General features: G+C 33.5%; 3 protein-coding genes across 6 annotated transcripts; all 3 read right to left on the minus strand.

The window, feature by feature from the left end:
* Nucleotides 1–19670: 19670 nt before the first annotated feature.
* Nucleotides 19671–29895, minus strand: LOC123561623 (uncharacterized). The gene is made up of 4 exons (XM_045354119.2): nt 28547–29895; nt 27531–27650; nt 23845–24048; nt 19671–21538 (listed from the first exon to the last, which is right to left on the minus strand). The coding sequence occupies exons 2-4, from the start codon at nt 27554–27556 to the stop codon at nt 21295–21297; spliced, it is 474 nt and encodes a 157-aa protein (XP_045210054.1). The 5' UTR covers nt 27557–27650; nt 28547–29895; the 3' UTR covers nt 19671–21294.
* Nucleotides 29896–37396: 7501 nt separating this feature from the next.
* On the minus strand, nt 37397–42577 carry LOC123561622 (uncharacterized). Of its 3 annotated transcripts, none has more exons than XM_053553040.1 (4): nt 42354–42577; nt 41064–41108; nt 39203–39406; nt 37397–38271 (listed from the first exon to the last, which is right to left on the minus strand). In XM_053553040.1, exons 2-4 carry the CDS (start codon nt 41093–41095, stop codon nt 37977–37979), a joined length of 531 nt encoding a protein of 176 aa, XP_053409015.1. In that variant the 5' UTR covers nt 41096–41108; nt 42354–42577; the 3' UTR covers nt 37397–37976. The 3 variants fall into 3 exon arrangements, with proteins under 3 accessions (XP_053409015.1, XP_053409014.1, XP_053409016.1); XM_053553039.1 differs by having other exon boundaries at nt 41064–41113; nt 42350–42577; XM_053553041.1 differs by having other exon boundaries at nt 37397–38250; nt 41064–41113; nt 42350–42576.
* Nucleotides 42578–55669: 13092 nt separating this feature from the next.
* On the minus strand, nt 55670–70428 carry LOC128559913 (heat shock 70 kDa protein 12B-like). 2 transcript variants are annotated; one of them, XM_053553042.1, is made up of 5 exons: nt 70286–70428; nt 64105–64401; nt 61683–61901; nt 60407–60542; nt 55670–58559 (listed from the first exon to the last, which is right to left on the minus strand). In XM_053553042.1, exons 2-5 carry the CDS (start codon nt 64396–64398, stop codon nt 57508–57510), a joined length of 1701 nt encoding a protein of 566 aa, XP_053409017.1. In that variant the 5' UTR covers nt 64399–64401; nt 70286–70428; the 3' UTR covers nt 55670–57507. The 2 variants fall into 2 exon arrangements, with proteins under 2 accessions (XP_053409017.1, XP_053409018.1); XM_053553043.1 differs by lacking the exon at nt 70286–70428 and adding an exon at nt 66752–66882.
* Nucleotides 70429–72089: the final 1661 nt, after the last annotated feature.

Raw genomic sequence — 72089 nt, forward strand, 5'->3', positions numbered from 1 at the left:
TCCTGATCAGACTGCGTGGATGCGCAGGCTGGTCTGGATCCATGCTATTCGCAAGGCACTATGTTGGTTTTCTCACGGCGCGGCTCATATGGATAATACGTTTTCGTACGGAAATAGCCGATTATCGAGTAATCTATATACAGTGATTTAGGGTATGGCGGATTTTAGGGTATTATTATTTTATTATTATTATTATTATTATACCAGATTTATATAGCGCCCTTTTCATGATCAAAGGCGCTTTAAATAGTTCAAATGCAGCCACACAGGGCGCATCCTCTACTAGTACAGACACAGAGCGATCTGACCAGAGGGACAGAGTGAGACAAAGCCCCCACGACAGAGAGATCAGAAATCAGATACAGGCTTGTCCGGCTAACTTAGCCTAGCTCGTTTCGAATAGACAACCTGGTTCTTTAACGTGCCCAGTGTATAGCACTGATACATGCAAGGATTGCCTGGGTTCCTGACCAGTACACCTCTAGTTGGGTGGGAAACACTGAAAAGCGTTTCTGAAAATTCACGAGTAGCTGCCGGGGATCGAACCCCCGACCTCAGGATTGGAAGGCCAGTGTGCAAACCACTGAGCTATCCGTCCAGGGTATAGAGGATAGGTTGATAAATTTTGTATTTAAACTTGAATTGTTGTATAAACTTTCATATCATTCTTTTACTGGCATGCAGGTAAACATTCTAACATACATTTTAAATGTTTGCTTGTTGTGTTACTTTTCATATGTCATCAAATGAAAATCGAGACTATCCTTTACTGACTAAATCAGGGTGTATGTAAAAAACATCAGTGAATGAAAAGTATTTGATAGAAATTTAAAAAGCTGAATGTTTTCGAAAAAGAGAATACATTATTATTCTGATTTAAAGTAAAAAAAAATCTTGTTTAGATGTGGATTTTAAACAATGGAAAAAATGACCAAAGCTACCTTTTACACTCTAAATTAGCGCATATGTAAACAATGGCATAAAGAGAAAGAACACATGAACTTCTATTAAAAGCTGAATGTTTTGAAAAGATTAGCTGTTTTCCGTCTGATATACTGAAAGAATACCAACTTTCATTTCTTTGAATTGGAATGCAGGAATAATTGTTAGCCATCTGCTACACCTTAAAGCATTGCAGTAAATTTCAATTATTAATTTTGTAAAACAGTGTAGAGCACGACAACAAAATAAATCTATTTTTATACAATTTATGGGGTTCTTTATTTCATGCGTTATTAATTTTATTTTTACACGTTTTAGAAACACACGGGTTCAACTTTTATTTAGTACCACAAAATATTTTGTTTATTTCCCGTTCGATAATTATTTTTTATTGTGATACCATGCCAACACCTGGAAAATGTGTACAAAATCAGCAGTTCATGAAAGTATATTTTCCTTTCTAAAAGAAAGTTTTGATAATATTATGATCTTTATTTTTCTTATATATATGGTATATAATTAAATGACTCTAGTCAAGTAAATGTATATATATTTTATGTTAGGAAAATGTCAGAATTTTACAATTTGTTGTAAATTTCAAACCAATTAAACAGAAATACTTTCATAACTAATGAAGAGTTACTGCGCATGCGCTGTTTGAGACAGTATGTATTTCTGTTCTTATAGATATTCTATAGCGTTTTGTTTACTGGATCATGTTCCGTAACCTTAACACTGCAAATATCAATAATTCATGGAAACATTTTTGAAACATGTGATGTTTAAAAGCAAACGGATATTTAGATAATCTGCGGACGGAAAAAAGTCATAAAATATATCTTGAAGACCTTAAATCAATGTATAGAGCACTGGGTAAATGTTTAAAAGGCATTATATGAAAAGTTCAGATTTTGCAGATCAAAAAGATGAAAACTAGACAAGGTGTCTAATAAAATCTAAAACGCAGATAAATAAAACATGGATTGCAAAGAATATATAATCTGGTTTTAACTGTAACAATTGACTTGAATTATTTTCATGGATCTACAAGTATTTAGTAAAATTGAATCTGGTTACTGCAAAATGTAAACTTAGTTATATAAAATATTCTCAAAACTATTGAATGTAATTAAAACAAGTAACTGGGAATCTAGAACATGTAAGAAACAAACCGTAAAACATCACAAACAGATATGCACTGTAGAGGGAAGTGTACCTATGCCGTGAAATTTATTAGATTTAGTTAGATTATAATGCATTTGATATGAACAAAACAAAAAGATATAAACTGATTAAACATCTACATCTATGTTTGAGCATCACCGTCTTGAAACCAGTTCGGCTTTTTAGCATTTTTAGACTTGTTTGCAATATCAAACTTTTTTAACATTGGTATCCGGTTCTAAAGACTGACCTCTTATACATTTCGCTGTTGCATTCCAGGTTCCATTTTCGAGACATCTTGCAGTCTTTATGCCGTTTCTTTCAATGAATCCTTTATCACATTTGTACCTGATGATGTTTCCAATTTCGTTACGATTGCCTAACACAGTTCCATTTGCAGGTTTGGTAATATTCACACATTCTAATACAAAATATTTCTCTGTGAATATTTTAATAAAACTGATTGTTGTGTTCGTTTTCATAACATAGAACCATAATTGAATAATTGGTGGATTTTTCACGTATTTCATGCATAATGGATTTTCGCCACCTTTCATGCATGAATATTATTGCATTTTCCACATAATGGTATACAATTAAAATAAAATTTAGCATTACGAAATCAAACTCCATTATAATTTAGTCGCGCCATGTGAAAATCAACATAGTGGGTTTGCGACCAGTATGGATCCTGACCAGATTGCGCGGATGCTGTTCGCTAACGGTTTCTCTGATTGCATTAGGCTTTAAAAGCGAACAGCATGGATCCTGACCAGACTGCGCGGATGCGCAGGCTGGTCTGGATCCATGCAGGTCGCAAACCCACTATGTTGGTTTTGTCATGGCACGGCTCAATTATGATTTTGATATAAACTATATTGATGACAAAAACTTGATTCAGTTTATCAGAAACAGCAATGACAATCTGTTAGCTCTGTCAGTCTAGAATAGGAACTCCGGGTTCAAGTCCCAGTCTGGTTTTAGGTTTTTCACAATTTGTTACACAAATATTCAGTCTTATTTTCGAAGTGGTTTAGAAATTTTAACAGAGCAGGAATTATGTAGAAAACAAAATTCACACATCAATATTAAAACAATTGCAGTATAACCCCTTTGTTATTATTTAGATGGTCGCTTTAACATTCAAGTTTTATTTTAGAATATATTAGATTTCCTTGACATATTTAACAATTAATCCTTTAAAAACATTACTATATCGTGCAATTAGAAGCGTTTAAAAATCATGGCAAGATTTGTCCGGAGAGACTAGCTGGGAATATGCGAAATAAATATTTCTTCAAACAGAAATGAATTATACTGATGTGGATAAAATTAAAGTAAGATAATCTATTTTTACTTTTACTTTTGTCAGCAAACGGTCATAAGCAACGCAAAATATACTGATAATGATATTCAACATGGTAACCATTGTGATTATGAGTTTCAGTTACGTTGCCACTAACAAATACGAAACTAAACGAGTTGTTTGACAAAAGTCTAACAGTGAGCACGACAAGTCGTAAAGGACAAAAGGTCATAATGTTCTAAAAGCAGATCATTTTAACTAATATGAGTTATATCATAACATAGTTATTACTGTATCAGAATTTATTTAATTCTGTTGCTGAAATAAGTAAACGTTATTTTACCTGTTATTTTGCATTTGTTTAAAGACGTATCACACACTTCACCGTTCTTGCAATCAGCACATGACGTCTACAAAATAGAAAATAAGTCATTTATACATTGTTTTATTGATTAGACATGAACAGTTCAAAATGATACAATTAGTAAAGCTCTAGCTAAGAAAATTAAAAATATACGGATAAAGATAATCAGTATAATTTGTAAAACATTGAATGAAGAAGTTCAAAACGCATTTGAACACAGGAATACATTTAAAGTGGAATAATGCGCATTTTTCAAGTAAAAATCCAGCTGAAATAGATGTGTGTGTATAAAGTGTGAGGAAATTAAAGCTTTTAACCCATTATACCAAACTCTTTCTGTTACCAGTACGAAATAATAAGTTTCCAAATATGGCTTTTATTATTTTGACTGGGGCAGTCTTTTTAAGAAAAGTCAAACTGCACGCAGGAGTTGCTTCCCTTCAACTTCAGAAATCTCTATCTATATGTAAAGGAGATCACTGTGTAAAAGATTGAAGAAAAGAACTGTCATTTTATAGTCCAATTGTTTTATTTCTACAGCATCATCTTCAAATACTTGCGCGGCATTATCGTTAATTTAACACATTTAAATGCACAGCAACCGAAAATTGCTTTTATAAAACATTCACCAAAAACACACTATGTGCGGTAAGATACGCATAATGCCACTTTAACTGTAGCGATTGGTACGAACTTTAGATTTGTACACACACTTTTACATTTTGGTGCAATGTTAAATCCTGATTTAAATTTGCATTAATTATATTGTGTTCCCATTATCGCAAACGTTGATGGAACAATTAAATATTCTATATTGTCCAGTTAAGTATTATTATGTGCACGTTCATTAAAAACAGAAATTAAGAAGAATATAATAAGGGTATTCAAATGTTTTAAAATAATTTTGTCTATTATTGCTATAACTGACATCTATCAAGTAAGTCTAAAATGTTGAAGTAGAACAAACAAAATATCGGACAGATCCAGCCTAATCAAATAGCTAATATATGTACTTGATCAAACATTTATACAGAGGTCATTTTAATGGAACATGCTAAATAGGTAAAAGATCACAGTTACTTGCCCTTGGTTGACCACAATAAAGAAGTGTTACTCTGTTTGATGGTATATTATATTGGTGAATATTTAAATGAAAGGCCTGCAATAACTGGCGTAATTGGATAGAGGAGATATAAAATAGTAGGTACATGTACAATTTGACAAAATGAGACTGTAAGAATATGCATGACACGACTTTTTGATAGGGCCTGTTTTGCCTAATTGCGGCCATCTAGAGAGCATTCTTCATACGCATTGTGATTTCGTTCAAAATGTTGGAAAAAGAGGCGGTCAGCCGCATGTTTATTGTGGCTGGACTGTTTTTTCTTGAATGATTCTGTTGACTGTAGTTATTTCTAGGGGGTTTGGAATGCATGCAAAGTTGCAATAGTGTCCAGTGTCTATATAGAACATGTAGTACAAATAACTGTGTTCTTAGGCCATATGCTTCAGACATATTTGTCTAAAAGCATTTTGGTTGAACGGAACATGATCTTAATTAAATTATAGAATATACATGTAAAAGAATTAAGACGACAGGTTACGAACAAATCATGTGTCAAAAAAGCATTAAATTGAAACTTGAAAAAGAGGTAATTAAGCAATACCTTTTTGTCCTTGATATGCGATCTTTTCACGTATAGACAATTTTCTCTTTTGTCGGACCTCTTTACTTTATCTGATGAAAAGAGTTCACACATATTCATTCTTTCAATGAAATTTAATGCCTTACAGTGTGGACGTAATCCACATTCAGCCACACATTCGGCGACAGAATATCCTAGAAAGACACGAAAACGATCTTTGTCTTGGCAGCGATCATACGAGGCCACGGTGCAATTTAACGAAATACCTTTCATGTTAACGCGCATTGACATAGATATGCCAACCATTTGATGAAATATGATTAATAAAAAAATAGTCTCCATGTTTAGTGTTATGTTATGATATCATTTTCTCATTACAAACACGCGACAAATTTCTTTAAAGCGAATAGACCACGTCTATATCATGGTCTGTGTTGTGTAATTAAGTATCAATAATTAATTCTCTTTCATAACGTAATGTATTTACAATCCAAATACTTTTCTCCATAAGAAGCTATATACCAATGTTGCATTTCAGTTTCAGTAACTCTTTTGATATAACGACCTTTTACAGATGTCGCTTCATCATGATGTTAACCATGGAAACATGCTTCTGGGTGCGAAGTTAGACTGTTTGAAACCCAGACATAAAATATTCAAAATGTATGCGATATACGATCTGTAAAACGATCAATCGGAATAAAACAATGATTTCCATTTGCGTATGAAATACATGATAATACTGAAAGTACACGTGAAGGCCATCTCCTCGACACAATTGTTTATGCCAATATATTTAAGCCACAATATTTAGTGTTATAAATGATATACTTATCTATACAACGGCTGGTATCATTGAAAATATGGAATACATTCGAAAAAACATTTGTTTACTAACATACATCTCTAAGAAGTGTTGTTTATATTTTGTTCCAGATGACTTAGTACATAAACGTCTGTTTTGTAACGAAATGCATTTCAATGAACTTCTGCAGTGCCGCTATCTTAACTTGATATATTTCTTTCGCGTTTCAAGTCTGTTTAAAGATATTACTCCATTGGTACTTTAAACGGTTTAAATATTCATGAACTATGGGCATTTTGCCATAAAATAGCCCAGTTCCTCCGGAAAACGTAGATAACAAATTGCTTCCAAAACCTTCAAACATATAATGTTGAATATATCATTGACTGGCATTTTGCGGTAATTAGGTATATATCCGGGTGTTTTGCTACCATAGCCGGATATATAAATATAGTTGTCTAAAGGGAGTGGAAGACACGTGCTTTGTTGCTACATATTACAGTACATTGCCTTAAATAATTAACGAATTCATCAAAGAACAGGCATGAAAGCGTGAAAATGTTTATGAACATGCAAATGCGGAATACAAATGCACGTGAGGCTTATATATTGTTATCATACTCCTGAAATAAATCTACCAAGACACTAAGCCTTTCCTTTCAAAATGTTTTGCACTTCAAATGCACTCATTAAAATATATAGTTTGAAAATGTATAGATTAAAGGGTCATCTTTATTAAATAATACGTTAACTTTGCAAATTATAATTTGAAGTCTTAGAAAATCGCGTTTTGGGGAATGGGCATTACACTTCTTGGCTGAAGTATTAAAATGTTTTAAAATTTTGTAATAATTATTTAAACGCAAAAGATTATAATACATTTAAAGAGAACAGAATAAAAGATCAGCAAAACTATTTTAGATATATATTCCTGTTGAAAGTTAGCCTTGTTATTTACACCAAAAAGACGCCAAAATGTTCACAATTCCCTTCGTGAAACTTATTTCCGTACCACATACTGAAAACTCCTATTTGTATTTGTCGTTTTAGTTGGTGCTGTAACAGGAGAATAAACTTGTGTTAACAGAGAGATGCTGGCGCTCACGCGCTGTTAACACACCTTTTTACATATGAGCGTTCCGTTGCCAAGTGTAAATGCATTGCAGTTCAATAACGCATAATTCAGAAGGATATGACGTCAATGTCAACAAACAACGCTGACATTACCATGCGTTATGACGCTGATGGACCGGGCTTGGGCACCAACCAATACTTCGGGTTTCTGCAAATTTTATTACATAAAAAGCAGGAGTTATTCCTTCAATGGTAGGTAGGTAGGTAGCCCCCTCCCCACCCCCACCCCACACACACCCCCTACACACACACACTTTGAGATGGATATACTGCAAATTTGTATTAAAAATAATTGATAAACATTAAGACAGTTCAATAAGCTGAAGTTTACGACAAAATAATGAATATTAAATTTTCAAATTTCTGAGGCGAAGGACTGTTTATGACCTTGGAACAGGATTACTTATGATTTCAGTCTTATCAGATGTAGTGAATTGTAGTGAGAAGAGACATCAATTCAGTCACGACTGAACTTACGTCATTATACTGAAGAACTTACATGTATTTTTGAAAATACTTTACGCACATTTTTTAAAAAAAAGGCAACAACAAGCATGGAAAGGGTTAACTGGTGCTCTGTGATCATGGGGTTCGTTCTGTATTTATGGATAACAGAATTCCGCCTAAGCCGGTGCTAAAGGGTGTGACGGGTGATGCTCATTTCGTGACCTCTCATGAACAGACTCAGTCAAACCGAATCTGTTCTTACGTTTGACTGGTTGTGTTCTATGCTTCCAAATGATCTTCATAATTGAGCCGTGCCATAAGAAAACCAACATAGTGGCTTTACGACCAGCATGGATCCAGACCAGCCTGCGCATCCGCGCAGTCTGGTCAGGATCCATGCTGTTCGCTAACAGTTTCTCTAATTACAACAGGCTTTGAAAGCGAACAGCATGGATACTGATGCGCAGTCTGGTCTGGATCCATGCTGGTCGCAAAGCCACTATGCTGGTTTTCTCATGGCGCGGCTCATATAAAGTTCGTTCACTGCATTGTTTTGTTTTACTGAAATCAAATGGCATGTCTATCCTTGAAAATATGACGGTATTCTAATCCGGAAATAACTGCATTATAAATTATGTTATGGAAAACTTATGTCATACACCGCCACTGAAATATCGGTGTCTCACTGTCAGTAGATTTTGCTCTTTGTTTGACTAAAAATATTAATCTTGCATTACACAGGGCTCTCATATTTCTTTTGATTTTTATTTAGCATTTTAAATGTTGCTTGAAACACGCAGTTTACAGATAATTAAAAAGGGTCACTGTATTTGTCCTGTAGCATTGGCAGATTTTCATCATTTTTAAAGAATATTTGTTTTGTTTGTTTTGGGTTTAACGTCGTTTTTCAACAATATTTTAGTCATGTTGAAAAACGGCGTTAAACCCAAAACAAACAAAACAAATATTCTGTAAAAATGATGAAAAACTGCCAATAGAATATGGAAGGCCAGCCATTTAGTATGTTTATGCCTGTAAATTCTTGGGCTACGATAGTTTGTTTCTTTTTTATATGTATCACCATAAATTTGAAATGGATTTTCTTCTTGTTAAAATTAAATAAAATCATACAGAGTCCGGTGATATGTGATCAAAATAATTATTCCTGTGCGACAAAAAAAAAAAAAAAAATAATAATAATAATAATAATAAAAAATAATAAAAATATTTCAAACAAGGACCTTAAACAGTCACCGTGGCAAAATCATCATGTATTTCAAACAGCACAAGATAGATCGTCCTAGTATTGTTGCAATGGAGGCAAATGTCGACACACTTGTCACAAATTACATAAGAATCTCTTGCTTTTCGAAGAACCACACGTTGATTCTATAGCTAAGACGGTATATCATGGCATATATGAACCACACCAAAAGAAAATCAATATAGTGGCTTTGCGACCAGCGTGGATCGATACCAGCCTGCGCAGTCTGGTCAGGATTCATGATGTTCGCTTTCAAAGCTTATTTCAATTAGAGGAACTGTTAGCGAACATGATGGAGTCTGACCTGGATCCATGCTGGTCGCAAATGCACTGTGTTGGTTTTCACATGGCGCGGCATATATAAACGGCTAATATAATGCCAAATCTGTTCAGGTTGATAGTTTTCGTTTTTCGACGCCTTGTCAATTGATCGGCTTGATAAAAATGAAGAAAGTCCGTCGCTTGATCATAAATCGTCGGGGGACGCTGACTTCATCCAAATAAGAAGTTCGAGTATTTTAACCACGTTGGCGTGGGGAGAATCAGTTCGCCAGTTCGCCAACTGGTGCGGAAGATGGCAGAACGGTTAAATTATAAGTGAATTAATTAATATATAAGTAGAAGTGAAATCACCTGGGACTTTGAATACTTTATTTAGCAGTAGAAGATCTCTTAGAAAAAAGACATGGTTTTGTTATTTCTACTTTTCAACATCGTACTATCGTTTTTTTCTTAGTTTCGAGCTCAAAATATGCGGCGACTGCCCTAATAAAACACCATATAATATGATACCTAAAAAAATATTTCTTTAAAAAGATCAAAATAGCAGTACTTCCTGGACGGGTTTGTGTGATTCCATTTCATGCATTCATTCCCAAGACAACACTATATGCCAAACTACCGTGCCATTTGACGATGCGTTGTACAACTCAGCAATCTATATACATAATGGTCGAGTTATTATCCTAGATTCATATAAAATAGTTCATATATTACTTGTTTATAGCGCTGTTATAACATTCAACGGTATTATCGAGACTGTTTTTGCATATAAGTCATTTTTATTGAAAACAGCATAAGAATAATCTAACTGCAGATGAGTTACAGAGAACCAGATTCGTCAACTATTCACATATCTTTTTTTTTTTATCTTATTATTTTTATAACATATTCAACAATTAAAAGAGTATTTAAAGTAAAACGAATGACTTTTAGTACCACTTCTCACAGTAACGTATTAAGGTATTAGATCCGTAATAGTGTACCACATTTTGAAGAGTATTCAATTCCAAAAATTGTTTTCCTTATATTCGTTTCTTTTACTTTTTCATGACTTATTATTGATTTATTGAACAAAATAGAGCGTTTTTATTTGATTAGTGATTTCTTGCTGTTCAAAGTGAATTTACCTCTGAAACAGAAGGGGGCTGAGTTAGACATCTTTGAAAATACTGCTCTTCACTCTGTTTCGCCTTTTCTCTTTAGATTACATATTGTGATAGAAATATGGGTAGGTTTTACTTCTGCCACAAGATAACTGCAAAATTTAAAACAGTCCCACAGCACTCGTCCTTAACTTTTCAATATTGGAGTCAAAATTCGATCTCCTATCATTTGAGGCAACCTAGAGTTATATGGACAGTTTAGTTCTATTTTGTGTTTTATAATGGTTTACCAATAGTTTGACGTACGTTAATTTAATAAAAAATTAATGGTATAATGAATTCTGTGCAAACGTTTTGGACAGTACAATACAGTAAAATGCAATATTTTATTCAAGTCTCACTTTTCATGACACAACCATATTCATAAAATATTCATAAAAACCTTTCTAAATTTTAAAAGAAATATGAGAGACTATAGTCTGTCCCACCTAATTTTGGACCTCCGATAATTCATTTATACTGTATATAGAATTGTCAAAAATGACATCGTTAATATCAGACGGTTAATATCTCTAGGCACCTTTTTCATTTTTTTGAAAAATGTAAAATGAAGTTAAAAATCAAGATTTTATGTTTTTCCCCATAGACTTGCATTGTAAAATGACGCGACGTCCATTTCAAGATGGCGGCGTCCATACAAACGTCATTTGGGGGTTTGCTCACAGTTAGCGACGTCAGATATTTTCATTGTTGAATAACAGACATGGAATATTAAAACAAACTTTGTCCAAAACTTGTAGTATTTTCTTGTACGGAAGACCCTGAATTTAACTTCAAATTAAACAGTTATTCCCGTTTCAGGTTTTCAGCTTTTTTTCTGAAAATGTGTTTGTACTAACCCGTTAGCATTGACGTAAAATAAATACATGTCTCAAATCAAGTGCGTATCAATGTTTCAGCTGTACTACGTAGATATCATAATAGAGGTGGGGACAGCGGAGATGCGCGCAACCCATTTAACTCATTTCATTATGGTTACTGTTGTTTATAATCGTATCAAAGGTTTGGATGATATCCGTCTGTTAAAAGATTGTTTTTAAATAGCATGAATACATGTTTGTGTACTGACTGGTGCTCACTATTTTTTGTGACCGTTCGATCAAGGTAAAACATTATTCCTCAATGCAATTAATGATTTAAAATATACTTGTATCATAGCTCGGTGTTTTTTCTTAACAAATTTGCTGCAGGTAAATCGTATACACTGACTACAGGGTGCGGTAACTAAAAGTGTGCAGGTATTTAATACCCGCACGCTAGTTACCGCACTGTTGGATAGGAAAGTATGCCAGCGTGTCTGGAATAGTAGACAGCGAAGTGTATTTTATTGATTTTCTGCTCTCGCATTGGTTTATTTTACCTGGGCTTTACACATTTGTAAAGCAAGGATTTTAAGTACTCACTGAACTGCTGTATATGGAAATGAGGAACGCCTACAACTACCATATATGGAAGGCTATGATACAAAACAGAAAGAACATTAAAACTCTCTGGTAAACGATTTATACTCGGGGGCTACGCCCCCTCGTACAAATCGTTTACCCTCGAGTTTCAATGCTCTTTCTATTACATATTTCACTTTGAGACAACCGCCTATATAAGGGACTACGTTAAACAAATTAATAATTGATTTGTAGCAATTCAAACTTTATATAGATATTCAGTCGAAAAATTCGTACTTGCATGAACTTTACCGTACCGTACATACATCTACCCGTCAAGTTCATTACAAAAATATACTCTGGCAAAAATGACGGTATCAATTGCCACAACTTGTAACTAATGCAATATAGTCTATACGGAATATCACTGCGGTCATGTATAAGCCGTGATATAGTCACATGCCAAATGAATTTTATTTTAGTTAAGTTGTTATCAATATATAAATTTGTGAAGTTGTGTACTATACCATTATTCGACAATTTACATGCTGATAATTCTCTGTTACAATTACTATTACGCCTAGCCAGTAATTCAATGGCCAGATTCATTTTGTTGACTTTTTCATAGGAATCTACATTATCTAGGATCCGGGCCTGCGCACCTTCCGTAACCGGTAACGTCAAGGTTGTTTGTTTTTGTCGGTGATAGAAAAATCCCTTTACACGTTTTCTTTTAAAGTAGCTGTATCGATATGTTATAAAAGAAACAAATTAACTATTTTTCTAAAATTTAGGTCTGGGCTCAAACTTAAAGCAAACTGAATCATTCCCGCCTTTGATTTAAATTTTATCCACGTAGTCAGACTAGCACAGTCGACAGCTAATTTGCTTTATCTTCTTTAAATTCGGGACTCAGTTAGCTTTAATATTTACTTAATTAAATAATTATTGTTGGGGTAGCTATGCGTAAGAGAGCTGACATGTGCCGCCTATGCACTTGATCGCTCGAGATATTTAGTGACGTCATATATTGTATGACATAATTTGAATTTAGCGTTTGAAAAGTTACTGTGACATGGCGAGCTTGTTAAATGTGTAGAAGGTTATATTCTAAGGAGGCTGAAGCAGTTGACGTCTTTGTATCGAACAGGTTCTTCCTGGATTATGTATTTGGAAAATACTGTGATTAAAGATATTGTTTCAAATGCATAGTTCAGTTATTTGCCTGAAATTCTTCGAAAGACTGCCGCAGATTGACTGGATCAATTTTCGGATGATGGATTTTCAGTGTAAAACTCCTGACTGAAAATTGTACATTGGACTGGACATCGTTTGAAAGGATTTAAGGATAAATGGAATAATGATTAAGGAATTTATAACTGAATACATTACTTAATGGCCGGATTCTTCCGTGCAAAGTAAATTCTTTTTTTACTTTTCATTTTTACATTTTTCAAAATTTCGTTTGTATACTAGACTAGATCTACAGTAGATCTAGATCTAAATTGTAAATTCTATGTCAAACCCAATCTGTTTTTTACGGGAGGAAAAATAGCTAAGTGTAAAAAATAAGTGTGAAACGTCCCCACGGAATAACACGTTAAATTTCCCGAAAATCTCCAAAATAGAGAATATTTGGCAATGGCGACCAGAAATAAACAACAGCGAATTCCCATAGAGAAACTGAAATTTAGTCGCACGGGAAAACCAGACGATTGTTTCAAAAATCCTTGAAATTCTCGAGGGTGACTTTTTTTTTATTCACAAAAACATGTTTTATGTTCTTTGATACCGTTTCATTTCTTCATATCAGCCCAAAGTTGAGGTCCAAAATTAGGTGGGACAGACTTTAGATCTTTATATTATAAAACAACAATACGGTGGACAAATAAAACAAAATATTTAAGAAATAATAGATAGCTCTATATATCCGCAACAGTGATTTGTCGTTGAATAAAATCATTGTTTGGAATATAGATTATGCGAAAGAACTATATCGCGAGAGCAAGTGATATAAAGATACGCATCCTAAACGACATAGAGCAAGTGACACAGTTATCGACAGTTTAATCTAAATATTCTAGCATAAAACTGCTGTTCTTGTCACTTTTCGGGGGTGTTTAAACAGGAGAGAAAACGTGTGTTAACAGAGAGATTCTCGCGCTCGCGTGCTGTTATAACACCTTTTTATATATGCGCGTTCTGTGGCAAAGCGTAAACGTCATTCGGCCCCAGAACGGATAATTCAAAACAAAATGACGTCAACGTAAAAAAAAGCAACTCAGACATTCCCGCGCATTTCGTGGAAATTTAATGTCGTTGAGTGACATTGTATTCATTTATCAGTTTTTACGCGTTTTATGCTAGAATAGCGTTAGCGCATGTTCGTTTCGTGTTATAACATCTGCAGAATCCCGAGGGATACGTTGGTACCCTCGCCCTAACGGGCTCGGGCACCAACCAATCCCTCGGGATTCTGCAGGTGTTATAACACGAAAAAACATGCGTTATCCCTACATTAATACACAAATTACATTCTTTGTTTACTTGTTGTATTATCTATCCTATTATGTAAAACGGTTTTTGATTGGCCCTTTGGAAAGGTATTTCCCGGTTACTGTGATATGTCCACGTTATGATGATCAAAAAATCGATCTCCCTTGTTGACATAGTTATCGACATCTGGATACAGTTATCGACAGCTATATATGACATTTAATTTTCTGGAAATTTTATGCAGTATTTTATAAATAGATATAGCAAAGTTCAACTTATTCACGTAAAACTGTTCACTTTTTAAAAAAATGTGCAGACGACACGCTAGCTAGCCGCTCCTTCAAATCACATGGTTACGACATCAACATATGCAAATTAATTGGCCACTAATTGTTTAACTGATTCAATTAATGACACTGAAATAAATTTTATTGGATCACCGAAAGTACTACACAGAAATAATATCAGTGTAAGGTCTATATGGTGTTTTTCCATAAGTGAATACGGTCGCGCGTCTTGGATTTGAAAATTACCAATTATGACATATTCATTTCCTTGAAAACTCATAAAAGGAAACATAGATTTTATTCATATAGATGACTTTGTCTTTGTACCAATTTTCAGCATTAAGTCTGCGTAACGGAACAGCAGATTTTCCTCCGTGGTGTCAAGAATGATGGTAGTCCAGGTCATTTCGGCTCTTCTGGTACCCGGTCTGCCATTTTACTTGTAAAGTTGTGCAGGGCACAGCATACATCTTGGCCAAAGCAAAAACAGCGAAGCCATCCCTCAGTATGTTGATGGCAACCTCAGTTTTGAGGGAGAATATTTAAACCTCATGTTATGTTGAGATAACATTTAAATTCAGGGAAAAATGGTTTGTAATCATGCTATATATATAAACCATTTTGCTATACTAAATTTAAATAAGAAAAGAGGTTTGATGACTAAAATATTCATTTTGTAACATTTTAAATATTATAATATTAGGGACCGTGTCGATAACTGTAGACATCACTGAAATCCGGAGATAGTTATCGACACCCCCCAATTTGACACCCACAATAGATGCATGTAATATTTAGTGGTATGCAACCTACAAATATACATCATAGGGTCAAATTAACATAAATAACCCGCCAAAACTAAGCGAAATTTTCCAGAAGCAAGATTTAGGACACCGGTACTCTTACCGCGTGACGTAGGCACTTCTATTTTTAGAAATGACAACAAACAGTGCCTGATGAAATTGTCTCTGGTCAGTCAAAAATATGGCGCACAGCTTTCAAAAACCGATGAAACGAACACATAAAATATTTTTCTGGTACATTTTGATTTTATTGGGTTTCCATGATGTTATTTTTACTTAAAAATCAATTAAAATCAGCAGAACTGTCGATAACTGTAGACTGTCGATAACTGTGTCACTTGCTCTACAATGGTTTTATTTACGAGCAAATCACTGTTTGAGATATATTATTTCGATTCAAACACGTTATCAAGGATTATTATGTACATCCTTGGCGATATCCATAAAATTATTGGTTGATTTTCGTTGATTTCTTTTCCCAGCGCATCGTTATGCCTTCTAACGCTATGACGCAATAATTGTGACGTCAGAAAAATGAATTGTTGAATAAGAACACACAGTTTTCAGCCTTCTTGTTTAATAGGAAACAAAAATAATCGGGCCGTGTTAGAATTACGTTTAGATGTCACTGTAACATCGGTATTAAAGGATTGCCTTTTCAAGTCTATTTCATATAAGATGTTTAAATGGTTTAACGGTTTTATATGACTTACAAAAGACATACTCATCAATCAGCGCGAGAATAATTCCCATTCTTACATCATAAAAGAATCACAGACATTATATTTTAGATTAATCTGGAGAAAAATGAAATACTTACTATGACTGCAGTCATTAAACTGTACATCAACCTACTCTAGTTGTAACGCCTGACCTTAACCTAACCCAATTAATTTGATATATACCCAGCAGACATTTAGATTAGACACCAAGTTTGGTCTAACCTATACAATAATAATTATTCTTGCATAAAACCTTTGTTTTTTGCCGATTTCGGGCATGCACAAACAGGGAAAAAACGTGTACAAACAAGGAGATTCTCGTGAGCACGCGCTGTTGGTGAACGTTTTGAATATGCTGTTGCGGGTCCAACGTAAGCAAATTATGGATCCCGAATCAATTTTGGCCGAAGTCGAAAGGTCCGAGATTTATGAAATCTTTTCATCTGCATTTTTATTAAAAATATCATTTTTCAACCTAACTTTACTTTAACTTGTAATAAGCGCTACCTCTCTTGATACGCGACTGAATTGACGTTCCTTATTATTGTATTATTACGCGTATTTGACTCAAAGTAAGTTTACACGCCGCGATTTAATCCCTGAAAATGGTAGGCAAACAACATTTACAAAAATACTATTTCGTTTTCCAAATTAATTTGAGTCGAGAAAGTTGACATGCTAACTTTAAATCTTACACTAAAACTTTTAAAAAATGTTTGTGTCTACTTTACAGTAACACATCTATGCAGTCTACTGATGTAGTGATGGTGTGTAATGTAAAGCATAAACATGACGAAGCGTAAAGTTTGAAGGATTTTCCATAGTTAATGAACAATATATGAACAGAAGGTATTTATTATATATTTTTCAATTTATTTGTAGATCTCACCAACCATGTTTGAGTTTATAAATCCCATCAAAGTTGATTATATCGATGTTGGAAAAATTCAAATTTTTGTGTTTATCAAACTTTGATCGCGATGGGATGGGTTGCAAAGCAAAATTTTCTAGTTATAGGCCTAGAGATTTCATTTTTAACGACATGAAGAATATAGGTATCGATACCAGTTTCTATTAAACGATAATATTTACATTTAAAAGGCGTAAGGGACAGACTATTAATTTAAACCAAGCAGAATTGTGTTCTGTCGGCACCTCACCTGCAAATTGTGTAAAGACAGGATGCCGTGTATGCCCTTTTCTCATAATTCCGAGCCTCTAAAGCTAAAGTTCATAGGGTCCGATATATTGGAAAAAGGGGGAGTCATGCTTATTTTACATATATTTAATATTAAAGAAATTACCACAACAAGAATGTCCGTTCGACATGTATAAAATCTGCACTGTTTCTGTATGCCCTGGAAATGCATAAATAAAACATGTGTCCATAACAACCTGAAACGGCCGACTTCGATCGGCTAATGTCAGCTGAATAGACTTGTTTTTTTTCGATATTTCCAGCACTTTAGTTGTGTTTTATGCAAGAATAGCGATAACACACGTTTGTTTCGTGAAACAACATCTACAGAATCCCTCGGGCTATGTTGGTGCACTCGCCCTACGGGCTCGTGCACCAACCAATCCCTTGGGATTCTGCAGATGTTGTTACACAAAAAAACGTGCGTTAACCCTACAAGGTAGAGAATTATTCCCTATACATGCTTCCTTATTTATTACTACGTTAGGTCGCAATATCTTAAACCCAGCAGAATATAAATGTAATGAAATAAATATAAATCGTCTTTACGCTTTTTTATACGCCCGGAGGGACGTATCATGTTATAACCCCTGTACTGCAATTGACGGATTTCGAAGAAACTTGACACAAATGTTCACCACATCAAGACGACGCGCAGAGCGCATGTTTTTGGATGGCTCGCTTCAAGATCAATGTCACACTTACGGTCAAAGGTCATACCAGTTTGTTTCGTGTCCGCTCTGTAACTCTTGAACTGCTTGAAGGATTTCAAAGAAACTTGGCACAAATGACGACGTGCAGAGCGCATGTTTCTTTTTTATCATTGACTTTTGGGAAAAACCGAGACTACTTTTCTGTGGTTCAATAGATGTTCTCTCCAATTTTAAGGTATATTTTGACATATCTGTACCTGGTAAGGATTTTTGTGCACTTTTTTAAATTTCTTCCCTTGTTGTTCCTGTCCTTTTTGCTTCAGCAGTTCTTTAAATTGTGCTTTCATCCTCCTCTGATATAGCCCTAAGGGAGTATATGACCCTGCTTGGCAGAGCTCTGGTTTGGCCTACACGTGTTCTTCCTCTAAAACCCACTTTAATTTTACCCTAACAGATTTTCAATTTCGTTTTGTTTATCAAACCAATATTTCCGTTTTCTTTTCTGATATTTTACTTTGGGCCTTAAATTCCATACACAGTTTCTGCCAGGTAGAACCATTTGAATTCAACATCCGTTTGTCAGCCTTGCAAGTGGTGTTCCAAAGCATAGTCAAATTATCATTCCACTAAGACATTAACTTTACGTATTTTTAGTACCTGATACACTTACTCTTATGTGCTAATTTACTTTTCATCTCAATCTTAACGCAGTTACAGAATTGATCATAGACATAATAAAGGTCCATTTGATTCGACACTTCCATCTCCAGTTTAGAGATGAAATCACATAACACTCTATATTTACTATTCATAAAATCTACAGGAACATTCTCCCTATCATAAACTGTATGATTAAAACTCTCAGACCTATATCCATGTCTTTGTCTATATTCCCCAAGAGCTAAGGACCATATTACTGCGCGGTCTGGTCTGGATCCATGCTGGTCGCAAACGCACTATGTTGATTTCTCATAGTGCGGCTCAAATATTGGAAAGACAAGAATTTTCTGGAAAGGTCCAATCAGAAATTATCTAAAGATGTTGTTAAGACTGAGTCAAGACCCCTATCAAGATACCCGGCGATCATTTTTAAGCCAAATGTAATGAAATTTGGGAATTAAACGGTTCTGAAATATTGCAAAAATGTCTGAACATACAATTGTAATTAGCGTTTCGTCAAATAGAAATCTCACTCTTTTCGGAAAGGTAATTATTATAAATGTCTGGTTTTGTCAAAACAATTAACTTTTTATGTGGTTCTATATTTTCTTATTTGTCTTCTAGTATATTTTGAGGTTCAATAACTCATGTTCATAATTTCTATGTCTATGTAATATGTAAAACATCTTTTGTATTATGAATTACATTGTGAAAGACATAGGAGATGGTTTCCAAACTACGTTTTTGTACCCATTTACGGGGAGAATAAACGGGGTTACCACCTAGGCCTCAAAATGTAAAATGATACAGCAAATATAGATATACTGTAAACAAAATCAAACAAGTCCTTAAAATGATGTGTTTCTAATGTGTTACTTCCTCATAGTTCATTTTGTCATTAACCTCAAGACACACATTTTTGTTACGATCACAAACTGGGGAAAGGTACATAAAATGTTTGATATTAAATGTTTATTCACAAAGTTATAATAATACAATACATTTATATAAGATACAAAATCACAACTTATATAAATAGATTAATAAATAATATTGAAAGTATCTATAACAGCATTCAACCGATAAATAAAAATCCGAAATGTAATGTGACTGCACTAAATAAATAGTCTTAAGCCGTCTGCGAATCTCGTTCATGTTCTATCAGTGCATTGATGAATTAAAGGTTATCTGTTAATTCTAAGCAATTTGCCATACTTCTGTTTAGACTTCGGCAAGTATTAAATTTTACAAAATAAATGAACAATGACCAAAAACGATCTGGATGTATTAGCGCATATTTTGACGATGAAAATTTCAGGTTTGATTGTACAGTCTTCAACAAACATATTAGATTTGCGTTAAATTTTCCTAGCATGTTACATTATAAATATGTATCTCATACTTTATATAAATTTCATTATTTAGAAATGCTTATTTGCTTAACCAAGAACAAAAATTAAAGTCACAAACTGGCACAGCATTCACAAGGACTTCAACCTTAAATTTTGACGAATTCATCAAATATCTTTCTTCAAAATGACTCACAGTGTATTTTTCAATGTCTATTGAAATTGTTTAGATCGAAACAACTTACACTTACATTTATGAGCAATGAGTTTCAGGTGTAAGCCAGAGAACTCTCCTTGAAGTACATGTCGTTTCATTTTAAATTTCAAAAGATGTGTTGAAATCGACCATTAAGTAGGTGGAACTTCAATAAAGGAAAACATCTTTTAGAACCGACAATCAACAGAGAGGAGATTTCCATCAATACTAACCTCATATATCGCATCAATTGTGATGCAGATAGAAAAACATAATATCAGTCCTAAGTAATTTATTCTTGTCCATGCAAGAATGATTTCAAAATTAAACATTTAATATTATATATAACAGGTTCATTCTTATTTCGTTATTGAAAATATTCCCTCAAAATTTCAACATTTTGGCAAAACGTCAAGAATGTTTCTTTTCATTAAAAGACTCCCATGCAGAAGTTAAACATTTAGTTTTTTTTTAAATGTGCAGCTTGCACGTGAAGAAAATTTACAAACTAATTTGAAAATGAATCAAAATTAAAGTAGCAAAGACATTAACTTTGATCTTTGCAGAACAATATAAAGAATGACACTGATTATTTCATGTCAAGTAGAAAAATAATTCATGCCAAAAGTGTTTCTTTATAGTTGTGTTGCTTTAGATTTTAGCGTTTGTTACAACTGTTGTTTTTTATTCGTAAAAATATTTTTCACGTAGGTTAGCATCGATATATGATTGCGACATAACTTTCACTTATTCCACGTTTTCATCGTAGTTCTGTGCGAAAAACATTCCAGTATATAATGCATAATGAATACCGAAGTTGTACTATATTCCTTATACAATGTTACCTCTTATTGAATTCAACTAAACGTTTTATTTTGGAGACTAATAAGCGATGTCTGTAATGAATTATAGTTATTAAAATGTAACAGGCATTACAAAAATATATAATTATGTATAAACGTATACGTACGAATTGAAACGTTATTACAAATGAAGGTTCCGCGCGTCAACCAAACTGAATAACTAATTCACTATTTCTTTGGGGCTGGGGCCTTATATAACTTCAGGGTATACAACAGGTTAGTAAACTGTCCAAGATCAATCATGCCATCTTCACCAACAGCACTTTTCATGAAAAAATCTACTTCTTTTTCTTCCAAGTTTCTTCCTGTTGCAGTCTTCAATGACTTTAAGCCTTCTTTTGCTTCCTCGCTATCCAGTTTGCCGCTGCCGTCAGCGTCTATTTCTTTGAATTTGTTTATCACATCTTGAGCGCTGCAAATAATGGACTAAATTAGTACAGATTTTTTCAAGTTCTAAATGAATTAAGGTAGTGGTCTCGTAATGAAAATTTTTAATATCCGTTTGATTATGTTTTTTCCTATGTGAATTCAGCGACCTCCGATTGTAACGTCGCCATGGAAACTAATGCTAGTATCTGCTACATTTACGGTCGAATAATGCAAAAATAACAGACACGGGTACGAAATTGCACGGAAATTATCGTTGACTTAACGGATCCACTACCTTAATTACGAGGGATTTAATTGATTTACTCTTTATGATCTTCAAAATATGTTTATTCCTTCTACTTGTTACACAATGATTATGGTTGAACTATTATGTTTTGGTAAAAAATAAACATTTGCATTTAAATTTAAAATATTGATCCGAACAAAACAAAAGAAGTATCATAAAATGAAATGAAAATTGGAATCATTTCTATCTTCCCTGCGTTTTTTATTTAAAAAAGAACTATAATGAACTAATATGGAAAATACTTGGTATTTATTTACACTAAAGGCCTAATTCTAATAATTTAATTACTCCATAAATACGATTGTCATACAATCATATGAATAATGTTACACATTCATACTACATGTCCAACATTGGAAAAGCGTCCCTATTGTTGGTTGCTTTTTTTGTCAAGTTTTTGTCAATTTTAGTGCTCACTCATTTCTGCTAAACCACAAACAGAATGAATGAATTGTTATTCTGTCTAGTACCTAGTATGTTCACAATCAAACATGTAAATCAAAGGGTCCTTTTGTAAAGCTGATTTGCTTGCAAGTTTTCATTCCGTAATATTAAGGTGCCACTACAGTTTACTAAATATAATTTGTGCCGGCTTACACGTATGAATCTGATATGAAAAGCATTTTAGTTGCCTCCCTTGAATCACTGAATACACGCTCCTGCAGGAATACTCACGATAGTTTTTAGATGCTGATAACCATTTGAGCCATGCCATGGGAAAATCAGGATCCATGCTGTTCGCTAACGGTTTCTCTAATTCCAATAGGCTTTAAAAGCGAACAGCATGGAGCCTGACCAGACTGCGCGGATGCGCAGGCTGGTCTGGATCCATGCTGGTCGCATACCCACTATGTTGGTTTTCTCATGGCACGGCTCATTTATAAATGTATTGGTCTTAATGTAATCATTGCGAAAAATTGATTTTAGTAGGTTTCTGGTTTGCAACATGTTATCAAGCATAAAAAATAAATCTGTTATAGCTGTACATATATTTCTTGGCCCCCTAGCGAGGTGAGACATGATTGTCCAGAGAGCAAATCACATTTTCTCACCTCAGAAGAAATATGTGTGTGAAACTATTTACCGCGTCAAGCTACATGTGCGCATTGTGGCGCTTTTTTTGCCGCCATCAACTATGAGCATATCTTATTTACTATTTCTTGAATTACATGACATTAACAATTGGCAAGAAAAGCGACTTTAAATCTCAAGTAAATGTTTCAACGTCCGTGCGGAAGCGGAGTTTAGAACTTCCATAACGCTCTTCTTTCAATCCCCGATGCCCCTTTGGTCAGAACACATGCAAATCTGTTAGATCCTTATATTTTTAACCGAAGCACGCACCTTTTTGACTACCATAGTATACATTTCCAGCTAGTTACCAGAAGATGATCATGAAGGTACTCTTTCGCCTAATAGTGTACCGGAGAAAGATTCGAGCAACTGAGTACCTATGTCGACTTGATTAAGAATTTAGCTCTATCATAAAATATCCTGTATCAACTGACGAAATAATACTTTTGTGTGAAAATAAACCGTGGGGCTTGAATTAATTGATCTATCTGCATGTGTTTGAAAGGATTTACATTTAAGGATTTCGATATAAAAAACTGCGAAGAGTGTTACTCTTAATTCATATTCAATTTTCGATTAATGTAAATATATTCTTAACGTCTACAACCTCATTTTCGTTGAAAATTTACAGCTCGTACCAAAACCTGTGTGTTTGATATACGTAATATTTTCGGAAATTACAAACGTTAATTTGTTCAATTATACATTGGATATCATTACACGACCACTTATATAAATCGACTGTCAACAGTTTGTGTTATTTTTGACCGATCCATAGTTCGACACTAAATTTGTTGGGCTAAAATCAAACTTGAAGAAAAATTTGTCTTTGGATCTCGGGCAGTAGTTTTGATCTCTGACCAGCAAACCATTCAAAAAGTGTCTCCTACAAATTTGAATTAAGAACCATAGATAGCTTTTAAACGAAATATCATATTCGGACACCTACGGCGAAAAAAATAACTTACCAATCACCGACACTCATATAAAACTGCTGAAATTCCCATATGCTCATTATGCCATTTTTGTCTTTATCAAAGGTGCTGAACATGATTTCTCCCTGCTCGGCGTCCAGACCAAACTCTTTCTCAAACATATCCAAGGCTTGTTCCTTCTTCAAATTTCTTACATTGTTTTTCATGTACTTTTCAAACACAGCCAAAACTTCCTTCCTGCGAAATATACATTCGGCGAGAATAGAGATTAGTGACAGACAACAGTTTTCTATAGATTGCAGACATTATTTGTCAAGCAACTATATAACAAACTGCTTGTAAGCAGCAAAAATAATAGCTGTGCATCTTAAATATTGGCATAACACAGTAGCATTGTTATCAGAGAAGACCATTCATTTACATTAACAATTCAGGTGCGATTCGTAAAAACAATTCTAGAATGTAGAATTTGATTGAATCTCGATTTTCAAAAATATGGACATACAAAGAAAAACAGACAAATAAAGAAGGGCAGTTTGTTAAATATATCGCTAGACAAATTAAAAATATGGCCCTGAAACAAGTTTTTTTAATGGCAGTATATGTAAATTCACAGACAGAATAGGTCCGTCAGTTAATTTTTGAGATATTTGCCCATCTTGAAAAGGATCGTAAAAATTTCAAGCTGATTGAAAGACATACTTTAGAATTATTTCAAGTGTCAAGATTTTTATAATTATTTTATCTTTAAAATGATGGTAACGTTGTCGTTGTGAAACACACACACAAAAATTTATTCAGAAACAAATGGTTCTTGATTTTACTATGCCGTGTCAAAGCTTTATTCTATGTTATCCGTGTAAATTAAGTTATGCCCAACAGGAAAAAACACATGCAAAGAAGGCAGCTGCCGGGTTATTAAACGTTTGCCCATTTTTGTCAAGTACAGTATTCCATTGTAAGATATATAGTTTACTTGGTATCTGCAGCCTTTATGCCAGAGGGATCTTAAATACGCAGATATCTCATTCACTCATCTTTACTTGTTGTAAATAAAGAATGAAATTAGACGCAATTTCAACAATTGAATTATATGTTATAGTAACATCCTCATTACAAAATTTAAGAAACTTTTTGCATTTCATTACCGTTATTTGATTATTAAGAACTCACATTATTTACCGCAAAGATTATGCAATGCATTTGTGTTGAAACCTGGCTAAAGTAAGAAAGAATACAGCAATTTATATATCAATCAAAATACGTGTTCTATATTTAAAGGCACTGATTTGGCTAAAAGATCTTTCCTTAAAATTAAAGTTTGTTCATATTATGAACATTAGAACATGTGGTTTTGTTACTAAACAATCTTAAAATGTCAAATCAAGAAAAGAAGCATTCCCAAGTCTGGAATCGAACCCGGCCTTCGGCAATAAAAAATACCCGCGTTCATTACCAAATCGTTAAATATAAAGATGTACAGTTAAGCGGTTTGCCTACGTACCATCCCGTTACCAACGCTTTACAATTTTGAATGGAAAAGAAATGGTAAAAACAGCTATTAATCATGTGTTTCCATAACACATAATCTGACAGTAACTAAGTTTCAAGGCCTTCTAACAATAAATCACTGATATCTAAAACAAATTCTTGTTTTGTTGACGTACGACGTGGAGGTCTGTGACTTTAAAGTTAATGAATACATTTTATCCTCGCTTATTCTGAATAATAAGTGTGATTGTCAGAAAACTTATAAATTAAAAAAAGGTATTATCAGGACTAAGCTTTCGAAAGAACCAAAGGTATATCTATTCACTTATACATGTACCATACTTTCACCGAGTATATTAATTAATCTTAAGAATGTATGAACACGTACCTCCAACGGGATGTAAAATACAAGAATAAGACAAAAAAGTAATAAAATATGTTTTATACACAAAGTGTTATCATAATTATGCTATCAATATTTTTCTACCCTCACAACGAACGGGGAAAACCTGTGAAATGCTACAAGAGCTTCGGTTAGTCATAAAATAAAGTGAAATCTCTGTGGTCTGTAATAAACAACGGAACGAAACGAAAGTTACAACAGTACTAGTATTTCAGAAAGATGCATGCCGTTGTCTAATAGGACGTATAATAGAAAGTTTACTTTTTTACGCACTCAAGAAATAATACATTCCAAGAAGATTATATTGGCCAGCTTATTCCTGTTAAGTATAAAATGCAAATATTTAAGTACCTTTTTTTTACGTAGTAACACCTAGCCCTTAATACCTGATGGTGTGAATGGGCTTTATAAACCTTTAATTTAACTGAACCAAAATTTTTCGTTCATTTAATATAGCAAACCAGTACGTACACCACTTTCTAGTAATCTGTTTTATTTCCATCAACTTAAAGATAGGAGCTTATTTCTGGCATTATATATAATAACACAGCATTAATGCTAGTAATGCGTGTTTCTCAATTAATTTATTGCGCACATTCTACCAAAAGTAAACATGCTGAACAAAATAATGTTGGAGAGATGTTATATCAGCAATTATACTACAGGTTGATATGTCATCATCATCTCAAAAGGTTTAATTTGTGCTAGGTAGAAGAAAATATCGAAAGATTGCAGAAGATTCGCGTAGAAATATTGAAGGAACGAAATTGTGGTACGTAGATAATTAAGCCCCTGCGTGTTGTTTATGTGTTTTACATTAACTGACATATCATGTGTAATATACATGACAGACTTGTGACTAATTCATATAGCTTCTGTAATACTGTAGTAAGTAAATGCGTCTTTTATAATCATTCGTCTTGTTTGAAGTTGAACCAAATGCCAAGACGGAAACGCTAGCAACATATCTACAGCATTACCTCATCGCAGAATTGATGGAACTGCCAATCATATACACAATTATATCATGTATGTGTAATTATTTTACCATGTGCCCTGCACATTCCACCAAGGAACTTTCGGTGCGTATTTTGCGTTTTCTATCTAAAGGAGCTTTCGATGCGTATTTTGTGTTTTCTATCTAGCCGTGTCTGGCCTTATCAATATCTACAAAACGTAGTTTCTGGATAGGATAGATGATTAGATAGTCATTGACTGTAGATCATAACATATATAAAGATATAAATCATTAGATATCCATTGATTGGAGAACGTTAGATAACGGTGTATCATATATCGCACCAATAACGAAATAATACGTTTGCATATATTTTCAACCAATTCCAATTGTAACAGGACTTTTGAAAGTGACACAAATAATCCGAAAACATATATATAATCCGGAAACAATATATGTATAAGATCTGAAGACTACAGCTGCGTTTATTGCAATTATAATTTTCAAAAATCTAAGTTTTAATTTGACTGTTAATTTGTTAATTCGGCGTCGGTATATAATCAAAATTATGAATACTTTCTGAAACTGATAAAAACCTGAACGATATTTTTCTTTACAGATATAATGTAAACGCCCATCTCAACTATATTAAAAACAAAAGTTTGCCAAAAAAGCAGTTCACAACCAAGATAATTCAGAAATACAAGATCGTACTTCCTAGAATATCGGACAGCAGAACAAACACGCATGTTATATTTTCTATCTAGGAAAAAAATGAAATTCCCTATCTTTCATGAGTAAATAATTTTTCGAGAAAATCATTTTGTTGTGAGAAAAGACGAGTAAATTAATGATAAACAAACTTACGGAATTTTTCTATTCCTCATAGCCATGTTTCCTGGTTAACCTGTCGTCGATCACGGATCAATCAAGGATGAGAACATTTATCACGGTGTATAACATGGGCGTGCGCATCTTCCCGTCAGACTGATATAAACACAAGAACATTTCCGGTGATTATTTTCGCAAGCTTATCTGCAAGAATCATAGCAGCATTTACCAGTAAGTTTACACTTGTAAGTACATAGTGAATTATATTGTAACAAGATGTATAATATGACACGGCAATTTATGAAAAAATAGTTCGCGATAAACTGCAAAAATTAGACATCCCGTAAAATGTTCACTATCTTTGGCATGAAATGTTTCTGTATACCTTATACCTGCATGCATGTAGCCAGTCTTATCTGATTGGGGTAAAAAGTACACACACTGAAGAAGTAATGATACTTATATCAGAGAATAAAGATTGCTTAGAAAATTTATTGCTATGATTATGTCTCTTTTTATTCCTGGCAGGTAGGTATAAAAGGCAAATATTTCTTTTTTTTTACTTTTTGAAGAATATTGATTGGTATACACTTTTTGAAAATTGTTCGACAGAAGTTATTAACACTAGAGCTGACATATGTATCTCTTCACCTTGTATTTATTAAACTCTTTTTGACGAAATGACGAGTCCCGTACTTAATTATTCTATTGACCTCGTTCAATGAATTTATAACCCTGTATTGTCTTAACTACATATCTAGGCATATGCATGCAAGTTTAACGTTTTATTGTTGTATGTACAAAATTGGTCATAATTATAAGACGTTAGATTGTACCTACTAGTCAAAGAGAATATCTGAATATAGGCTATGTCTATAAAACATGTTCATTATGATGTCAATATTGCTGTTCAACATCGCTACACTGTGCTCATTACAAATCTGTTACATTAACCCATATGCCTTAAGACAGAATTGTTTGCAAAAGGTGCAGACAAATATGAAAATAAATAAAATCAGTCATAGACCTTGGTTATTTATTGTATTTCTTACCATTTATCAAATACCTGTTGAACACGTTCTAGCTTTATTTGTTACATCTCTTATCATACTTTTCGTCTCCTCAGACAGTCTGAAACACATAGGCTCATATTTGAAACACTTCTATCACATCTAAAGTGCACACACAAAATAGTATGTAATTCCTGTAAAACAAGAAAAATGGAATGCATTGGTCGTAAAAATTTGTTTATCTTTTATCGAAATAACTTTGAATATGTAAGTAAATTATTGCCACGCAATAAAACTTACAGCTGGAACTACTTCTTCGCAAGTTAGTGATTAATTCTAATATTACCGCTAATTTTATTTTTGGAAAATATTCTCTTTAAAGATGTACTTATATACGAAATTCCGTTGATCATTATCTAATTTTATGAAAAGATTTACCACAAAGTGGGAGATTACTCACCTGTATGATATAATTCTGTATGTTGCATGAAAATGCAGTAACCTAATACTGCCTAACGGTTGCATGGTTCATTTACTGAAATTATCTGGTAATTAAATCATATATATGGAATGGGGTGAGTAAATACTGTGTAAAAATACTGGAATACTAATAAAATGAATTGGATGATAAAATTACTAATGCCGTAAAAGACGTACAAAGTCAAGTTAATCAGTAAAATTTAAATGCAGTAGAAATAGCAACGAAACACAACCTCCGCAAAAATAACCCTACACAGTATGTATGTATGTATGTATGTATGTATATACAAACAACAGGAATATACAAAAAAATGGACGAACGAAGTAAAACAAGCAGGCCACAAGAATAAAACATAGACCAGAAACAGAAATGAACACAAGGGAGGGGAAGGGCACCTCCTTGAGAAGTTTAGTGGCCAGATATTAACAGTTTTATTTGCACAAACCCAGTGTCGTATAGTCACAAGACAGTATACATTATCCGCATGCAGATGAATGCTTAAAAAAGGCAGGTTAGTAAAACATGTGTAAAATATACTTCGAGAGCCGGGAGGCAGTGGGTTCAATTCCTGGCTGCGTCATACCAAATACGTAAATAATGGTACTAGTAGCTTCCTTGCATGGCGCTCAGCATTAAGAGGATAGTGATAGGACTGGTCTGCCCGGTGTCAGTATAATGTGACTGGGTGGAGAATGATGTCACATGTCTACGGCATGATATTTCAGTTAGGCAGCATAATAATTGGGCATTGTGCTCACTGCTAACAAGTAGACAACGTCGTTAATGATAAAGATGATAAAAACAAGCATATGAATATTTAACAGCAAGTTTGAAAATCACAGCCATATGAATAAGCATTGGAGCAAAATGCAAATAAAGGACGAATACCATTGATTTTTTATTCATTTTTATTATTATTATTATTTTTTTAATTTATTTTATTTTTTGTTTTGCTTCATACACAGAAAGTCTTGCAGCATATTTCACCTGATATTTAGGTACAAGTGTACAAAATATATCAATAATAGTTTGGCATTTATTGCACATTAGTTTCTATCTAAAAGTATTTAGTTCGTGTGGTTTATATATGATTTATAAAGATGGGTACATAAACCTTGTAAATCCTGCAAACGTAGGAATATCTGATAGAGCGTTTTTGCTTTTATATTAAAACTAATTTCTTTTTATCTACATAAAACGTAATATTTTTGTTAACTTGTATCTATCATTTCCTTGGAACACTTCATACAGTTTTACTTAAAAAGTTGTGTACATATATAAAAATACTGCAAATGAAATAATGTGAAACTTATTGTGGTTTTGCTGCATATCGCGTTTTATCAGTACATGAAATGATACATGAAAGTATAATACTTTACCAACCGTGAGATAAAATTTGAACGTCTAACATTTTATTTTGTTATTTTGAAACATTTGCCAAATGTTAAGCAACGGCCATGTCTTTTTCTGAAACATTAATGCAGCATGCCTCCAGATCGTTCGACAACAATTTTGTTTTCAGATATCTTGAAATAAATGCTATATTTCTTAAGAAGGCTTTAAAACTTAATTACTGACAAACTTTATGTTAGGGAAACACATGAGAATTTGCTGTTTTTACTACTTTTGCGATGAAAATCGAAAAGCGTTTGTCACGCTTTTACTCCAGGTAAACTGTCTCCATTATAAATATCTATATTTCGAAGTCATTATTCACTACTTCAGCTATCGCGCTATTGGTTACGACGACGGAAAAATGTCTTTATTGTCGCCGCGGTCCGGGGTTCGATTCCTGACGCGTTTATCTTTTTTTCTTGATTTGGAACTTTAAAAATATGTTAGAAACAAAAATTCATATTCTAATGTTCATAATATGATCAAACTTCAATTTGAAAGAAAGATTATTTTTAGCCAAATCTGGAGGCATGCTGCTTTAAATAACTACATAAACAATTAGAATTAACTCCTCTGTTCAAAATAAAGGTCACATGTGCCGGAAACAAGGACTAGAAAAATTTGTTTCTTTTTGAAATAATGTGTGCAGGACGGATTACACCAAACCGGAAGTGACTACTCAGTGTTACATTTGAAGTAGTCCAAAATGTAGTTCAAAGCTATGGATGAAATCTGGTATGATGAGTGACATGAGGAGGTGATAGTTATATTTTGGCTTAGTTTTATTGCTTATTGTATTGAGAAAAGATCTAGTCCATTTTCATTGTGAGTTTCCTGGAATAAGTTTTATTCTTTGCTAAACGGCTGTTTTCATGGGGGCATTTTTAAAGGGTGCTGTTTCTCAGAACAGATTATTTTTCTTATATACCACATAACATGTCAATATTTTTCTACTTTTGGTAAGAAGACATGTCATACTAAATGACCATGTATGGTTTTCATATCATTGAAATGCTCTAAAGTGCTGAAAATGAGGTCTGAATATTTTATTGTTAATATGAATTAAATAAGGAATTGAATTGGTAGAATGTAACCTGCAATATGTTCTCATATGGGTTTTACACAGATCGGGTAGAAAATGGTATCTAGAGAGTAAACAAGGGGACCCCTGACTTTGACATACAATGTAGATTTCATTAGAACAAACATTTTAACCAGGTTTCATTTAGATCATAATTTGTTAACATTACTTCTAGTATCTACGTTTTAGAATACTAGTAATATTTGCGTTAATGTATGGCATGCATTCAATAAGACAGTGTCTATAGATGTAGATGAGTCCTAAGACGGAAGTAGTTTGCGATAAGGCAAACAGTGCATAATGTGAAGTGTTAATACATGAATGTAGAAAAGTAAACCAGAAAAAGGACAGGTAGATCTACTGAATCTGATGTTACACATCTTTACACAACATTACATAGATAAACAAAACAGTCTGAAAGACAGCTAAATCCCCCGCAACTGCTATGGATAGTGGAAGGGTAAAACATTTGATTTTAGCTGTGACCTTGACCTTGAACTGACATGGCTGACTCATGAATTCTGCACAACGTCTTGATGAGGTGATCATTTGACCAAAGTTTCATGAAAATCCTTCAAGGTGTTTAGGAGATACAGAGCTGAAACCTTTGACCTTCAGTTGTGACCTTGACCTTGAGTTGATATGACTGACTCATGAGTTCTTGATGAGGTGATCATTTGACCCAAGTTTGATGAAAATCCTTCAAGGGGTTAAGGAGATACAGAGTGGACACCAAATGGAAGGCTCAAACCTTCGGCCCTTAGTTGTGACCTTGACCTTGAGCTGGCATGGTTGACTCATAATTTCTGCACATCGTTCTGATGAGGTAATCATTTGACCCAAGTTTTATAAAATTCCTTCAAGGGGTTTAGGATATAGAGCGGACACGAAATGGAAGGCTCAAACCTTTGACCTTCAGTTGTGACCTTGACCTTGAGCCGACATGGCTGACTCATAAGGTCTGCACATCGCCTTGATGAGGTGATCGTTTGACCCAAGTTCGATGAAAATCCTTCATGGGGTTTAGGAGATATAGAACGGACACAAAATGGAAGGTTCAAAGATTTGACCCTAAGTTGTGACCTTGACCTTGAGCCGGCATGACTGACTCATGGTTTCTGCACATCGTCTTGATGAGGTGATCATTTGACCCAAGTTTTATAAAATTCCTTCAAGGGGTTTAGGAGATATAGAGCGGACACAAAATGGCAGGCTCAAAACTTTGACCTCAAGTTGTGACCTTGACCTTGAACCGACAAGGCTGACTCATGATTTCTACATATCGTCTTGATGTGGTGATCATTTGACGGAAAGACGGACGGACGGACGGACGGAAGGACGGACGCAGACCATTCGAATAATCCCTCCGCCACGCCGGGGGATTAATAAAGTACATCAACTTGCAGAATTGAGAAAAATCAAACGATTAAGAATGTTTCCATCATGATAAAGATTATTTTCGTGCTTCACGTCGCAACAACACAGTTATGTAGGTCATACGGCGACTTTCCAGAGAGGGGAACCCAAAATGCCCTTCTAAGCAATATTTCAGGCATGAGAGGATAAAACCGCCGACCTTTCTTAAGCCCATTGGATGTTGAATTCTACACTCCAGCGAAATCTCGAACCCGCAACAGTAAAGACAAGGGACTTTAACCACTAGGAAGCGGAGGCCCTGGTGATGCACAGTTCTTTAAAAAGAACCAATTTTATTCCTGTTACAGGCCAAAATATGTGGTTTGAAATGTGTTTTGAAAGGACAAAAATGATGACAAAATTTTATTTACTGAATATCTTGGGAGATGACAAACATACTTCTAACACATAATAATATTGTTATTCCTCTAGATGTTAAAAATCATGCATGCTGCCACTGAACAATACTAAGTATGAACGCGTTCAGGAGGAGATATCTCAAAGTGGTTCACTTAATGAGACGTATACATTTCGTACACTGTACTTGGAATAAACAACTTATCAACAGAATATATATCAGAAAAAGATCACGGAGGCTGGTTCACTGAAGACAGTTATAAACTGTGCAAGGAAAGTTCACAAATAATGACATCAGCGTAGAAATACCAACTGAGAGGTATCATACCGCTAGGGATACTACAGATTTTATGAATAAGCTGAAGGATATTCATGAAAGAAACACCAGATACTGCAAAACTATTTTGCTTTGATGTGTGTTAATGATACCATTCAGTACCATAGGTTCAAGGTGGCAAAACTTATAGGCAAGATTATGAAGTAAGGTAATCTTGTAGCGCCAAAGAACTTTGCCATAGAGGCAAAATAAGCTGTTTTTTACAGCAACGATTAAAATGTTGGAATAAAACTCTGTAGACAGGCTCTGTAAGATCTCTCATTCTAATTCCCAATGCTAATAATATGAACAAAACTATGAATTTGTAATCAGATATAACAGTGGAGAGATTAAATTCCTAGAAACATCAGTTAAATATTAAATCGAGCATATTCAAGACACCGACCAGCAAGAAGCATTTTCTACATAAAAGTTTCAAACACTACATAGGTTTAGCTTAAGTCTCGGATTCAAAGTGAGAATGAGCTATAAAGGGCACGCAGGCTTCCAAAAGTACATAAAGAAACTTAAATTGCGAAAGGAGGATACAATAGAAAAAATACTGGAAAAATATAACAAAGGTAAGTATTGAAAGTTGACACATTAGACGAAATCAGTAATTTACTAATGCAAATCAGGAAAGACAATAACGAGTATATTATGCTGATCTATGTCAAATAGCTTTCAACCATGCACATGATACGATAGAAACGCATAGATATGTTCATACAGCAGAAATATTTAAATCCCTTACCACAGTTGCCTGCAGAAAAGGCATGAATATGTGCAACAAGACCAAAAAGGCTTTGAACAACCCTTCAAGTCAGTATACACCTCGAAGAAAAAAAGTGTAGGCGTGACTGTATGTGTGCGTGCACAGATCTATTAGTTGCTTAACTTCTGATAGGACACATTTCGGGATTGAAACAGGAAGATTATAGAAAGATTGAACAAAACAACTTTGTTGCATTCATGTATAAGCAGATATGCCTTTTATGAATTTTTTCAGGATCATTCAAACATAGAGGTCACAGGTGTCATTTTAAAGTTGCATATACAGACAAATGCTGGTGGAAAAGACTGAAGGAAGTACAACATGTAGAGATAGACCCTAAAATTTTCAATGATAGAAATACTGTAAATGAAGTATAGAAATTGATCTTTTCTAAGTCCTTGAGAAATAACAAAAAAAAACAGGATTTTACAAATGTAAAATTTATAATAGTTTTGTTAAAATCAAGCAGAACTTTTAATACTTAATTTAAAGATGTGATCTGCAGAGAATGACAACTTTACCCTAGATCAGTACTTATAAGCAGAGATTTCTATCAGTTTACTTCCCTTGCAATTACACAGAAACGGTTTAAGACACAATATCATACCTTTTTAAACAACAAAAATATTTAGGATTTATTCATATGTGCTTAATTTACCCCTTAAAATCTGCTTCATATGATTTTGTCAGCTTACTTATGGTAAAAAATTAACTTTTAACGAGCCGATAATAAAATGAAATATCAGTAAGTACTTTATAATGCAGATAATACAGTTTTGATTATATCAAATTGTCACAATAGAAGCACTTTTGTAATACTGAACAGGTAGGATTAGTAAAGGTGCAATTATATTCATCTCTATTTCCTACAACATGGAAGAACTACGAAACTTATTACCACACTTCCAGACTAAATTTTGTCACCACCTTTCAGTAACTTCAATTTATTAAGATTGAACTATTGATTAATTAATCTCCTACCATCTCCAAACATATATAGCACTTTCCGCAATGTTTATACATCTAGAGATGGTGTTTGTGCGTATTTATATCGTTGTGCATTTGACCAGAGTGATGTTGTAGTATGTAGTTCATTTGATGTGATAGTTATTTAAAATGTAGGATAAAAGCACTAAAAGCCTATACGCTATTGCCTCTATTTTTTCTGTCTGCAAATGTTGTTGCAAAATATACGTTCATCTACAGAAGTGTAATCTAATACTAAATAATTTAACGACTATGTAAGAATCATGCAGGGATATCTTTCTCTTTTATGATATGCAAAGATAAGGATCACATAAACTAGCTTTTTCTTGGGGCTATAGGTATCTCTTTCTATATGTTCGGCTGTATTTTTTCATTTATCTTATAGAATAAGTATAATGAGAACCTCATATACAAGCTATGTGTCCAAAGACATCCAAATGAAAGACTGGGGTATATTTTGAGGTATATTTTGAATTTGATTGACCGGTTTTGAATTTTGGTGTCATGGGTATTTGATGCATATGTAATTCTTAACTTCCCTTGATATTTGTGACTAAATATGTGTGGTTAGTATATGTATTTGATGTTGATTAAGGATTGCTTTATAATTCGATGTGTACGGTTGTGTTATTTTATATTACGGGAAAGGGGGCAAAGCTAGGTAAGATTGGTGTACTCTGACATAAATAATTCGCTTTTTATTACTTATTACATATTTGTGCTTAAGATCCTACGAAGACAAAAAAAAAAAGCTTCACTGAATTATTTCTTACCTTTTTACGTGGCAATTATTTATAACTGATTAATATTTAAATTTCATATTTATACACACACGTAGCTGATCCACCATCAAAATGAAAAACACATGTATTCAGTGAAAGCTTCCCATTCCAACTGACTTAGCAAAGTAAGTATTATGAAAAGCCTCAAGGAGTATAAGGACCCACTTAGGGATATAAATGTCAGTAAAATTACTTTGGTTTCTACTAAATTTGCATTATACTATTATTTTTTTAATTGTAACAGATGTTTTCAAACTTATGATTTTCAGAAGTTGCTGTTTTAGACAGTTGCCTCAGTTGCATGAATATAGGCGTTTCAGACCAGATGGTTTATATGTTTCATTACAAGTCAGATCGAGACTGGCTATAAAGCTTTGGATTAGCTGAAATGGGCACATCGACAGTCATTTCAAATTATATTTTAGTACATAAAAATGGGCGAATTCTAAAACAGCATTTTCACTACAACTGGCTTTTCATTCTCATCCATCAGAGGTTCGTCAAAATCCCGAGTTCATCCGGGGAACCACGGTAGACCTCTGGTATGCGAGAATGCTGGCTTTTATACATGACTACAGTTCATTTTATCTATATAAACGATTGAACAATGAAGAAGTATTTTGTTTTAATTTCTACAATCGTCTTTGTGTCTTTGTCAATACGCATCCCTACATATACAGAGATCATCAAACATCCTGACTCCCTATGTTACTATTCATTTATAATTCAAAATGGCTATTAATGTACTGAAAATATAACTGCATACTTTCCGGAATATCTTCCATTGTAAGATCGTAATTTCAATAAAAGTAGGAACGGCATCTTAAATTTAGAAGGCTGTCGCGGGTGGATTTGTTCGAATTATCAGATGGTGCGTTTTATTTTACTTATCAAGTAACCAAAAAGAAAAAAAACACCTAAAGGATATTATCACGAAAACATAAACAGACTCAAGACAAGAACCTAGCTATCTAAATCATATGAGATATTCTTGATTTGTCTGTAAACATTTTTTCCGTAAATGATGATAAATAGATAAGCCATTCATCTTGTTAAGCTCAAACCAATATTTTATTAATCAGTCCTGAAAGAATAACAGTTATTCATATAAAGCATGTATTTTATGTTTATAGACTCTGACCTAAAAAAAATTGTTTAGTGAGCATTGAATCGCCATTATCATGTTATACATGTTCTCTATGCTAGTCGTCTTGTGTGGACAGGTTGTCTACCATGTTTCAAAGAGAATTTGCTTTGAACATTACTATTAATTTGTTTGGAATGAAAAACAACAAACACAAGAAGTTTTATTCTCTTTTTTCTCCATTTATTTTGATTACATGAACCGTTAAACGAAACTATGAATGTTTACATGACGTACATGCATGAATATATGATATAAAAACAACGCGTCGAGAATTAAAAAATAACATTACATGTCAACAGAGATGTATGAAGTATGCACATAATGAAATACTGATCTTAATGTCCCATGACCGTGTTGGTTGCAATTTGGCTGCTGCAGTTTCTTGAGCAAAAACACTGCCAACATCACTTGAAAATGTTTTATTCCCTCTATTATAATTGTTGTTGTGTGGCATTCAGCCAACTGCATTTTGTCTGTTGTTCGGAATACAAAAAGTGTAATTTTTTTCTTTTTATAAGCCTTCTGCAAATACGTTATTTGAAGCCAACATTTGAATAATTGCTCTTTAAATTCTACTTTTAAACGCTGAGACATGAATAATCATTTTCTTTCAGTGTAATGGTTGTAACGTTGTTAAATTCAAAATATTTAACGGAAATTTGCAACCGAAAGCTTCATCCCAGCGGCGTAAAATCGAAAGACAATCTGGTAGATATTTAGCTTTTCGCAAAATGTTTAACTGGCTTTTGGATTCTTTATCTTCACGTCTTTGGGTGGTGGTGGTGCATTGTACAATCTCAGTCGGTACAGCAAGTTCGTGAAAGATCCAAGATTAATTTGACCATCATCATCGGATGTTGTTTCAATGAAAAAGTCCACTTCCTTAGGGTCAAGAGGCCGGCCTGTTGCAGTTTTGAGCTTTAAGAGTCCTTCAACCGCCTCATTGCGATCTATTTTACCACTTCCATCAGCGTCTATTTCTTTGAATTTTTCCACAACTTCATGTGCACTGCAAATTGGATTAGACGTTCTGTCACGAAATATATCAAAAAGAGAACACATTAATTATTAGAATTTTACAAATGGGTTAAAACACACAAACATATAGACAAAAACAGTTACCTACAGTCCTACAGACTGAGTATGTTTCCTGGCTTAAAGATTTTAAATAAATTATCGGTACACTGCTATAAGTATTTCAATAATCAAGGAAATTACCATGACTACTTCATAACTCCTGTACAATATGCAAATGAACTGCTCTTTATATATTCTTTCGTTTGCAATTATAAACACTTATACCAATAACTTAATTTCAAAGTGTATTTAGGGCGTCTTGTTGGGGAAAAAATGAAAATTCTTTCTACAGACCTATCAGTACAGCTGTGAAGAATGTGTTTGATTTAATGTAAGATAGCTGTCAAAGTGTGAACACTAGATGCAATGTTGTCACGAATGACACAGCTATGAGAAAAAATTAAGATCTTGTCCTGACAATCGATAGAAACTTCATTTAATATCTTATTTGATGTCTTTGCTTAACATAGTTTTAACACATGTGTACAAACGCCACGCGTCATGTCATGTTCGTAAACAGCACGATGAGATTTGAAGATTTCTCTTACATTTTGATGCGATATTTATCATATTCTTTTAAAACATTTCTTACTGAAGAATATATTTTTATAATAATTTTGTATAATTCATGTCCTCTCGCGTTCATCTGTTACTGAGTTTTACACCATTAATGTTAACTTATCGTATATGTGTATAACTATGACCCAACGTCGAATTTCAATACCATAGAAACACACTAAATAAGAAAACAGATGAGAACATCATACCCTCGGAAGAACACCGTATGTTAAAGAATGATATGCATGGCTATTTGATAAGAAAGATGATCTGCTTTTACATGTGCAGAACACAATCAAAAACACAATATCACAAAAGATACTCACTGAGTGCCCATGCATACATAAAACTGTTGAAATTCCCAAATGCTCATTTGTCCGTTCTTATCTTTATCAAAGGTCTCAAACATGGTAGTTGCTTGGTCCTCGTCTAGTCCAAATTCTGTTTGTAACATGTGGACTGCATCTTTTTTGTCCAGATGCCGCACATTGTTGGCTATATACTTCTCGAACAGATCTATGATCTCTTTTCTGCAATTCAAAAATATTTCTTTAGATGTGAGATTTATACAGTTTAGGTCTAATTTACATACATAAGTATATCTGGGGCCTTCGTTGCCGAGTACGAGTAATTAAGGTCGTTGACTGCGTATCACTTGCCCCTCGGGCATCACTCGGGCGAGCCTCACTCGGGGCGTTGAATTCTTCATTTTAGGAAACCATCGAGCTAGCTTACGGAGGTCGGTGGTTCTGCCAAGGTGCCCGCCCGTGATGAAAAGCATGAAAGTCGGCATATGATCTATAATTGTATCGGTGCGACGTTAAACGCAACGTAAAACAAAAATGCCTATTTGGAATTTTCATTTCACGGAATAACGTTTGCTTAACGTTTTGCTCAGCTTGGTTTGCAAGTTGAGTCGCACATTTTCATTCTCTTGAACAGACCCAGTCAAACAGTCTGCTGCTATTATACTTTGTTGTAATGCTATGCTTCCTACCTTTACATTAGATTTTCAATTTGTGACTCAAGATTGTTTAAACATTAACGAATGTTATGTCTTTGATTCATAAGTTTTAACTATTACTTTTTATTCAACCTGTTACATTTTGCAAATTCGAACTTATTGCGCAGGTGTGTATAACAATGGTACCGTTGTTCATTAAAAGTGAGGTAAACAAAGAGCAAAACAGTAAACATTTGCAGCACTCTTTTATCTGTTGCCTACAATTTATTCATCTTGCAATATATATCACAATGTTATAAAATGATGTGCGCACAAACATCGCACAGCATAATCACTATATCGGAGAAAATACAGTTAGTGCCATATCATTGCATCAACATAAAAGTATTATGTCTGGCTTATCCGAGCTCTGCCAAATTTATAATTAATTGCCAGCAAACTAAAGGGAGAAAACCTAACTACGGTTCCAAAGCTATGTCAAAATGAATTATATTTCATATTTTTTGCTGGCAAAGAACATTTGATTTCGTTCGCAGTCATAAAGCAAATTCATTCATAAACAAAACTTTTGTCTTGAACAAATCAAGACATTTTGTTGATACATATTATTTAGCTGTCGCCAATTAGCCAGTGAAATAACCTAAACGTTAAATCATTTCTAGAGTCTCTAATTAAGAGGTCTTTACAATGAAGCATGAACAATTTTGCTACTTGGAAACATCTAAATAACTCACGAGACTGAAATACGCAAAAAGCAATTACCGGCAAAATAGCCTCGTGACTTTTGATATAAATTGTCCCTGATATAAATTGTCCATTTTGACATAAATTGTCCATTTTCAAACTGAGCCTGGTCAGACTTTTTACGTGCTTAATGTTTAGATGCTAAATAGTTCCGAAATTATACTATCTACGTACTCGTCAGTTCAAGAATAAAATATAAACAAGACTATGCTGAAACCTCACTCTGAAGTAAAGTCTGAATTAAATCTTATAAATAAGACTGTGTTTGAATTAGATCTAAATATGTTCTTATAAACATGACCATGCAGAAATTTCATTTTAGAATAAAATCTTTATTTACTCTTATAAATATGGTCATGTCATAACGTCACACCGGAATAAAATTTCATATTAATTCATGTTTAGTCTTGACTATGGGAATTCATGTTTAGTCTTGACTATGAAAATTCATGTTTAGTCTTGACTATGAGAATACTTACGGGATTTTACGGTTCATAGCTCCTCTCATCATCTTGACGGTTTTTCTTTTATACATGAAAAGATACAAAAGAATTATCAAAATCTGCCTGAAAATGTAATTTAACATTACTAAATATTGCCGTTATATGATATATACTAAATTACAGAGTAAGTTAATGAGCTAGTTAATCTCAAAGAGATTTCGTACAAATAGTTGTACATAGACAAAATAAAATGAAATACATATGCAATAACATGTCATATAATCTCTTCAAAAATACTTGCAATAATACCGTTCTTATCTTTTGTTAAATATTTAATATCCTTGGCAACAGAAATAAGAAACGGGTGAAGAAAATATTTTAGACATCTGCTTTTGCTTTATTACACCTAAATTAAATCGTTATCGTTTTTTGAGCACTCCTTTCACCTGAAATATTTCTGACGTTAATGTTGCTTGTGCTGGCAGACATAAATTGAACGTGAAACTTTACAAGAGATAAGAATGCATGTATTACGTACATTACGAAACGAATAATTGGGCAAATGTGCTGCTGTTTTTATAAGAGAAGATATACTTATACGGGTAAAAATTCCATTGAAACATCATTACTTTATCATGGCGATAATTAGACATTTTTCAAGTACTTATTTTCAATTCACAGACACATTTTCTGCTTGCGATAATCTCTATTCACCTTTGATATAGGGTTTGTATACATCACAGTTTATATTATAATAGATTTTGCATGAATATATGTGTGGAATTTACAATGATATCGTTATAATTTCAACAAGATTTATATATGTTTATTCAAAGAAAAAAACATACTCTTCTTACTCTTTTCAATTTTTTTATCTACTGAAATAACTGCTCAGGGGAAAGTATTTTTTTATATTTTTACTGTGCTCAAGGAGAATTTTTACATAACAGGTTTTTTAAATAATAACATATTATTGTAATTAAATGTATTTCAAAAGTGTCTCAAATGTCTTTTTTATATTTCTTCGTTTATGTTTGATATGGAATACAGCAGAAAAATTAAATATATTTGGATGAAAATAATTTAGAATATGAGCAAGTTTATTGTAGTTAATAATTTAAATCCAGCATCTAAGTAAGTAAGCAAATTCACGCAAATATTCTATCGTTGATCTTTTACGAAAAATATTTCAGTAGTAACCAAAAGTAAAAGTCGATGTGAAAATAAAATGAGACCAGTAGTTATTATAAAAATATTTAGAAAATGATATAAACCTTCTTTCCAACTAAACAGAAAATGCAAATAATAAATATAAAATGTTCATACCTTAGTATATAAAGCTTAACAATTCTATTTCCAACAAAAGCTCGTTTTATATTCACAGAAGAATGATTCCACTTGTTATTTCAATAACAAAATTCTCTTTGTTTGAAACACATACAAATTCTGAAATATATATGTTTTCTTATCACAAGTATTACTCATTTAAAGTAATTTTTGCAGACGAAATTTCAGCGCAATAATCGGCTGGCTTCCCGCAGGTGCATGAATAGCTATCAATGACATATTAGATATTGGTACCAGCAGGTACTTTCCTGAAAATGCGTGGCATCTATTGGTTCGTTCTAAAATAGAACCAATGACTGTTAAGATACATATGTAAGTATCAGTCTATAAGCTGGCAAATTTGTTTTTATTCTTTATTTACTGATATCGTGTAGAGCAAACAGTATTACACGTGTATGCGTCCATTTTTCAGACGGTTCATATTTGGGCAGACTTACTATAAAGAAAGAAAAAGGCAATGAACACAACTTAAGTATAACATTTCATGCGGATTATACTTCCAATGTGTGTTTTAAGGTAATGTACACGGATTAAGGTAATGCCTGTCGGCAAATATGTATGCAATTTCGCATTCTTGACTGTTTATTCCGCATATCGTATCATTATTTCGTATCATTATGGTTTCGGTAACAACCTGAAAATGCCAAAATCACTTACGGCGAAACGTAATTGTACGGAAATTTCCAGTTATCAATACGGGTACACTACCATAAAAAAAGCAGAGACACGGTTTGGACTATTAAATCTGAAGAAGTTTCCTCGAAATAAATGATCTTACCAACGAGCCAGTCAAAACTGTCCAATAAGCAGGGTTGAAAATGTAAAGATAGGCACATTGAGAATTTCCAAGTGTATTAAGTAAGCTGGGGCTTAGATTAGAAATTGTCAACAGAATCCCAAGTTAACAAAATATTAGTCATTCGACTTTTCGAGGTATTCAAGTATTCGAATATCCTCAGGTAGGCTGAAGGCAGTGCCTCAGAATGTCGGACTTAAATATTGGAGACAATTATGAAGAAGATGAGGTTAAAACGTTCCATTTGCCAATATAGTTCTAAAAATGTTCATTCTAGACACTGATTTTCAACTAGAAGATAAAACATTATGTTACCTATCTCTTCGCTGGGAGCATGGTAACTTATAACGAGAATCTACGGTAATATGTTTCCGTGACTGATTGATTCAGACGGTCTAGCATGCGGTTGATTCAGAAAAGGTGCGCTCAACTCAGGTGTGTACATGAGTCACAAGTCAGTCCCCTACCTTAGACAATACAGTGTTTACTATGGTAATCTAATCTAAGATCCATATGATAAGAATACAATCGTAGAAAAGAACATTCTAGGTTAACAACCAACAACATAGTACATTTTGTACATTGAGTTGTGATAAGTACATTTAACAAATTCAATATTGTTATTGAGGCAAAATTTCAAGTGGGCCGTGATCTATTTGATTATTCTTATTATGAAATATACGTCACATGTACAAACACTACAACCTAAGTATTTAATCGCAGAAAGGATATAATGACTTCTAATTCGGCGTTTCGATGTTAAACATGAACAAAGTCAGAATTTTTAACGTCTCTTATCTTTTCGTATTTTACGGCTTCCTTGAAAACGTGCCCGTTGTAATAAAAATGAAAACTATCGAGTTATAAGGAATCGGTAACAATTTACCTTACAGCCACATTTTTGTGGCTTTTCTGTAGTTATTTTTAGGTTTAATATTTTATTTTATGTTTGTTTTGTTTTTCTGTGCACGTGGTGTTCTATTTTCCTCAGCAAAATCTTATATTAGAATAGCACCTGTCGGATTTTAATAATTTTTTTAGTGATAATCATAAAATTTAGAAATTTTATAATTGAAAGATATTCAAGATACGTATTCTGCTTGATAACTAAATTAAATTGTATTTTATATTCTGTGTAAGAGTTTTAAATGTATGCCAAAGTCAAATTCTCAACTTATCTCTTAGTTTTTTTAATCGACAATATAATTGTAATAAGTAACATATGAGATCTTTCTTCGAAAAATATGTTTAAATTAAATCTGTATCTAGTTTGATGAATAATACATTTGCACATATATAGCTTTCAGTTCAGTGCAAATGTGATAATTTCCCCAATACAACTTTAGACTGAACTAAAACTGAACGAAATTAAATGATAGAACTAAAACTTCTTTCATTAGAACCATACCTACGTATTAACTTTAATAACTTTGACAATATCCGACTTACTAAAATTACAACCAACAGCAATGTATGTAAAATCATAAAACTACGAATCAAATGATAAACATTTAATGTTTGTAAAGTCAGACCAAAATTACACCAACTTAAAATTAAAACGAGCAATTTGAATTTTAAAAAAAGCTGTGAAGGAATGGTATAAACAGTGCCCACCCTATGGAATTTATTCTCATAATGTTGAAATAGGATTACTGAAATTAATGGCGGCGTTAAAGTGGACTGTGAACCAATTACAAAATATGATGTAAATGTAAAACATATTGGTTAGACTAATATTTGAATAAACGGTATAATTTTGGAAACACATCCGTAGGATCAGTCACCTGGATTTTCTTAAAGGTTCAAAAACCTTGTACCATTATCTGCTGGTCTTAATATACTTCACAAGTTCTTATATATGTACTGCGAAAGGTATTTATCTACAGCATGTTACAAATTTACGAATAATATATCACCCGAAACACCATATGGCTCGTGTCCAATACTTAACAGATTTCATTTCTTAGAAGCTACAATAATATTTACAAATAGTGTAAATATTTTCAATTTTCAATTCTATCACGGAGTGCTTTACACGCATATTTCATTACTAGCCGCCACGTGTCATAACTCAACAGAAAGTCTTGAAGTGTTAAAACAGACAGATGATTGGTCTGTTCGTAGTCATATATATCAAGTCACTAGCAGAAAATAATTTCTTTCATTACGAAAATTACAATTAGCACAGTTACTTTTATAATTCTGAAGATGTCAATTATTCTGTTTCTATTTTTTTCAGTATGAGAATTTATTCTGATCAAGACACTAAACTTTCGACATGATACTTGTCAGCATTGTAGCCAAACATATATATGATTTCTGGAAATTCAATAACTTTAAGAATCTTCATTTAGATTATACATGTAGGGGCTTTTGTAGAAACACGTTCCGTTCTTTTATTCAAGCAATCAGTTTAAGATTATTATGAAATGCAAAATCAGACGGTATATTTGATTTTTTTTCAGCGCAAGTAAACTTTATTACACCTGATTTAAAATGAGCATTGTAAGTAAAGCAAGTGACTGAAGTACGTACACGTTGTTAATATGACATTAATATACGCCCCGACATTGAATTTGCAGCCCCGTAATGGTTTAGACGAATATTCTTTTAAATTTCAAATGGAAAATGGAATTATAATAAATCTCATCCAAAACTTATTTACGTAGTTTGAAAACTTTACATGACCTCAAATCAGTCCAGAGATGAAATGGCAGAATTTTTCAGTATCAGTTTGAAGGCAGATACAGACCGTTTTTATCTCAGCATCCTTAACTTCTGAAATAATAATATTGATAAATGATCTATTATCGGTTGTGCCTGTATAATATCTTTTAACCAGAGGGCTCAGTATGTCAATCATTGCGCAATGGAACACCATTCTGAAACACGTTAGTTTTTGACCATCTTTTCCAAATAACTCGATCAGTCGATAATAAAAATTGCTAAAATTTATTTTTCTCATCAATTCCCTAAGCTGTAAACTACTAAAAATAATTTTAAAGTAGATAAAAAGTCCCATAAGAGATCCTTAAGAACGAAATATAAAAGAAAAATCAATTTGAGAGTTAAACTTTGAAATCTGAACTCTGAAAGCATGAAACTATAAACAAACAGGTCATACCAGGTAACCAGGCACTAAGGGGTACTCGCCAGCTATTTTTTTACACTGGCTACGTAACCTTTACTATAAGCTGATGGTGTTCATAAATTATGTATTTGATTCATGTTAAAAAAGGAATGCATTGCGCTACATTAGACTAATGCATATATATCAAATACTATATCACAATTACATACATGTACTTATATATAAAAAGCTCACTATAAATCGCAATCAAATTTATTTCAATCAATCAAATTTATTCACTCAGTGCATCATACATGATACAAACATGAGGTATCTCAAGAAAGTACCTGAAGTATTGTTTATAATAGTAACAGCATGGGTTATCTGTTTTGGTCAGTATATATCCGAAAAGAAACGCTAAAATTTGAATTAAAATCATTAATAGTGTATTATTATAGTACAGAAGCATACATTGTTTTTGCAGTCTGGCCAACCTGCCAGGACATGGACACTCGGTTGAATATCTGATGCATTTCAGGTAATCAAAACCAAGTATTTTTTTTACCAGTATATGGTTATAAAAAGGTTAAAATTACCTTGAAACTGTATTACCTTTGTAGACAAAATACTATTTACATGTACATGTATAATTATAGCGTGCAATTTATTTTTAAAAAATGCAAGGGTATATTGATGAATGAACTCGGTTGTATTATTTACAGACTGCCACATACGTTTGAATAAATATAATCTATTTAACAAATTAGCCTCAATTTGCGGACACAGTTGCACTACTGAAGCGTATGAAAGTGTATGTTTAAGCTATAATGCACCATACAGAAAGCTTACGAATGTTAAATATGTTGGTGTAATTTATCAGGCAAAGAAACGACAGAAATATCCTACCTGGACAGACACAACTTACAAATCGATTTCAAATGAGATGATACCAGTCTATCTTGGGATACGAATGATTATGCTGTCGATCCTAAGTCGACTCACTGGCAAACCTTTGGTCCACAAATCCATCTCTTAGAAATTAACGAATCGCTAAAACAATGTCACGATGTCGCTATATTAATATACAACGCTATTTCCACATTAATGATCCACGCAAGACCTGAAAACTTTACTTTACTTCAAATCAGTCCAGAGAGAAAATGGCAGAAAATTTCAGTATCAGTTTTAAGGCAGATACAGACTTTTTCATCTCAGCATGCTTAACTTCTTAAAAAAAAACCTGCATGAAATAACAATACTGATAAATGATTTATTTTCTGATGGGCCTATGAATGATAACATTAAATCCAAGGGCTCAGTATCCACTAACAAAATTGTCAATCATTACGTATGAAAACAACATTCAGACACCATTTAGTTTATGACAATCTTTTCCGATAAGAAAATAATTGCCTCATCGATTATCTAAGCTCTAAACTGTTCAACAATAACAATTTTAAGGTAAATAAAAATCTAAGATCTTTAATTTCAAAATATAAAACATTTGAACAATTTGACAGTTAAACTTTGAAATCTGAACTCTGACATTGCAGAACGGAACATCAGAACATCTCTTTTATTCACTCAAACATGTACAAAACATGCAATATGAGGTATTTACAACAATAATACATGTACAATACAAAATCACATTTATACATTTATATGTGGTTTTCATTTATTAAAAAATCGGACATTTTCAACATTTTAAGAAAATAATGTATCAAATAATAAAGAATACAGAAAAAATGAATATATTTAGCTACATTCTTATATTCCGCAATATTATTATGACAAACTTACACAATTTCTGAAATTCTGAGTTATTCTTGGTACAAATAAGTTTTTCCAATTTAAACATGTTTGGTCGTCTATAATAAATAGGTTTAATATATTGTCTTCTTTCATTTGTAAATTGATCACATTCGAAAAGGTAGTGAAATTCGTCCCCGATTTTGTTTCTACATGAATTACATAAACGTTCATTTAATGGTATTCTTGTCCAGTTTCCCGTTTCTATTGGTAACCTATGATTTCTTGTTCTAAATTTAATCATGTTATATAGTGAAGAGTTTTGTAAATTTGATAAGTACAGTTCGATTCCAAATGATCTTTTAAATACACGGTAAAACGTACTGTTACTAGAGTTATCTACTTGAGAATACCAGTTATTCAAAATAAATCATTTAGTTTTTGTTTTACTGCTAACTTTAACCATTTTGAATTTGGAAAAGTATGTTCATTCCATATATTTATGAAACCACATTTTATCAAAATTGATTTAACATTATAAAGCCATGGGAATTTTACCATGAGGAGCCCATCAGGTATATTTTGGGAGTATTGAAAAATATTTTTATATACAAAATACGACAATTTCTTCGGTGTATCACCTTCTTCAATGGTACATATTTTTGACCAAAATGAGATCATTCTTTCTTCAATATCTAATGATAATGGCTTACATCCTGTTTCACCATAAATAAAATAACTTGCGGTAGACCGTTTTAATTTCATTATATATTTTAAAAATTTTAGTTGGACCCTTTCTATTATCTCTATATTTCCAAATCCCCAAATTTCGGATCCATACAGAAGAATCGGTTTGATTGTTTTGTTAAAGAGATCTATTTGTAAATCTATTGGGAGGTTTAGACGGTTAGAGTTTCTTATTAGGCTGTACATTGCCCTAGTTGCTTGATTTGCAATGTGTTTTTTACAATTAAAGAAAGACCCACTTCTGCTGAAATAGATACCAAGATATTTATACTCGTTTTCTACTTCTATTATTTCATTTTTATAAGTAAAGTTATAATTCGGTTGTCTACCTTTTGAGAAAACTACAATTTTAGTTTTTGTGGTATTTACCTTAAGTTTCCATGTATCGCAATATTGTTCATAGGTATTTAATGCTTCTTGTAAATCTTTTGCAGTTTCTGCCATTATTACTGTATCGTCTGCGTAAAGCAAAATAAAAAGTTTTAGCAAATTATAAAGCTCATTTGTATTTTGTTCATTTTGCAATAATATTCCTTGTACATTACTGTTATTCTGAAAAAAGTCTCTTAGGTCGTTTAAATATAATGAAAATAGCAAAGGTGACAAATTTTCACCTTGACGTACTCCAATGTTGCACGAGAAAAACTTTGTAAAATTTGAATTTACTTTTATACAAGACTTTATTCCATTATACATATTTCTTATTACTTTTAGACATTTTCCATTTATATTAGCATTTATTAATTTAATCCAAAGGCCATTTCTCCAAATTGTATCGAACGCTTGTTTTAAATCTATAAATGCACAAAACAATTTTTTTCTGTTATTATTTAGATATTGAATAATATGTTGCAAAATAAAAAGATTATCTGTTGTTGAATAACCTTTTCTGAATCCTGCCTGTGTGTTATTTAAAATATCATTAGATTCAACATAATCGGTTATTTTTTTATTCAAAATACTCGTAAATACTTTCCCTAAACAACTTAACAATGTAATAGGTCGATAGTTTTCTGGTTTTGTAATGTCGCCCTTATTTTTATATATTGGGTTAATGATTCCTATTGTCCACTGTTCAGGAATGATTCCAGTATCGAAAATCAAGTTAAACAACTTAACGTATATAGTTTTCATCAAAGGCAAAGATGCTTTTATTTGTTCATTTACTATTTTATCGTACCCACCGGCTTTGTTATTTTTTAACGATTTCACTGCCCATTCTATCTCATTTTCACTAATAGGATTGTTTATATCCGCGTTAATGTAATTATTATCATTATCATTATCATTATCATTATCATTATCATTATTATTATTACCATTATTATTATTATTATTATTAATGATATTATTATTATTAGTGTTATAATTATTATCCTCACTGTAATTTATTTCTTTGAAAAAATTGTAAAGATCCGTTAATTCAGCTTCAGTTTTATTCGTGTTTTTTCCGTTTAGGATTTTCCAATACTTTCTCGGGTCTTTACCTTTAACATCTCTTAATTTCTTAATGTTTGAGTGCTTATGTTTATTGTAAAACTGTTTCATTGTAATTTTATAAATAGATGCGTTTCGTTTAAGATTTTCTTTTGTTTCGTTACTTTTTCTTAATTTATAAAGATATTTTGCAGAATGGAAATTTTTCCTTGCCTTTTTACACTTAGGCCCGAACCAGGGGGCTGTTTTAATATTGTTGGTTTCCTTTTCATTGTTAATTTTAGTATAGCCAAAGGCTTCACTTGCGGTATTTATAAATAGGACGATATATCGTTAACTACTGTATCTACGCTCTGTTGGTTAATATTAGTATCGTGTACAAAAATTTCGAGTGTATGCTGTAAATGTTGTATTTTACATCTATCAATCTTATTAATAAATTCATTTGCCTTGTTTCTATCCCATAATTTAACTGACGGCTGTTCATCAGATTGACCAGGAGTGGTATCAATTAAATTGAATCGTAGATTAAGTTCGACTGGGTTATGAACATCAGACAGTAAAGGACAAAATTCCAATACTTGAAGAGACAACACATTTTTAAAGAGACTTGATGTACAAACATAGTAATCAACAACACTCGTTCCTTTACACGTGACCTTTCCAGGAATGTCCCTAGTAGTTCTTCCATTTAAAATATACATGTAATTTAGTTTTAGGAAATCAACAAGTTGATTTCCATAATTGTTAGAAATTTTATCGCTATTTATACGTGTTCTATTTACGTTTAAACACCTATCGAACATACTCATCTCTAGATTATATTCAGAGCAGAGTTCATCTAAGTTTTGACTTTCAAAAAATTCAGTATCAAGTATTATGTAATCCTGTAAATTTTTGGATCTCGAATTAAAATCTCCAAATAAGCAAATGGTATCATATTTTCTTGAAAACATGTTCAATTCATTTTGAATTTCACAAAAAGGATCTTCTATAGAAAAATCAGAGTACTCTGGGGGAATATACACAATTCCACAGACTATATCGTTGTCAGTATTACATATGGATTTTGATATTATAAACCACAAAGTCAATTTACTATCGGTTTCCTTGATAACTATATGCTTAGAAATATCATTTCGAACAAGTAGAGCGAGTCCCCCACTCTTGCGGCGACTCATTGTAGATTTCCGATTTTTCATAAAAATCTCGTAACCTGGTATATCAATAAAATCTAGATCATCACATTTCGTTTCCTGCAAACCTATAATACAATATTTGTTTATAAGTTCAATAAACTCGGGACATTTTAATTTAGATTTTAACCCGCATACATTTAATGATAGAATATTGAATAAATCGAATTCTGATTCATTTGAAACGTCATGACCGCTACGTACTGGCACTGAAAAAGAGTTTTGCTCATTAGAGTTATTTCCCGTATTTACTACGTGTAAGTCACTGTTCAGAAAAGTATAATATGCCGTAGGGTAATAAGTAGGACATTCACACTGTCTGGCCAAACAAAAGTTCCAGTATTGTAAATTACTGCAATAAAAGTGCAACAACGAAATCCCATAATAGCTAGAAAGCACGCATTGTGAAAAAACATCAGTATTTAGGCTATTAAACGAAGAAAAATCCATACTATTTCTATACAGTTCAAGTATACAATTGTGATAATACGCCACAGCATTTAGACAATTTAGTAAAGTCCAATTATAGTTAATCCGTTATATACATTGTACAATGCATAGAAATAATTTATGAATGAATTATATAGTAAGCAGTTGTACAGATTATAGTGATAATAAAAGTAATATCCATTCAATATAGATACACTAGTACAGTCATACGATAAAGTCACAGGTGGGTGCCCACTAGTCCGACTGTTTTGAATACACGATTGATCAACACTAGTTATTGGTGTCACTGGTCACATTTGAGGCCCCCACTGGGGTCACTAAAATCTCACTTGGAATAGAGTGCTGACTATCAGCCCAACAGATATCAGTTTCATCTGGTTGAATTGCGTGTCCACGGTCATTTAAGACATCATGGTTTTCTGCCCAATGAGCGTTTGACTGGTTATCGTCGGTATTTTGTCTCTTAAATTCAGTGTCATTTTCAAGCGGGGAACGTTCTTTACGTTTATGTGACGTTCTGTCAACGTCTGTGTGCGCAAGTACGTCGAACCTGTTTGGCGTTTCAAAGTTTAGGGTTCTACCATTGTAAGGTATGTGGTCTCTCTGGGGGTATGAACGTCCGATGGGGTTTGATCTGTTTTGTGCACGTGGTGGCGGTGGATTATCGTTATACACTGGGGGGCCTGGATATGCTGGGGCACTGGGACGGACGCAACATTTACGGCCGTTTTTATCGGAGTATTCTCCCGTATTGATATTGTATTGTTTATTGTTAACAAACAGTCTGTCTCTGACAAGCGACACTTTCTCCCCTTGTCTAGACAATTGACGGACGATAGGATATAGTTTTTTCCTGCGCTCTTCGATTTCTCGTGGGAAATGCTCATATATTTTAACATCCTTTTTTAACGTGTTAAGTGTAATACCTGCTTTACGCACTGTATTTCTATCACTAGGTCTCTCAAATCGAGCTATAACAGGGCGTGGTCTGTTTGTCTCTCTCGCTCTTAGCGGATTTCCAACACGATAAACTCTTTCAAATTTGAGATTTTCCTGAGACAACGGAGTTTCATCCTGAATAGCCATGCAATCAATGAGTTTTTCAGTTAGAGTTTCTGTGAGAGTTTCTGCAACATCTTCTTTAAGGGGCTTACCTTTTTCATCAGTACGGGCCTCCTCGTTTACTCCAAATATAATGAGGTCATTCTCCATAGCCCGTGATTGTAGGTCTAAGCAACGTTGTTTCAGTTCAGAATTGAGTGTAAACAGTGTTTGGATTTGTGTATTCAGGCTAGAATTTTGTGTTTTTAAAATGTTAATATCCTGATCGGTTTGTTCCTTTGTACGGATAATTTGGTCATATTGAGCACTGTTGAACTGACAGGATTTTTCAATTTCATGCACTTTGTGAGTCAACATGGAGTTAGAGTCTTGAATATTTACCATCTGCGATTTAAGGTAAGCCATATCACGTTCCATTGGACCGATTTTAGAAACATTCGACTCAATTGATTTAAGTCTAGAGTTCATGAAGCAGTCAGCATGAAAATATAAACAAATAGGTCATGTCAGGTAATCAACAGCTATTTATCACACAGGCTACTTAATCTTTACTAAAGGTGATATTGAAGATAGCTGATGGTGTTTATAAATTATATATTTGATTCATGTAAAGAATGGATGCATTGCGCTACTTTAATAATCTGTCATAAGACTAATGCAAATTTTTATCAAATAATACATGTATCCTTAATAAAATAAGTCACTATAAATTTCAAGAAAGTACTTCAGTATTGTTTAAACTATCAAAAAAGCATGGGTTATTTGTTATCCGAACGTATGAAACGCTTAAATTTAAAATAAAATAATTACTAGTGTAATATTATAGTACAGAAACATACATACCTTTTTTGCAGTTTGGCCAAACTACCAAGAGCACTCAGTTGAATATTCGATTCATTAAGATATTTTTGATTGGCCTCAATACCAAATAAAACGGAGTATATGGTTATTACCTTCATATTCTATTACTTTTGTGGAAAAAAAATCCATTTACACGTACATGTGTAATAATAGGGTGCAACTTATTTCGAAAAATTACAAGGGTATATTGATAAATTTACACACCTGTATTATTTACAAATAACATAAATATCTCCATTCTTCCACTAGGTGTGTAAAATACATATATCGGTTCTACTGCTGCGCATATTTGAGATATTTTCTGATCAGCAAATAGATTCGCAAATTTCAAGTTTCAGATGTTATTCTAAGATGTAATATATCAAAACAGTAACACCTTTGTTTATTTGAACATGGAAAAGGCTTTTGGAACATAAATATGCACTTTGTTTTAAACAGCTGGTAGTTTTCTGTCTAGTTGAATTACACTCAAATTTTTCAGTGTCAGTTTTTAAAACTTTAAATTAAATTAGTAGCCTTGACCTTGAAATTATGACGTAGTGACTTGCAGATGCAAATACATGTCTTCGTTGAGCGAGCTATAACTTAAAATGTAGTTGTCGTTGGGAAATTAACGTATTGAAAAGACGGTACGGTCACACATATACTTGTTTTCGTATTTTACAGTGTTATTGGAGAAAGAAACCGTGTAGAAGTTGGTGCTGTCATTTGCAGGAAAGTTTCTGCAGCGATTTGAAACTTAGCAAATTTAGCTTTTTTGTCATCAGATTTCGCAATTGGGAAAGCACAAAATTCAGGTCTTGTTTATTGAAAACTAGATGTTAGACATGTATTGCTGATTGTTTGTAGTAAGACACATACTGCCATGTTAATAATGAAATATTTTTATGTCAGGTGTGAGTTACAGACTTTTGTATGAGGTTTTGAAAGTCAAAGTCAAGTAGGCAACTGAAGTCCAAGAAGCTATGAAAACTGTTAACTGCTTCTAAAAATATGTCAATTACAAACATGACATGTTATTGCTACTGAATGTAAAAAAAATACAATCCAATTATTATGAAAATTCATAAATTGTTTAGGCTTAAAATTTCGTAGTTGTACAAACCATGCCCAATCCGTTATTGATTCACCTGGTGGTGATGGCGTTTTCAGTATTCTGTAACTTTAGAACACGATGTGGATTCAAAGTAAGGTTTAGTACACTATTAACCGTCTTCCATAGATCATGCATTGTGGTTTTACAAACCATGCCTGATATGTTAATGATACACCTTTTAGGATGACGTTTTTTCACTATTCTGTAACTTTGTAACACGATGGGGATTAAAAGCGAGGTTTGCATTTTTGGCACGTGGCATTCCCTGTTTGTATTTGTCTTTGTTTTTTTTAGCGAATTTTAACCGTCTTCCATAGATCATGTATTGCTCCACTACATGTATGTTCTTTTATTTGATTGTGTCGCCGTATAACTTTGTACGTTTGTATTGATACTTAGAACGTGATATTCCTGTTGGCTATAAATCCTTGTTTTATCTATATTTTTTGGGATACAAATTGTTGCGTGAATTTTTAATTAAAAAGATAAAATTAATCTGTTAGGCTGGAATTTATATTGTGGATCGGTATCATGCCTTCAAATGAATAAATATCGAACAATCATACTTGTTTTTATTAAGGAATAGCAGTTCAAAAAAGAAAAATCAACGCAGCCATTAGACATTCATATTTTAACAAGACTCATGAGACGTCTTGATATTCATAAACGACATAATAGGAACTGACATGATAATTACGGAAAGAAATAAAACTGTGTTGTGATGGTATTAAACTTGTCAGCACATCCAATTAACGGATGTTCGTCATTCATTTTAGAGTTATTTATGATATGACTGCATACAAAACGTGCAATACAAAAATATCCATACTAATGATAAGATCTTTATTTAGTGAAGGTTAGATACAAAATGCACACACCAAAAAGATAATACGCATGCTGTAATTTTAAACTCTGTCCTTATATAACAATGTCGAATAACAACAATGTACATGAATGGAATTTACAATTTCAGAAATCACTTGCATTACAACTTAAAACAAATTTTTAACAGAAACATTAAAATGTTTCCCATTTACAATATACAGGACTGTAACACAAACAAAGACTGTTCTTCCGTCATTCCGTCCGTCAGCAGCAATTTCGCATCTGGCCCATAAATCAGACATCCATTACGGGATCACTTGGCACAAACGTTTCCTATGATAAGATGACGTGTCATGCGCAAAACCCGGACCCCTAGCTCAAAGGTCAAGGTTATTCTTGAAGGCAAAAAGGTTTTTTTCTGCCTTGTCTGTTACTAAATAATCCATGAAGGAATTTTAATATTATTTGCAAAATATACCCCATAATTAGATGATGTGTCATGCACAACTTTAAGACGCCTAGCTTTAAGGTCAACGTAACACTTGGCAGTCAAATGTTAACATGGCATGCACAGAGTCCATTTTGTGTCCAGTCTAGAACGCTGTCATCCATGGAGGGATTACAATATTATTTGGCATAAATGTTTCCTATTATCAGACAAAGTGTCATTTGCAGCAGCTAGAACCCTAGCTTAAATGTCGCACTTGGAGTTCAAAGGTCAGTGGGTGTTTTTCCTGTCCGGTCCATAATTTTATCATGCAAAACAGGATTTTAAAAGTATTAGCTGGCACAGATACGTCTCTGGATAAGACGACGTGTCATGCACAAAACTCGGACTCCTGGCTTAAAGATTAAGGATTAAGGTCTTCCTGGGAGGTCACTTTCAAGAGGACCCTTTCTTTGTCTAGCATGTAACTCAACGATCAATAAAGGGATTTTGATATTACTTTGCCTAAATGTTCCCCATAATAAGATGTTGCGTCCTGTGCAACACCTAGACCCCTGTCTCATAGGTCAAGGTCGCATTCAGAGGTTAAAAATCAATTTGGTTTTTTTCCCTGTCTGGCCCATAACTATGTCATCCATTAAGGGATTACAATATTATTTAACACAAGTTTTCCCCAAAATGAGACAACATGTCTTCCCTAACCCCATATCAGTATCTCAAAGATCAAGGTCACAGTCGGAAAGTCAGTAGGGATTTTTCCGTGTCTTATCCCTAACTCTGTGATCCATTAAGGGATTATGATATTACTTAACACAAATGTTCCCAATAATGAGACAATGTGTTGTGTGCAATACCCATATCCCTACCTCAAAGGTCAAGGTAACAAGTTAACATTGATTATTTCCATTCAATTCTGTAAAATATTTAATTATAATCTTTTATCATATGTATCATATTGCCGCAATTACAAAAAAAAAATCTTTCAGAATTACTTCCCTTTAACATGGTGATTTCTTAAATTGTTTGTCACGGTTTTCCACCAATTTCAAAAAGAAATGTTAACAAAAATTAAAAACATGCTAAAGGATATTTTAAGACATACCGATCAGGAAAACAAGTAAAAATGCAGAAAAAAGCTTCACTGCAATGAAAAACAGATTCATACCTTGAAAACTTATAAAATTAAAATTGAGATTTACGCTGTATATTTTATCAATGTTCGTAAAATTTCAGAAGGAAGTATTTATACATTTGTAATACACCATTTATATTCGGATAACGAATACATTTTATTTTCAAATCGGTTGGAAAACGTTAAAAAGTTAGCATACCTTTATTTTTAAGTTCACTTAAACAGTATTATTACTTAACTGAACGTATCCCAAAAAGCATTCTAAAGACAGTCAATGTATGTTTCAAATTCTTCTCCAGTTCTAAGGTTTACAGCTTTCACCAGTAGTTCTGTGTCACCAAATATGAATGAAGCATTTAATTTGTTGTCTTTGCAGCATCGGCCATTAGAGTGTGAAACTCTAAGCCTTCCCAAATGTTTGCACCCTGGATCTGTTGTGTATTTCGGATCAACCTTTTCTGTACAGTAAACATTAAAAGTTGTATTGTCTTGACAAGTTGGAGTGTACGGGCCTTTAGATATGATTTTCCCTAATGTTACCCCTTCCCCAGCTCGTATAATTGTGGAAAATACATCTTCAGCATATTTCTCACCATCTAGGAACGTAATGGTAGCATCGTAGTGTGTTTGCTCATCAAATGTCTCTAGAACACTAAAGCCGTACGTGTGAGGCATTATCCTTGACGATATAATATCTGGAGAGTGGCCGTAACGAACAGCCCCCTTTAGAACAGCAAGACCCGCTCCTTCTGGGATAATGATGCACTTGTTTCGTATCGCTTTTTGAATCTGGTCTTGTGCTAACTTGCATTCGCCAAATCCGCCTACTATAAGAATTGTATCGACTCTCTGCATGTTTGGTTCTTTAAGAACGCGTTGTACATGTGTGATCACGCTGTTGATCGGGGCCTCAAACCATCCCTTGATAACTGAAGCGTCGACCCTCAACTTGTCACCAGTAAATGTAACCATGCCCTTTAATCCCAAGGAGGCGATTTTGTCGTCCAATTGTACTTTTTCATTCTTTTGATAAAGCTCTCTCAGTGAAGCAGACAGTCTAACGGTGATTTTTCCATTGGAATCTGGTGTGATGCTTCGCTTTTTTATTTCAAATTCTCTATGGAGTTGGAAATAGTCTTCCATTTGTTCTTCCTGGAATTTTTGCATGGTAGCGCTTCCAAATATCTGTTTCAGCCATTGTAAATAGTTATCATCAACAACTGTGCCTCCCCACGGCCCGCCGCTAGCTTTGTGCAGCTCTTTCAACGTATTATCGATCTGCTTCTCATGTACGGAGATATCAGCCGTTCCACCTGAAATGCAAACACAATCATAAGCTGGCACATGATATGAGATTTTAAATGGAGATTAAGACCACGTGAGAATTCACATGCAGAATGTTAATATTGTGAGACACTCTTTATTAAGGAGGTAGGTTACCTGGTTACAAGGGTAAATTCAAATTAGTTGAACCGCAGCACATTTTTGTATTTCGTGTAATATGAAGTTTTAACTGTTACAATCTCAATTTCGTTTGTCTCTGTCCCTTCAAGTTCAATTTTTATCCAGGTTGCAAGAACATGACCCTCCAAAGGTATTTCATATTAAAAGAAGAAGAAAAATACGTATATTTAACACTTTTCAGTGTATTTTAGTTTCATTAATTTCCGTAGAAGTCTGCATAATTGATACTTTTACTAGCATGCACGCTATCTTTCTAATAAAAGCTTAAAATGTATATGTCGCGGGGCTCGTGTTTCCATGGTAACGCATTTTCTCTCATTTTTAAACAACAATGTATAAAAATAGGGGTTTTCGACGGCTTCAGTGCCATTCTGTTAATGACCAACATGGAATATTTGAGTAATATTATTAGCAAAATACCAAGCACTTTACATGGTACGCTATTTTTCTTACGGTTTAAAGTAACCATGGCAACAGAGATGTTTAAAATAGCTTATATCTTGCTTTTTGTCGTAGTTTCTTATAAAAATATTGAATAAGATTATCTTTCTAGTTAATGTAGCTATAAAACATATTATTTCTAACGTAAGTTATATTTTCGTGTTATTTGCATTTATTCAAACAAATTTCACAGCTTAGAATACTTACAGCAGTACCCTCGTCTGGCATTTTTCATGGAAAAATCGTTTAGCATGCTGCTATTATTCTCATGGATATTGTTGAAATGAAAATAAAAAGCCGAAGCTGTGTTTCTTAAATAGACCAGTGTCAACGCTTTTGAATTTTACATTTAGATACATAGGTCACGGGCTTCGTTTCCATGGTAACATCAATTCAATTCAAGAAACCACAATTTTCTACCGAAATTTGAACAATTTTAGATCTTAGTTTTAGTATATAAGTAACAAATTATCAACGGAACCTGAAAAATAGGTATTACAAATCGAACCGCTAGATTTTTTTTTTGAAAATGGCCGTAACAACTAACCTTTCACCCAACTATATTCAAAATAACATTGGTTACCATCATCCATTTTCTTACATTCCGCATAACATTTCAAAATAACTACATAAAAGAAGCAAAATATTGATTTTTATTCAGAGTAAAAGACTCATAAAAATATTTCAGCAAATGATGGTTATTTGAAAATAGTTAAAATAAAAAAAATGCACAGAATTACGTACATTCAAGATAAAAACTATTAATTTTGCGCGGTAACTGACACGTAACGTCATGACGTCAGTGACGTCATTTTAAGGCAACATTGTTTTGAAGCGTTTCTGCGGCAATTTATTCATTATTTCTGCATTATTAAACCATAATGCATCAGATCGAAGACAGGTTCATGATTTGTTTTCAGAAGAATGAATATACAAACACATTTAGTTTGTCGTAAAATTCGTCGTCAATCGTCACGTTAGCTTCCGGTTGGACATGCGCACATAAAAATATAAAGGTAACCTACCTCCTTAAACGGTTAATACGTACATGTAGATGCATGACCAAAACTTGCGCCTTGGTTAGACATATTCCTTTTAGTCGGGTTTTACCCTTATGTATGAACCTAAATATTGTTTTAATCTTAAAATAATCTGATTATTACATAGTTATTTAAATACTTGATTTATATTAGGGACATATACATAATATTATTGTAAATAATTTATTGTTTCCAACCGAAGAAAATGCTCTTACCTCCCAGGTCAATGATCATGTACTGGTTTCCCGATTTGGAAAGACTTTCCTTTGCTTTCGTCGTGATAGTCTGACACCAAATCGAGGCTGCTTCGGGTTCAAAAGACAGCTTCAAGCGTTTGGTTTCTATTCCAGCCTGTGAAAAGATTTATTTTTTTAAATAAATTTTACGTTTAGCGACATAGAAGTAGTTATTGACTCTAAAAAATTCTATAATATTATGTCACAGGTATTAAATTCAATCTTGAGTATAAACCGTTTATGATTACCACAAAACCTACGTTCGGTAAAACCAAACTGTTGCCAAACTGTTATTTTCTAGTTGTATCGGGGAATGAAAATGCCTGATACATTTTTGTATAATACACAGTATTTAAAGTGAAATTAAAAAATTAAATCTATAAATAACCTTATATCTCTTTGTATCTGATGTTCAAAAAAAGCTCTTTACTGTTTTGAAAATATGCATTTGCTTTGAAAACTTCATCAATAACTGCACGTGTGTGTGTGTGTGTGTGTGTGTGTGTGTGTGTGTGTGTTCGGGTTAACGTCTTTTTCAAAACTTTTTCAGTCATATAAACGACGGTGTCTACTTGTAGCAGTGAGCACGATGCCCAACTTTATAGTGCTGCCTCACTGGAATATCACGCCGTAGAAAGTGACATGATATCCAACCCAGTCACATTATACTGACACCGGACTAATCAGTCCTAGCACCATCCTCTTAATGCTGAGCACCAAGCGAGGAAGCTACTAGTACCATTTTTCACGTCTTTGGTATGACGCGGCCAGGGATCGAACCCACGACCTCCCGCACTCAAAGCGGGCGCTCTACCATTAGGCTACCGAGGCGGTCATCAATAACTGTAAAATCTGGCAAATAAGCGCATACTTGAACACTTGAAAAAAAAAACACCAGAAGTAAGCGCACATAACGACATAGCCGTCATTTTGTATGCGATTATAAGCGCAAGTAGAATTCTTTTTTAAAATAAGGTGCATATACCTGTAGTACACGTAGTATTAAAACAAGAAATAGGAGCCAAAATTTATCAAATCCGTGGTGATTAGTTATTGTTAATAACGGTCCTATTGTCTGTTATTTACCCTGTGGTCCGGAACGTTTTTTTTACATCTACTCGATGTTGAGAGACATTTCTTTTCAACATTAATGTTTAAATAGATTAAACAACGACAAATGAATATTTATTGCTAATAGGATTTATACAGAGTAAATTTAGTCACTTTATATTTGTCCAAAATGAGAGATGTGTACCTGCTCGGCAGCTTCTCGCATAAACTGTTTAGCATTGTCATTCCATATAGCTGGCACCGTTAAGACATATTTTATATCGCTGTCCTCTATCCCAATTTTCTGTTTGTTAAGTGCTTCCAGGAAATGTCGCTTTAAATATCCGATAGACATGGCAAAAATTGTCATTGCAGGCATTGACTTCCCGTTGATATCTTCAACTGTTGTCGTTCTTGAAAGAGTCTGTTCGTGTACAATAAAACTTAGTACTATTTATTAACAACAAAAACAAAGGTCCAAAACAAAAGCCACAGAAGGCAGGGTAGTCGCCCATGCAGCACTCCACATAGAAACAAGTGAATGAAGTATTGTCATGCAATACAAAGTCCCCTACTGGAAGGCACCTAATTTTCTCTACTGCAGAATAACATAATGAACTGATATCTGTCAAAGATGTATAAACAATATTGTACTATATAATCAATATGTTATAACAAAACACTTGGATTAAAATTTACATATACAAAAACAAAAACCTACAGTTGTTGATTGTCTCATAACGTCTATATTAAAATATAAAGAAGCGTGCTAGAATGTCACAATATATGCGCATCATAGCAAATTTCTTTACACTAGTACCTGTATTTTCATATGGAATTTTTTGGCCAATTATAAAAAAAAATATAATATAAGTTATTTATAGTAACAACAAAGGGAAGTTAATCCTAAAAAAATATATATAATATACGTCCACATAAAACTCTTTGTCAGGTATAGATAGTTCAAAATACACCTAAAAATTGGGTGTAACATGCATGTTGTACTACAGAAAAGTTGTCTCGATTTTTCCTTACGGCCAGTGATAAAAAGTTACAGTATAAACTATTTATAGTAACAACAAACGGAAGTAATTCCAAAAACAAGGTGACTCATGGTGATGAACATTTGTGCCAAGTTAAATTAAAATCCCTCCATGCATGAAGAAGAAATGCTCCGGACAAAGTAATTCTTGAATTTGATCTTTGACCTCTCTGACCTTGACCTTTCAACTAAGGGCCCGGGTTTTGCGCATGCCATGTTGTCTCATGCAGGGGAACATTTATGTCAAGTAATATTGTAATCCCTTGATGGATGACAGAATTCTGGACCGGACAGGACAAAAAAAAACAATATTGACCATTGACCTCTAATTGTGACCTTGACCTCTGAGCTAGGGGTCCGGGTTTTGCGCATGACACGTCGTCTCAACATGGAAAACGTCTGTGCCAAGTATTATTAAAATCCCTTCATGGATGGCGAAGTTAGGGACCGGACAGGAAAAAAGCCCTGCTGATCTTTGACCTCCAATTGGGAAGTTAACCTTTAAGCTAGGGCTGTAGGTGTTGCGCAAGGCACATCGTCCCATCATGGAAAACATTTTTGCCAAGTAATATTGTAATCCCTTGATTGATGGCAGAGCTCTTGACCGAACAGGAAAGAAAACCTATTGACATTTGACCTCCAATTGTGACTTTGACCTTTAAACCAGGGGTCCGGATTTTGTGCACGACACGTCGTCTCATCATGGGAAATATTTGTGCCCAGTAATATTAAAATCCCTTAATGAACGAGTTATGGACCGGATACGAAACAGACCCTGTTCATGCCATGTTAACATTTGACTGCCAAGTGTGACCTTTATCTTTGAGCTAGGGGTCTGAAAGTTGCGCATGACACATCGTCTTATTATTAGGTACATTTGTACCAAGTAATATTTAAATCCCTTCATGGGTGGCAGAGTTATGGACCGGAAAGGAAAAAACCCCTGTTGACATTTGACCTCCAAATGTGACCTTGACCTTTGAGCCAGGGTCCGGGTTTTGCGCATGACACGTCGTCCCATCATGGGGAAGATTTGTGCCAAGTAATATTACAATTCCAACAGAGTTATGGACCGGACACGAAATTGCGGACGAAGGAATGACAGGATGGCAGAATGACGGACGGACGGAAGAACGCATTCCTATAGTCCCCGAAACTGGTTTTCAACCAGTAGGGGACTTATAAGGGCACGTGTTGATGTATGACATAGAAATAGGTAAACAAATATTGTGCTACGATCTACATTCTATTATTTGTTTACATTAATTCAAAATTATTTTAAATCTGAAATTCACGTGTGCAAAGCAGGTGAAAGGTATAAAAGGTTTTCATGTTTTACAGCAATTTTTGTAACACTTTAATCACATTTATCAGAGTAGAAACCGATTATGTTAATTAATTTGCCAAAATTGTTTGATATTTTCTCCTGAACTGCTTTTTTTCAACGATATTTATTGACACGTTAACCAACCGAAGGTTTGAACTGAAGGAACGTTAAAATTTTAGTTAATACAATTTCAGAACAAGTTCGTGACTTCAGCAAAGTTCAATTCACAAGTTTAAGCAATAAATTTTGTTCTCTTACTTCGTTACTGTGAAGGAGCATTTTGAATCTTCGAAATAAAAGCCAGCTATGGTGTTGTCCGTCTTCGGCAAGACTTGCAAACTTATTTTCAGCTTCAAACCCAAAGGAGTCAAATTCCTTTTTAGAATTTAGAAGCACACATGTTGGCGTTTTCAGCGAAATCAGCTGATCACTGCCTGCAATCCAACCTTGGTTAGTCTGTATCTTTAACGGGTTGTCTCGAAATGAAAAGGCATAGCCACTGTATGTTGTACCAAAGTCGAACGCTACAGCAAGCAAGTGAGAGTCAGTCATCGTCTGTTAATTAAAATAAGTATAAATTAAATAAACAAATTTTGCCAAAGAAACAATATAACTTTAAGCACTACTGTATTATAGTTGTCAGAGATTTGCAATTACATATTTTGCCAAAACTAATTAGAAATGCAAGTTTATAAAATTATTATTACCTCCCTTTGCCTATCTCGGTTTCGCAACCAAGACAGATAGAAATTAGATAATTCCAAGGCTACACGCTGTAATGAAATATCTCAATATGTATCTAATTCAAATGTTAACTAAAAATTACACTAAAATCAAAAGAAATATACCACCTTTTAAATACTTTTTATATTAAAGGGAGGTTATTTCAAAATTTCACAATAAGTGATAAAACATACATTTCATATAGGGATCTAACTCTATGTAATGGGCCTTTTTGTTACATAAATAAATCTCTAACACAACATATGAAAACAGAAAACTGTCAAAGAAAGTTGCTTAAACGGGATTGACAACCTATAATGCATATCTTTGACCATAACTCTAGTCTTGCAAGGTGAAATCCCAAGAAAAAACGCATTTGCATAAATTCACATGCTATATAATATTCATATTTTTTCATGTCTGTAGGTCAATTTTTAAAGATATATGCAACACAAACTTCTACGCATTTAAGGTATTTTACAATATGTCAAGGACAATAACTAAGTTCTGAATGTATGAAAACCAAAACAAAACACAAGGTACACAACTTTACAAGCTGTATAATAATGCTCTAATGTTTTATAACTCTTGGACAAATGCTTTTTCGATGCATGCGGCACAAACATTTATGACTTTCGTGCATATTTTTGACTTAATCAAGGGTTAATGTCTCTGGTCTTACTGCGCGATGTCCCAAACAAGACACCAACTTCAAATGGTGAAAACCCCATTTGTGGTTTTGTGACTATGTCAAATATTTTTGAGATACCTGCTACGTAAAATTTTAGGCCCTGATAAATATTTATGACTAAGTCAATGGGCAAAAGTCTGATTTGGCTGAAGAGAAATCCAAGGTGCACAACTTCACATGTTTAATAATATTCCTATAATGTTTCATGACCCTAAGTGTAACACTTTTAAAGATACGTGCGACACAAAATCTTGTGCTCTTTTATACAGATTTTTACTAAGTAAGCAGCCATAGTCCAGTATGGGCTGACAGAGTGAAATCCCAAACAAAACCCTAGGTGCACAACTGCACTTGCTTGATAACATTCCTATAATGTTTTATGACCCCAGGTCAAGTCTGTTTTTTAGATACATGCCACACAAACAATTTGGTCCTTTTGTGCCTATTTCGGCTAAGTCAAAAGGCATAATTTTGAACATCATGAGTTAAATCAAAACATAACCCGTGTGCACATCTTCTCATGTTGATCAACAGTTCTATTAGGTTTGGTGACGTTTAATCAAATATGTTTTTTTGAAATATACGCGACACAAATTAGGACGGATGGACATTTTTTTTTACTAAGTCAATGCAATATTCTGGTCTGGCTGAGTGAAATTCAAAACAAAACCACATGTGTACAACCTGACATGCTGACTACATATCCATTGAGATTTGATGACTTTAAATCAAATATGTTTTTGAGATATGCACGACACATTCGGACGAATGGACGGGCGGACAGGTAGACAAGAACAAATTTATGTGCTCTCCCGAGCAACTAGTATTGTTTGATGGAATATCTCTATCGGTCAATTTGAATAATGACATTACATTAGCTGCAGATTATTTGTGATACATAGGTCGGCATTAAAGACTTATGTTTACTTGTTTCTTTTGGCATGCGATGGGTAACAATTAAATTAGATACATCAGTCGATAGTTTGTTGTCTATTGAAGCATCGGTTTTTTGGAAATCCAGATGGAGGATTGTAATAGTTTTAGTTTTTTGATCATCAGAAACTGAATAATTATTGCATTCGTATTTATATGATGTTGTGGTTCTAACATCGCTGTCTTTTTTTTACAGTTTTCAAATACTGTTTCATTCATAAGCATTTAATAGTTTGAAATACTATATGTGTTGTGGTTAAGCATATACTCATTATTATTTAAACAATAGCTTGGACATGTTTTTGATCATTGTTATAAACAACTAAACCGAAAGAACAGCACTTTCTGAGGAACCCATTGTGTAAGTCTGTTGATAATAGTCAAATGTCAAGAGCATTTCTTATCAATTTTAACATTCACACTTCTTTAAAGTACTAAGTAAATCAAATATTACCAATTTAATTTAATCTACTTCCTCTTTCTCTTTTGAAATATAAGATTTTAAACTTTTTTGTAAAAAAAAGAAAACCTAAATTGAACAAAATTAAAAATACTTACATAGAAATTAAGAACGTCACATGAAACTAAGATGTTAACTCAGTAAATATATAAGTTCTTTCTGTTTTATGTAAAAGTAATTGCAATCACTGTTTTAAAAACCTTCCTTTCGTGGAATAGCTCAAGGTTAGATAACATTTATGGGTTAACAACCGTAGCCATATAGTGCAATCAATACTTATTACTTCAAGATAAAAAATAAACAAAGTTAAAGCTACTCGTCAAAAGTTTGGGTGAAAAGTTTCAACAAGTTCATTTTCACCAAGTCTGGCATAGACTGTAAGATACTGAAAAATGATAAATTGGGTGAAAATAAAAGTTAGATATTGAAAATACAAGAAAATTGTAAATGTCCTGCATTATCTCAAAAGGGTTGCAGCAGTTTACTACATTCTGTACAATGTTTTTGGTTATTTATAAGAAATTCTTGGAAAAATCTTATGCCAATAAGTTTGTACCACTAGCCACTTTCAGAGTACTCAGTTTAAATAGATTTTTGAGGGAAAATATTTTCCGCCTCAAATGTGTGGGTAAGTCTCGTTAAGGATTATGAATTGTACATCTTATTTTGAATCTTCAGTAGAAGTCATACTACTCTGATAGGAACATGACATAATGGACCCTAGAGCAGAAAAGCGTACCGCACTGATAGGAACATGACATTATGTAACCTTTAGCAGAAGTCGATTTTGGTTTGTGTTGGGTTTAACGCCGTTTTTCAACATTATTTTATTTATGTAACGGTGGACAGTTAACCTAACAAGTTATTCTGGATCCTGTACCAGTACAAACCTGGTCTCCACATGTAACTTTTAGCAGAAAGTCGAAATACGCTGATAAGAACAAAAGATTAAACCTATAGAAGAAAGTCGGAGAATACAGAGAGGAACGTGACATGATAAAACCTACAGCAGAAAGTCGAATACTGTGTAGATATTATGAGGAATAAAATGTTTCTTTGTAAGATATTTAACTCGAACCTTGTTAATATCCACACTATATTTAAGTTCAGTAGCGCAGTACATCCTCTAAAAACTTCTACTAGAATAATCCTAAAAGTTGACATAATGATACTCACGACAGAAATGATCATGGAACTTGGGTTGCTATCACTCACTAAACTAGTGCACGACTTAAGATTGATTTTGAATCAGCAATACATGTTCTGAATCATTGATATTTCCATAGAATATTATTATGTTTATCCAAACATTCTTTTTCTCCTAAAGCATTATCTCTAGTAACCGGTATTCAGTCATGAGAAAGAGAAGACCACAATGTCTAACCCTTTCTGAAATGAATTGATGCATCTTAATGACGGTGGTTAAAGTAAAACGTATATTACTTATAGTCTAACAGAAAACATTTAAAATTGTGTTATATTTTTTTCTTGATTCGTGTTGAGCATCTCGCTTGCCATAGTAATCCGTTGCCATGTTCCTTGAATGACAAAGCGAACAACAGTCTTGTAACACGTATTATGACCGTTCAAATATACTTCTTATTGATTTGAATTGAAGCTGTAAATATTGTAAAAGATGGTGGTTTGACAGCTAGTCACTTCAGAACAGGATCCGTTTCAAAGATGTATTGTATTATTAGCTGCTTAGCTAGTTGGTGTCGATGAAATGTGCCCGAGCCTGATTCAGATTTTCGACATAGTGGATATCCTATATTCACTCTTGCCTGATATGGCCTTCTCGACAGCGTACATCCCGTACCACCTCACCAACAAGCAATGAAACGATTTTATTCTACCACTTTATTATGTCTCCCACCACACAGTGGTGCGGGAGACATATTGATTTACTCGAGTCTGTCTGTCTGTCTATACGTATGTGTGTGTGTGTCTGTCTGTCTGTCACAAAGCTTGTCCGCACTCTAAGTCAAATATTTCTCATCCGATCTTCATCAAACTTGAACAAAATATGTTTGACCATAAGATCTCGGCCAAGTTCGATAACTAGCCAAATCGGTTAAGGCATATTGGCGTTATGGCCCTTTAATTGCAAACAATCGATCGGCCTTTTTACTCTTGTCCGCACTCTAAGTCAAACATTTCTTATCCGATCTTCACCAAACTTGAACAAAATGTGTTTGACTATCGAACCTTAGCCAAGTTCGATACCTAGCCAAATCAGCCTAGGCATTTTGGAGTTATGGCCCTTGAATTACCGAAAAATAGGCCTTTTTACTCTTGTCTGCATTCTAAGTCGAACATTTCTCATCCGATCTTCAGCAAATTTGAACAAAATGTGTTTGACCATAAAACCTTGGCCAAGTCGGATAACTAGCCAAATCGGCCCAGGCATTTTGGAGTTCTGACCCTTGAATTGTAGTGAGTAAACAGTATATAAAGACTGACTTGCTATTTAGATGATGGCAGTTGTGGGAGACATTCGCTTTTCTCGAAAGCAGCTCTAGCTTTTTTTTAATTAAGGCATTACTAATGCCCTTTAAAACATAACCCATGCTTTTTCCGACTACCCTGTACTTCACAGTCTTTGCTTACAAAAGCATAACAGGACAACCGAAGTTGTCACAAAGTTATACATGTGTACTTGTTTAATCAACACATTCTAGAAACTAACAAATTAACTAGTGCTTACTGAGCAGACTTGATACTTGCAATCATAATTTGTTTGGTTTGTGACCTTTTCACTGATATATCCTTTATCTTACATATAGATAAATGATCCTGCAACACTGCTCAGAAATGGAGAGATAAAATCCTTTAACCTTCTTAATAAGAAATCAACAAAAAGTGAATTGGTTCTTGTACTTCCGCTTCTTATGACTTTTTGTACGTACGGCATTAAAACAGCAACTAAAATTTCTTTAAGCCGAATTTATGATAATCTAATTTGACTCGACTCCGCTAATGACGTGGCACTCATTTTGTTAATATTTGTATGAGAGATTTTATTGACTGAAGGTAAGTATGTACGCTTGTCTTCATATGTAACAAGATAAGAAAAAACTGAATAGGTTCTGTTGTTATGGACGATGTCTAAGCATGACCTTAAGAACTGTTATATGTTTCTGATAATTAAACAATACATTTGCAATGCACTACAATATCTCTGTAGAAAGACTCTCAAATTAAATGAAAATAGCCTGTCAGTCATTCAGTCCGTCCGTCTGCAATTTCGTGTCCTGTTCATAACTCTGTCATTCATCAAGGGATTTTAATATTCCTTGACATAAAGGTTCCTCGTGATAAGACGACGTGTCATAATCAAAACCCCAGCTCAAAGGTTAAGGTCACAAGTGGAGGTCAAAGGTCAACAGAGATCATTTTCTAAAAAAAATCCTCGCGTTAATCTGTTGATAAAAGTAAAATGTCATCAGCATTTCTTAACAATTTTAACATTCACACTTCTTTACAGTACTAGATAAATCAAATATTTCCAATTTAATTCAATTAACTTCCTCTTTCTCTTTTGAAACATAAGTTTTTAGATTAAGATTTATGTTTGAAAAAAAAAAAAAAAAAAAAAACCTGATGTGAAAATTCATTTAGAAAATACTTACATAGAAATTAGAATAAGAACGTCAAATGAAACTAAGATGTCAACTCAATAAATGTACAAGTTCTTTCCGTTTCACTTTAAAAGTAACTGCGATCACAGTTTTGAAAGTTTTCTTTCGTGGAATAACACAAAGGCAGATAATATATCCGGGTTAACGACCGTAGCTGTAAATCAATACTTATTAGGATAAAATGTAAACACGGTTAAAGACACTCGCCCAAAGATTGGGTGAAAATTTTCAATATGTTCATTTCTAAAAAAATTCAAGAAAAAATGTTAATTTCCAGAATTATTTCAAAAGGTTTGCAACGGTTTACTACCTTCTGTACAATATTTTTGGTTATTCATAAGAATATCTTGCAAAAATGTCGATAAGCTTGTTCCACCAGCCACTTTCAGATTACTCAGTTTTAATGGACGTTTTTGAGGGAAAATAATGTTCGCCTAAAATATATGGTAAGTCCCTTTAAGGGTTAGGAACTGTACAATTTATTGTTGTGCCTCTCCAGGTTATGGGAGTCACTTCGATTTGCCCTTGTCCGTGCGTTCAAATTGTGCATTGTGTTGTGCATATCGCGAACAGAATTTGACTTATAATTATCAAATCTTAAAGATAGTAATTCATTATTAGAAGCTTTTCACCTAGTATTTTAATCGGGATTTCACACAACCAGACAAAAGTTATGGCCCTTGATTTAGTCAAAACTATGCATAAAAGGGTCTAAAAATTTGTGTCGCATGTATCTTAAAACTCATTAGACCAAGGTCATGAAACATAACTGGCATATCATTCAGTATGTAAAATTGTGCTCCTGGGGTTTTATTTGTGATTCCTTTATGACCAGTGTTATGGCCCTTGATTTTGGGCAAACATTAGCATAAAGGGCATACAAGTTTGTGTCGCATATATCTGAAAATACTTAAGAGTTACAAAACGTTATTTCACCTTGAGTCATGAAACCATGTACACTGACTGGAAATGGGATCATTTGTGTCTTATGGGCACACATATACTGATATAGTTTTAATACATGCGCCATTCGTTTTTGCTTTAAAACACATTTTCTATTTAAAAACAGGTAATTTGATCATAATTTCAACAGCATTATTTACTTATTACTAGTATAACATAAAAAATTTGCGTTCACAAATGTTCCTTTTTAATCACTTCTTAATATTGCAATTAAAAAGTCGAAGCACATTCATTGGAAGCGAAATGATAAAATCTATAGCATAATGTCGAATAACACTGACAGGAAAGCGACATGATGAAGATACAGAAGAAAATCGAGGCCCATTAATAGAAGCGTGATATGATGAAACACAAAGCACAAAGACAGCATACTGATGAAACCTATAACGGAAAGTCGAAGCTCACTGATGAGAAAGCAACATGATGAATCCTATAGCAGGAAGTTAAAGAGCACTGATGATGAAAACCTAAAGCAAAAAGACGAAGCATACAGATAGGAAAGTGGCATGATAAAACGTGCAGCAAAAAGTCGAAGCACACTGATAGGAAGGCGCCATGATAAAACCTACAGCAAAAAAGCGAAACACACTTATAGAAATGTCGCAGGCATCTTTATTTATTAACTTCTCCAATAGTAAGCATATCAGGCTATATTGTTAACAGAAAACATAAAAAATTGTTACAGGTACTATTCTTTCTTAACAGTATGTAATATTGACGATATTTGCCAACTGGACGCTTGCACTATGATATGAATAAATTAAAACCGTCCTGCTACAAATATTCAATGATGTATCGGTGATGTTAAATTTAGCCTCATACTGATGTAACT

This window comes from Mercenaria mercenaria, chromosome 10, assembly GCF_021730395.1.
Source record: "Mercenaria mercenaria strain notata chromosome 10, MADL_Memer_1, whole genome shotgun sequence".
Lineage (NCBI taxonomy): Eukaryota > Metazoa > Mollusca > Bivalvia > Venerida > Veneridae > Mercenaria > Mercenaria mercenaria.

Bases quoted from the DNA above. Each gene is read 5' to 3' on its own strand.
- LOC123561623 (XM_045354119.2), bottom strand. From the start codon at position 27,556: ATGGCTATGAGGAATAGAAAAATTCC. The intron at 24,049-27,530 runs GTAAGTTTGTTT...TATATTTCGCAG, and splicing joins ATGAGGAATAGAAAAATTCC to GAAGGAAGTTTTGGCTGTGT. The intron at 21,539-23,844 runs GTAAGTTATTTT...CATTATTTGCAG, and splicing joins TATATGAGTGTCGGTGATTG to CGCTCAAGATGTGATAAACA.
- LOC123561622 (XM_053553040.1), bottom strand. From the start codon at position 41,095: ATGATGAGAGGAGCTATGAACCGTAAAATCCC. The intron at 39,407-41,063 runs GTAAGTATTCTC...TTTGAATTGCAG, and splicing joins GCTATGAACCGTAAAATCCC to AAAAGAGATCATAGATCTGT. The intron at 38,272-39,202 runs GTGAGTATCTTT...ATTTCGTGACAG, and splicing joins TATGTATGCATGGGCACTCA to AACGTCTAATCCAATTTGCA.
- LOC128559913 (XM_053553042.1), bottom strand. From the start codon at position 64,398: ATGACTGACTCTCACTTGCTTGCTGTAGCGTTCGACTTTGGTACAACA. The intron at 61,902-64,104 runs GTAAGAGAACAA...GTACACGAACAG, and splicing joins TGCTCCTTCACAGTAACGAA to ACTCTTTCAAGAACGACAAC. The intron at 58,560-60,406 runs GTAAGAGCATTT...TTTGCATTTCAG, and splicing joins CATGATCATTGACCTGGGAG to GTGGAACGGCTGATATCTCC.